General features: G+C 40.9%; 5 protein-coding genes across 7 annotated transcripts; 2 read left to right on the top strand and 3 right to left on the bottom strand.

Annotated features, from left to right (window-relative positions):
* Positions 1–14368: 14368 nt before the first annotated feature.
* atf3 (activating transcription factor 3) lies at positions 14369–18465 on the top strand. The gene is made up of 4 exons (XM_077017293.1): positions 14369–14527; positions 15149–15405; positions 15615–15722; positions 16792–18465. Exons 2-4 carry the CDS (start codon positions 15157–15159, stop codon positions 17047–17049), a joined length of 615 nt encoding a protein of 204 aa, XP_076873408.1. The 5' UTR covers positions 14369–14527; positions 15149–15156; the 3' UTR covers positions 17050–18465.
* A 3672-nt stretch (positions 18466–22137) lies between these two features.
* Positions 22138–24790, bottom strand: batf3 (basic leucine zipper transcription factor, ATF-like 3). Of its 2 annotated transcripts, XM_077017301.1 has the most exons (4): positions 24687–24790; positions 24423–24567; positions 23942–24046; positions 22138–23718 (listed from the first exon to the last, which is right to left on the bottom strand). In XM_077017301.1, exons 2-4 carry the CDS (start codon positions 24495–24497, stop codon positions 23563–23565), a joined length of 336 nt encoding a protein of 111 aa, XP_076873416.1. In that variant the 5' UTR covers positions 24498–24567; positions 24687–24790; the 3' UTR covers positions 22138–23562. The 2 variants fall into 2 exon arrangements, with proteins under 2 accessions (XP_076873416.1, XP_076873415.1); XM_077017300.1 differs by having other exon boundaries at positions 24423–24737.
* A 1791-nt stretch (positions 24791–26581) lies between these two features.
* Positions 26582–31572, bottom strand: nsl1 (NSL1 component of MIS12 kinetochore complex). Its single transcript, XM_077017292.1, has 6 exons — positions 31328–31572; positions 31089–31167; positions 30168–30298; positions 27863–27917; positions 27651–27718; positions 26582–27182 (listed from the first exon to the last, which is right to left on the bottom strand). Exons 1-6 carry the CDS (start codon positions 31514–31516, stop codon positions 26943–26945), a joined length of 762 nt encoding a protein of 253 aa, XP_076873407.1. The 5' UTR covers positions 31517–31572; the 3' UTR covers positions 26582–26942.
* A 5068-nt stretch (positions 31573–36640) lies between these two features.
* Positions 36641–37975, bottom strand: spata45 (spermatogenesis associated 45). Its single transcript, XM_077017302.1, has 2 exons — positions 37658–37975; positions 36641–37329 (listed from the first exon to the last, which is right to left on the bottom strand). The coding sequence occupies exons 1-2, from the start codon at positions 37887–37889 to the stop codon at positions 37310–37312; spliced, it is 252 nt and encodes an 83-aa protein (XP_076873417.1). The 5' UTR covers positions 37890–37975; the 3' UTR covers positions 36641–37309.
* An 800-nt stretch (positions 37976–38775) lies between these two features.
* On the top strand, positions 38776–52964 carry flvcr1 (FLVCR choline and heme transporter 1). Of its 2 annotated transcripts, none has more exons than XM_077017274.1 (10): positions 38776–39550; positions 39694–39838; positions 42353–42493; positions 42701–42768; positions 46353–46456; positions 46941–47048; positions 48280–48385; positions 48612–48723; positions 48849–48910; positions 49240–50857. In XM_077017274.1, exons 1-10 carry the CDS (start codon positions 38888–38890, stop codon positions 49453–49455), a joined length of 1725 nt encoding a protein of 574 aa, XP_076873389.1. In that variant the 5' UTR covers positions 38776–38887; the 3' UTR covers positions 49456–50857. The 2 variants fall into 2 exon arrangements, with proteins under 2 accessions (XP_076873389.1, XP_076873390.1); XM_077017275.1 differs by lacking the exon at positions 49240–50857 and adding an exon at positions 50864–52964 and having other exon boundaries at positions 38888–39550.
* Positions 52965–53530: the final 566 nt, after the last annotated feature.

Below are 53530 nucleotides of genomic sequence, written 5' to 3'. Positions count from 1 at the left end.
CTGAAAAAGTGTCCCACTCCGGCCCTGCCTTGAGGTATCATCTTCCCATCACTACAGCTTGGTTCACAGCTGTCTGTTGCACTTGGATAAGACACACACTTGGATGACACAACAGTGACCAAATCTCCTGCCATAGTTTCACCTCTGCAGAGAAAGGTAAGTCACATTTTTGTTCCCACAGTGACATTTTTATTGTGTCTTTGCACCTCATTTCTGAACTGCTCCGCCTCCTGCTTTGTTAGCCATCAATAATGTTCCAGCCATGTGTAATTAAGAGTGATGCATTGTATTCACACTTTCATGGTGAATTTCAATGGACTATTTTCATTTTCATGTGAATCTTTTACATTTTAGAAATTTACTCCTAACGATTATTGTTATGAAATATTAAATTATATTTGTGGTTGTAGAAATAAATGTGAGACTATTGTTAAGAGGGAAATGTAGAGAGTCAAAGCAAAAGGAATGTGCAAAACTGTTCATTCAATCTCCACATCTCCTTTTCACTGGTACACATCATAATAGCATTTATCATTGTGTTTCACATTTTGCATATGCTTTTGTACATTTTGTCATGGACAATTGTCTGCTGTTTTTTCTTTTTTGCATTATCGATTGCTTATGTCATATTTATCAGAATGTGTTCAACTGATTGTTGAATTGTCTTACCCTCCAAAAGATTTGGGCTTTAGGTCTAAAGCCTATGTCACTACATGCAAATGCTGATCATGTAATTATCTCTCAGGCATAATTTGTAAAAAAAAAATTTACAATTATAAAATTATTCTCAGGTGAATCTTGGCATTCAGATAAAAAAGGGAATCATAAAGGAAAGACAAGGCCATGTACAGGGTGAACAGCCAAGAAGAGGAGTAAGACAAAACAGAGAAAGAGGAGTAAGACAAAAGAGAGGAAGAGGAGTAAGACAAAAGAGAGGAAGAGGTAGGAGGATTCATGCCCAAAGATTTGTCCTAGGTGAAATAAAGTCATCAATTGTGGATAATTTTTTACTGTAGATCATGGTCTTACAATGGCTGAAGCTGTTCGCCAGGAGCAGCGGAATATTGTTCAAACATTTCGAAGAGAAAACAGATTTGTAATTCAGAAATGTGCACTCTGCTGTAATGCTGCACAGTGACAAATTCTGAAATGTTATAAAATTTTATGTTTTGCATTTTGCATTCTTATAACATATAGGACCACTTAATAGCTCATAGGGTTGGCAGAGGAGGTTATATGTGCTATGGTCATAGCAAATACAGTAATGCCTTAAGGTTGAGGGAAATCCAGCAAACCATTATACGGGACAACAGTGTTAATCAAAATAATCAATCTGAAAGCATCTCCACTATTGACTGGGTTCTGAAACGACACTGGATGACCATGAAACAAGCTGTACAAAGTTCAAAGAGGATCTTCCAGGAAAATATCCACTGTGACATAGATGACAACATGTGTCCCAACAGAGGGGAGTGTTGTGTTGTATAGAACAGAAGTTCCTTAAGTTGTTGTCTCAGCTTGTTTTGAATGTGTAGAGTAAGTTTCTAATTTTGCAGTTTATTTCTGAATTTCAATCAGATTTGTATTTGTTAACAAATTGCAGTGTGAACAATACAGTAAAAGAATATTACTCTATACTTTTGATTCCAGTCCAATTTCTTGCTGTCAGTCTCCCACATACAGTCATGTGCAACTTTGTGTTCTGTGTAAGTTTGTATTTTGTGTGTAACATGTACAGTTTCATTTGTTATACCACAAAATGTGCAGCATTCCTGAAATCAATGCCACCAGGCTGGAACAGATCTCATGTTTTATTTATTTGGGATTTCAGGAGTTAATTGCTGAACAGAGAGGTGGATGAGGAACCAATGTATCTACATTGGCCCAGTGATCAGACTGGTGATTTTACCTATTAGGATCACCACAGCTCACAAGCATGTACAGAGGTGGTTACTCCAAGCAATGAACAGTGTACATGGGGGAAAAAATAATAACATCATTATTGAGGAAGGTGTTTCTGAAGAGGAAACCACACTAGATCATGTCAGACATATGTGAGAAATATAGAGTGTAATGAATGAGTGAATGAATAAGTACAGGTGCTTTCATATACACACCTACCTTACCAGGAATCAACACACCTAACAATTACAGTTACAGTAAAAACATTGTCCCAATAAAGAACTTTCCTAGCAGCAACCTCTAGAGGGCAGCACAAAACTACCATAGCAGTCTACAATAAGCTTCAGATTTTGTCTCTAGCAGTGTACGTAATGGCAGAACTGAAGTATGAAACCTAATGGTCAGATCAACTAACCTGTTACTATTTACACGAGAAGATTATGATGCAATATTATGAATCATTATAATCATTTTGCGCACTGTATTCCTTAATTTATTTTTTAAATTACTGAGCACCAGGACTGCTGGAGTCAGGCAGCCAATCAAACACATGCCCTGGAGCCAGACACCCAATCAAACACACACCCTGGAGCCAGACAACCAATCAAACACACACCCTGGAGTCAGGCAGCCAATCAAACACACACCCTCTGAGTGGCAAGCACGGGTGCATCTCAATAAATTAGAATATCATGAAAAAGTTAATTTATTTCAGTACTTCAATACAAAATGTGAAACTCATATATTATACAGATTTATCACAAACTATCTAAGAAAATTTGAATATTATATTAGATGATCTGAAAAACATATTTTGAATTCAGAAATGTTGGCCTACTGAAAAGTATGTACGGTAAATGCGCTCAATACTTGGTCAGTGCTCCTTTTGCACGAATTACTATATCAATGCAGCGTGACATGGAGGCGATCAGCCTGTGGCACTGCTGAGATGTTCTGAAATCCCAGGTGGCTTTGATAGCACCTCATCTGCATTGTCTAGTGTCTCTCATCTTCCTCTTGACAATACCCCATAGCTTGTCTATGGGGTTTAGGTCAGGCAAGTTAGCTTGCCAATCAAGCATAGTGATACTGTGGTTACAGGTATTGGTACGTTTGGCAGTGTGGACAGGTGCCAAGTCCTGCTGGAATATTACATTTCCATCTCTAAATAGCTTGCTGGCAGAGGGAAGCATGAAGTTGGTCTTATATAATATTCTAACTTTGTGAGATAATGATTTTGGGTTTTAATTGGCACCTGTATATATATATATATATAAAGGATTGAAGGACCCATTTAATATGGAAATATTGAAATATCTTTTCAATCTTCTGGGTCAAACTTTGCTAATATTGATATTATTATGTGTAATGTGTACATGTATGTGTACATAACCTAACATAACCATACATACAGACGTATATCACACATTCTCACGAACACACTTATTCACTAAATAAATGAAGTTATATTGATTTCAAAAAACCCAAGATCGCAGTTTACACTCAGCTTCATTCAATCACACACCAGCAGCCAATTGCACATTCTCAGCAGGAAACCAGTGCCCCCTGGAGGACTGAATCAGGTGTAGGGAGGGAAGAGTGGACCACACCCAGAACAGCGCCATACACCACCACATGTGTGCAGACATACATTCACAAAGGAGCTCCACCCAGATAAGAACCCAAGATACAAGCAATGAGAGGCAGACGTGCTAACCACCCAGCTACCATGCTGCTTTCCTAATGCACTCAGAGGCATTAGGAATTTAGCCTGTCTTAGTATTAGCGGCATTCTTATTAGTCCTGCTACAAAACTGCAGAAACTAAATTTAAGCATAATGCATTTCTTGCAGATTCATTTGGGGGATAATTTCCTCTCTTTTTTTGCTTTTCTATTGGGCTTTTCCTGCTGAAATTCTGATATTGTCATTGTCATAAATTCACAAGTGCTGAAGTATAGATGACCATGCACTGGAAGTTTAGTTTTGGTTTCTGATTTCTATATAGGTGATTCCACTACATACATCCAACATAATTTATTTGTTAGAGTTGTTACAGCAGATTCCTTAGAAATTAAATCTACATAAAACTACATTCCCCAGAATCCTCTTGTCCATTCACAATCCCCTGATGTATCCGTTACACCTGTGTCTACTTTATCCCATGTCTCTGTCAATAAATACCTTCCTGCTCCTGTGTTTCATTGTGATGTATTGTGTAGTATTTGTGTAGCATTTCTGAGCTGTTTATATCTTGTGTGTTTTTGTACATATTCCTGACCCTGTTCTCATTCCTTTGGTTGGTGTGTTGCCCTCTCTATTCTACATATTCACCTGTTTTTTTTACTATGCTAAACATGTTAACCCTGCATGGGGCTTCACTTCTGCATATAAACCCTAACCTGACATTACTCTGACCGATCGAAGGTCCCAGCAGAAATGACTTGAAGCTTGCAAAAGTCTTAACACCTCTTGAACTATGGTGTGCCTGCATGCCTGAGCGCATACCTGCTATTGTATATATATATATATATATATATATATATATATATATATATATATATTAGGGATGCAAATGATTAATCGACTTTCGATTAATTGTCGATTAGGACGTTACTCGATCAAAATGTATTAATCTGATACAGATTTTAAAGTCATTTCTGCTGTGACCTTCATACTCTCACGTCACATGAATTAAAAAGTGAAACAAGCAGGTATGAGCTCAGGCATGCAGGCACACCATAGTTCAAGAGGTGTTAAGACTTTTGCAAGCTTCATGCTGATAGGCATGTACAAAGCAGTTACTATAATGGATGTTTACACCCACACGCTTCACTGAGTTAGGTGATACTAAAAATTATTCAAAACATGACTCAGCAGTAATGTGACAAAGGACTGAAACTGCAGTGCTCCTGTGTTTTGAGTCAGACTGTAACAGCTCAAATATCAAGTGTGTTTTGAGTCAGACTGTAACAGCTCAAATATCAAGTGTGTTTTCCCCTGCGACAGCACAGTCACATGACTTGTACTGAGTACCATCGTTGTATTGCTCGAGCAAACAGGAAATTCCCCTTTGTCACATGATCCAAGTTTGTGAAATTGCCCTATAACCTTTTCCCGAAACTGTTTATAGAAATTGCATTGCAATCACTATGAGGCCATTACATCACATTTACTCTGTTTGCACATGACACACCACATTTAGGTGAAATGACTATGCAGGTTTTGTGGTTCATATGGAAGTTTCATTTAAATGCTTCTCTATAGAATATAGATGTATATATACATACACTTTAGATACTCTACAGACCACAGACCTATATTCTACAGACCATAGATCTATACTCTACAGACCATAGACTTTAGATACTCTACATATATTTTACATATGTAATGTTCAGACAAGGGTTGCAGAGGAACAGAATGGTAGCATGGTGGATACACTTTATAGTGAAATTCTGAATAACATTATTCATGTTCAGGTGCTTTCATTAAGGCACTTCCCTCAAAAATGTATATTTACCTTTCAAACTTAATGTGTCCCTGTTGGGATGAAAGACCCCTTTGTATGACTGAATAAGAATCATGCTTTTGGTTTGAAAGTAGCCTAATTATTTAAGCCAGACCGGTGAATCCATAAGTAGGTGAATATCAGATCTTGTAATGATGACTCACTCAATTGGAGCTGTATTAGATGACAAGTCCTCTTCTGTTACAGGATGGTATAATCTGGGCTAAGGATCAGTCTTACTTACTGTCACATGGTCATGACACAGTGGAATATCACAATCTATATAATCAACATAAGCTAAATGTCTTTGAGCACATGTGGGTTATTCACGTGTTTAAAGTATCATGTGTTTGAAAGTAAACTAGGCTGGTGCTGTTTACTTTATATGAATCACCAAACATTCAGAGAAAATCATCACATCATATGAAAATATGTTGAAAAATCTGAATGTTGACATATATATACATATTAATATGTGCTCCAAAATTCATGTTACTTGATTGATTTTGACCAAATTGTTGTTTTGCAGGTATTTTTTCAGGGACTTTCTTATATATATATATATATATATATATATATATATATATATATATATATATATATATATATATATATATAAACTGATACAGTGGAGAATTCTCATTTATCTAAACATAATGTGGTTGGTACAGTTCCTGGGCTAACAGAGACTGTTCCTGGGCTAGCAAAGGCTGTTCTTAGGCTTGCGGAGACAGTTCCTGGGCTAGCAGAGACTGTTCCTGGGCTAGCAGAGGGTGTTCTTGGGCTAGCAGAGAAAGTTCCTGGGCTACAGCAGCATGTAGACCTGCTCTTCATGTTCTCTGTCATCATGGCTGCTGGCTGGCTATCCTCAAAGGCTTACTGTTAACTATTTATCCCCCAGTGCCATGACGCATACTGCAGTCACACCGCAGCAGGGTCAGATGATGTCATCTCACTTCACTGAGCTTATTGGCCAAAGGCTTACATCAGCTCCCTGCTCAGTCCATCAATTCTGCATGAAGCTGTGTATCAGCATGTGTGCTGCACAGGCCCGTACTTATTAGACCTGATGTGTACTGGGCAGTATAATATATCGTACGATATATAATATTGTATAATAACTAAAAGAGAGAGAGAGAGAGAGAGAGAGAGAGAGAGAGAGAGAGAGAGAGAGAGAGAGAGAGAGAGAGAGAGAGAGAGAGAGAGAGAGAGAGAGCTATGGGGGGAGTCTGGTGTGCCACAGGCAGTTCTTCAGATGTATCTCACTCACTCACACACACACACACACACACATACAGAAGACAGAAACAGGTACAGTGGGGATTATCTACAATAAGACTGCGTGCAGAATCAGGTCTCATGCTGAAATGGCACGATTTATAATGAACAGAAGACTGTATCAGTGGCGTGATATCAGAGTTGTTCTGCCTATAAAAAGTGGTGTCAGAAAGCTGTTTGATTGCTTCCTTCTTATAAAGGTCTTTTCTCCAGACAACAACAACTTCATCTTCTGGTTTAACAACATCACTCCAATTTTAAGGGCCGAGTACTCTTCCTTAGTGATATTATGTTTTCTAGTACATTTGTTAAATTTTATGTTACTAATTTGTCTTTCACAGGAATTAATATTAAAATCTAATGCTTCAAATGCACTTATAGGACATGTCCAGGAAGGTTTAGTAGAGTTTTATTTAGAAAAGTCAAGGCTTTCACTGACATCATGGTGTGTATTTTGAGTATCTTGGCCAATTTTATTAAAATAAGCATGTAGTTGTAACGCTGGGGTGCAGTGGGAAGGACGAGACACGGATCCTTGCATACGCAGCCAACGTCACTGCTTTATTGAAGTTGCGTTGCGCAATACGCGCACAGAAAACACAGAAACTCACACACACACGCAACGTGCACACTAAAGACAACGACAAGCACACGACACTGCGCGAACGCACATTAAATAGACAAACTACATGAGCCCCGAGTGATTACGAGACGGGCCACAGGTGGGACGAATGAACACACGCAGACACAACCACACCCACGAGGAGCCATAGACGCAGACGGCAAGACGCAGACGACGTAGACACGCCCACAGGGAGGGGTCCGGAGCTGTTCCGTGACAGAACCCGCCACCAGGGGCTCGCTACTCCCGGAGCGTCCGGCGCAGCTGGAATGCCCCGAACCTACACCGACGGGCAGGTCCGGAGCCGCTGGTCTACGAGCCTCCGAGAGCCGTCACCCCCGACGGCAGGACCGCCACGAACCCCCTAAAACACCCTCCCTGGGAAGACGGGGGAAAACACGTTAGACACACTCAACGGGACGTTCACCAACACACAGACTGGCACACTAACACACAGAGGCACGAAAGGGAATAACGGATTGGGCACACATACGGGAAGACTTACGAACACAGGCACACACAAACATGAAACAGGCGCCCAGCTACGCGCCAAGACGAGAGCCCAGAGGAGCGAGAGATCGGGAGCTGCGGGCACCTTTCCACCTCCAGCCGTAGCTACAGCCCCTCCACTGGGTGCTGCGCGGCCGGCTGACGTGCCGGGTGCTGCGCGGCCGGCTGACGTGCCGGGTGCTGCGCGGCCGGCTGACGTGCCGAACGGGCTGTGCGGACGGTCCCCCTCGGTCTCCATGTCCTCCTCCTCTTCTCCTTGGCTCCAGTCCATGGGTCGCTCCGGGCTGCCACCCCGGGCACAGTCCATGTCGCTGTCACTGGAGCGGTCGGAAGAGGGGGTCCACTTCCCCTTCGTGGTCTCGACCGAAAGTTCTGAGGGGGGGAGGCTCTCCTCGTCCTCTCCGCTACCGGAGCCCTCGGACGGAGGGTAGTCTCCACCGTAGCCCACGGTGGAGGCTTCGTCTAATGACGGGGGGTAGTCCTCTCCACCGTAGTCCACGGTGGAGACGTCGTCCAACGACGGAGGGTAGTCCTCTCCACCGTAGTCCACGGTGGAGACGTCGTCCAATGACGGAGGGTAGTCCCCTCCACCGTAGTCCACGGTGGAGACATCGTCCAACGACGGAGGGTAATCCTCTCCACCGTAGTCCGGCTCCGACTCCTCGCCTGGGGAATCCCCCTCCTCCAGCTCGCTCTCGGGGTCCCTCACCAACCCGCAGAGCTCAACGGCGTGTACCCGCAGGGGTGAGGGCTCCCTGGCGGACGAGGGGTGATACACCCTCCATATTCGCACCGCCTCCTGGCGGAGCCCCTCCGCCGCCTCGGGGTTCAGGTGCTTCCGAGCGTGACGCAGCAGGGACGCACATACCGGGTCCCCCTCCAGCTGCGCCAGCGTAGGCGTGGTCTTGTCCTGCGGGGGCTGGTGTTCCTCCACTCCACGGCCACCCTCTGGTGGCGTACCCGTCTCGTGCCACTCGAGGACGCCGACCTGTATGGGCGAGCTTCCCCGTGAAGACGAGGGCGAAGTGCGGTGATGCCGCTTGCTGGGCTTCTTCTTCCCCTTCTTGGACTTGGGCTTATAGCCGGGCATTGTCCTGGTGTCTCAACGCGGCTTGTCGTTCTGTAACGCTGGGGTGCAGTGGGAAGGACGAGACACGGATCCTTGCATACGCAGCCAACGTCACTGCTTTATTGAAGTTGCGTTGCGCAATACGCGCACAGAAAACACAGAAACTCACACACACACGCAACGTGCACACTAAAGACAACGACAAGCACACGACACTGCGCGAACGCACATTAAATAGACAAACTACATGAGCCCCGAGTGATTACGAGACGGGCCACAGGTGGGACGAATGAACACACGCAGACACAACCACACCCACGAGGAGCCATAGACGCAGACGGCAAGACGCAGACGACGTAGACACGCCCACAGGGAGGGGTCCGGAGCTGTTCCGTGACAGTAGTGTTACAAAAAAATCTTTAGCGTCATTAATGGACTTAAATTCATTAGTGATAGGCCTTGAAGATAATTTTAAGCCTTTGGATAAAATTTAAGTGGATAAAATATGTAAAATTGACATATATATATAAATTTAAATTTATATATGAATATATATATGAAGAAGATTAGATAGATAGATTATACAAATTATCATTGTATTTTTTTCAAATCTATTTGTACTTGGATATGTCATATCCAACAGTCCTACTAAACTGATTATTAAGCTGATTATGAAATTAATTCAATGGATCTACTAGACTTGGATTCATCTATTCCTCCAAAGCACTTAATGTAAGATCTAATATTGCACACTGAATTTAACAGAGGATTTACGCAATTATTTTTCTGGAATGTATGCAGTTTTGTGAAAGATGTTATCCAGAGAAGATGCTGACTTTGCAGACTTGCAAAAGAGCGCATTACAAAAATGTCACTGAAACTGTCAAAGTCAAATGCACAGAGCCACACGTCTGTGTCAAAGCATGACTAAATATGCAAAGGCAAGGTGCTTTCACATCTGCAGGAAATGAGCCAATGAACTAAAGTAGCATTTGAAATAGCCATATATGGCATGTTTACAGAAGAACAGCTCGTATAGTCATAAATGAACTAAAGAACAGTTCATATAATCATAAATGGTTACTTGTGGCTACAGCTACATTGGCACACCTGTAGTAATGAAAACAGATCTACAGTTATGGAGATGTAGATGTAGGACTTATGAGGATGTAGATGTAGGTGTTATGCAGATGTAGATGTAGGAGAAATGTGTTTCTGCACCCTGCTGGCCTGAGTTGATTTAAACAGGATGTGTATTATATAAGAGCCTCGTAAGTGGGCAGTGGGTTACTAATCCTCAGCTCTGCCTTCACACACACTGTCCACATAGGACAGATATAATGTAACATATGGGATCTGCTGTGAAAGGAAATAAGGTCAGAGCCCTTGAAGGGATTGGGAATCCTGCCTGTGGCTTCCCTCTCCTGGCTGCCTACATGTCCAGGATTAAAGTCTGTTGGGTTGGAGTCCGTCACTATGACTCCCACTTTGGTAAACAAATATAGAGTGTGTCAGTGGCTGTTCCAGGGTCAGTGTGATGTGAGGATAGTACTGATTTAACAGGGACTTTATAAATAACTATGACCAGAGTTGTTGTGCATGGTGCAAACGTACGAGGGAAGCTACCAGCTATTATTTAGAGGCAGTGTCAACCCTCATTCCAATAGAGTTACACTCCACGCGTCAGTCTGGTTCCACAAATGCTGAATCATTAGGGATCTGGCTACTCTAAAGACTACATAATAATACAGTAATGACTGTGATAAAGATTGTTAACCTTTAAAATTAGTTGACTGAGCAAAGAAACAAGTTTGTGGTTGTTGTTTTATTAGAAATATTTTGGGCTTATAACTCTTGTTAAAGGTCCAAGTGGGTCACGCGGGCGAAAGTGTCGTTGCCTGTGACGTCACGCCATCAGAAGAAACAAAGTTTTATATTTTTTATGTGTCCTCATCTAGTCATGTGTCCTCATCTAGTCCTACTGTAAAAAGTGGTTCGTCACCTAATTGGAAGCGAGATAACTACCTACAATGATTATGAGTACACGAAGCGATGACTCATGCTTTAAGCCTTACTGGAATCTAGTATGTCACACTGAAAGAACAAATCAAGAATCGATCCCGGCATTTGTGTTGCATACGCTTTTCTCTCGGTCGCGTGATCTTGAGGAAAAGAGGATGATTCGTTCTCACTTCTCAACGAGAGGACGCGAGGCAGAATGAGTAGAGCCCGTTTCCCGGAAAGGATGACGTAGCCCTTTTGTGAGATAACACACGTCGTGGTCTTAAAGAGACAATGCGGGCTTTTATGAGCAATCTTATAGTTGGCTCGCTCTCCCCACGGAGTGCTATGATACGCTTGCTAAAAATGAGAATGTTTACCAACAACAACGTTAAGCCAGATTTTCACTTGGTCATCAATATAGTTAATATAAAAAAGACAGGAGAAAAGCTAAAACCATTTGTTAATGTGGATATAAAACTAAAATATTTTCTTTTCTTTTATTTTTTACCATTTCTGTTCATATTCTTTTTCTTTTTGATTTTTGTAATCATTCATTTTAAAAGTCTTAATTCATTATTTTTAAGGACTTAAAATAGTAAATAGTAAATTAGTGGTAAATAATTAGAAAATTAGCCTACCCTAATAACTGAGTACCCTAATAACAGCCTACTATGTTAACAGAGTACACTAATAACTGCCTGCCTACCCTATACAACTTGCTCGACATGAATTTGTACGTTCTTCAAGATAGTATGATAAAGGAATGTGAAAAGTATGTTTGTCAGTTTACAACATGTTTTTCAAATTTTAGAGAAATATGACTAAAATGTTGAGGCAGAAAGCTAGTTTCTTAAGGCAGAAAGCTAGTTAGTTAATAATAATAGGTGGCTGTTGGGTGACTAATGGTGGACTAGCTGTAGTTTGTAATAATAATATGTGGCTGTTGGGTAACTAATGGTGGACTAGCTGTAGTTTGTAATAAAAATAGGTGGTAGTTGGATGACTAGTGGTGGACTAGCTGAGTGCCCCTTGCTGCTGTATATTTCTCTAATTGCCAAACAGCATCATGAAACAGCTAACCCTGAAACCTCAGAGGGTAATAATAGCTAACAGGTCAACATTGACTTAATAACAGCTGTACGTTTGCCTCAGTATCTTTTTGAGGACACATCATAGTCCCAGACCTTTAGCCACCTGTCTGGATACATACATACAAAGGAAATGATCTCCATGACGCAGTTACTGCCTGCCTCTCTGTGGACTACAGACAGAACAGCTACCACACCTACTGCCTGCCTCTCTGTGGACTACAGACAGAACAGCTACCACACCTACTGCCTGCCTCTCTGTGGACTAGAGACAGAACAGCTACCACACCTACTCCCTGCCTCTCTGTGGACTACAGACAGAACAGCTACCACACCTACTGCCTGCCTCTCTGTGGACTAGAGACAGAACAGCTACCACACCTACTGCCTGCCTCTTTGTGGACTAGAGACAGAACAGCTACCACACCTACTCCCTGCCTCTCTGTGGACTACAGACAGAACAGCTACCACACCTACTGCCTGCCTCTCTGTGGACTACAGACAGAACAGCTACCACACCTACTGCCTGCCTCTCTGTGGACTACAGATACCACGCCTACTGCAGCACTATTGCTCTACTAACATTCTTAAACATTCAATTCTCCAATTAACTTTCTCATTAGTGCCCATGTCTTTATAATTAAGATACACACACATGCACACACAACATGTCTTGTTACAGATTATGAACAATTCAGCTGTCTTCTCCTTTAGGTAATTCCTCCTTTTCCACAGCACACCACAAGCATTTGACAGGGGCAGAAAATGGTCTTTAATGCATGAAAATGGTTGAAATTATGAAAAAATGAAAAAGAAGTTATATTCTACATAGTTACAGTTACATAAGTGTAAAACAAACACTTAAACAAGCACTTTAATAGGTTTCAGGTCACTGTTACAGATCACAGCAACATAACTAACCTGCGGTTGAACAGCAGACCTTACATTCTCACTCATGGCTTTGTGGCATATTCATGCAACCCTCTCCAATCCTGGTCTTATATAATCCACACCCTGTTTAAATCACCCAAGGCCATCAGGGTGCAGAGACATGTTCCTCCTACATCTACATCTCCATAACTCCTACATGTTGTAGATCTCTTTTCAGTACTACAGGTGTCCCAAAGCAGCTGTAGCCACAATTCCATTCATGACTGTAGGAACTGTTACCAAAATATTGAAATGCTGTGTGTGTGTGTGTGTGTGTGTGTGTGTGTGTGTGTGTGTGTGTGTGTGTGTGTGTGTGTGTGTGTGTGTGTGTGTGTGTGTGTGTGTGTATGTGTGTGTGTGTGTGTGTGTTTCTAACAGTGTTGTAGGTGTTGGTGACTACACTGAAATGGCTAAGGGAGAGTACTGGAAATTTCCAGAACAACAGGTGTATGTACCAGGGCGTGTAACAACACAACACATCAAGGAAGTAGCACCTCAAAAGAATGCAACATATGGTCATTCCCACATATCAACTCAAACAAAAACAGCTCAAACGCACAATCAAGTCAAACACAAACAGCTCAAACATACGATGAACTCAGAAACATGATCAAGTCAAACACATATTAGAGTTCTTACTTTCCAGCCCATCTTTTTAGAGATTTCTAGAGACGGAAGTTTTGGTTTTAAGCTTTTGTTTTTGTGCTTTGGTACACTCCTCTGATCACAACCAGACATATTGTTTGTGGTTATCTGAGCATCCCTAGTGTGTGTCCGCAATGGAAACATGATTTATATAAACAAACTTGCCAGTTTACAGATCAGTTTGCTCCAGTCACTAACTACTGTCATTCAAATTTAGGTCAAATTTTCAGGGCCCGTCTTAACATGGATATGAGGATATGAACGATGTGGTATTGAGTTTTGGTATTGAGATTCACATGTCATGTCTACACACAACCTTTCAGCAAGGAAATATAGATCCATAGAAATACAGATAATTACCTTAATAAAACATTCTCCATCTTCAAGTATGTTCTGTCTGTTTTGTTTCGTAAGTAGCCTATATAAATTATGCCTTGAATAATAGGAAATCTCAACAGCGTTTCTCCTCACTAAAAGCGGATTCAAATGTTTAGCGAAATTGTGTGAACTGTTATTGGGGCGAGCTGGCCTCGTTCCGTTTAAGTAGAACACAGTCCTTATCTAACTTTCGTAACTACTTGGCGGCAAGACAGCATACCAAAAATTCCTCATTCATTAGACTCATATTCCTGCATTTGCTCATTAGTGTGAAATGTTACCACTTAAATTCCCTGGGAGTTAAGAGGGCAGCGTCTGTCCAGTTATGGTGCGTGCACGGGGTTGCCTGCTTGCATCATCGCAAAGCAAAGCTTGACTCGGGGCTATAAATAGGATGACGTCGCTGGCGCCCAACCCTCCTCCTAGTGGAATACCTCCAGCAGCCACTATAAAACACTATAAAACACGGGTGATGCAACGCACCGGCGAGAACTGTAACTTTACCAGCTGGGCGAGAGAACACGCCAGCGATCAGAAGTAGTCAAGGTTGAGTTAAAATCAGATAATCGCTCTGTTCTTTCTCAGGACGAGGTGAGTGATCGCGTTTACTGTATGAGGTGTTGGTATAGGGCTACAGCAGATTAAATTATTTCGCTGTATCTGATCGTATGTGTTGGCTACTATTCGCGCGCGTTAAGTCTCGTCCTGTCTTAGCTTTTCTAATGTTACCGAACGGGCTACGGTTTACCGTTTAACCCTGTTTGTGGACATTTCTATGTGTTGTGGAGTGTAGTTCTTTATACTTTACTAGAGTCTCCTTTTAGTTTCCTTTAAGCCTTCCCGGAACGCGACGATACATTGACATCGCATATAATGTTGGCGATACAGACCAAAACAAGCCTAGGGCTCAAGTAAACCGGATCGGTCTTTAAAGTATCCACATATATTACATTTAAAATGTAAACAAGAAATTTGGTGTAAATCAAGCAAGTGGCTGTAAGTTATATAACAATTCTAGGCAACTTTTCTTTCAAGTGCTATAGAATAGCTCTTTACGCCAAACGAGTTCGCACATCACAATGTTAAGACAGGTTATGTATTATTGGGTTGGTTGTTTGTAGTTTGTAAGCCTTATTGTGAAACGTATAAAATGGGGATCTTTTCACCCACGTGTTAATCGATTCCATGTTCAAATTTTGAATCGATGTTTAGATTTCAGAATGATGCTTCAGAGTCCTGGACTGGGTCTGGGTCCTTCGGAGATCAGCGCGTCGGCGCTGGTGCCGTGCCTGTCCCCGCCGGGATCGCTCACGCTCGAAGACTTCACGCACTTCAGCCCGCTGATCAGGGAGGAGCTGCGCCACGCGATCCAGAGCAAACGTCTCTCCAACGGCACGAGCACCGCGGCGAGAGACCACGCGAGCTCCAGCTCCGCGCGACCCGCTGAGCTCACTGTAGTAAAGAAAGAGGTGCGCGTCCGACCGCTCGTGTTTTCCCCCAAGGCGGTTCATGTATGCAGTAGACTGCTTACCTATATACAAACATATTAGGTATTAAATGCTTAAATGGCTTACTCGTGTATTGGTGAACCAAAATATAAAGCATATTGGTGGCTTAAGTAAATGTAAAGTAAATAATGTTGTCACTTACTCATGTGTTAACTTTTTCCCTTCCACAGATTAACTCAGAAGAGCTTGACAGAAGGAAACGAAGAAGAGAAAGAAACAAGATTGCTGCTGCCAAGTGCAGGAACAAGAAGAAGGAGAAGACAGACTGTTTACAAAAGGTATTACAGCCCCTAGCACCCTACAAGAGAAAGTATTACAGCCCATAGCACCCTACAAGAGAAAGTATTACAGCCCCTAGCACCCTACAAGACTGTATTACAGCCCCTAGCACCCTACAAGAGAAAGTATTACAGCCCATAGCACCCTACAAGAGAAAGTATTACAGCCCCTAGCACCCTACAAGACTGTATTACAGCCCCTAGCACCATACGAGAGAAAGTATTACAGCCCCTAGCACGCTACAAGAGAAAGTATTACAGCCCGTAGCACCCTACAAGAGAAAGTATTACAGCCCGTAGCACCCCACGAGACTGTGTTACAGCCCCTACCACCATACGAGAGAAATTATTACAGCCCGTAGCACCCCACGAGACTGTATTACAGCCCCTAGCACCATACGAGAGAAAGTATTACAGCCCGTAGCACCCCACGAGACTGTGTTACAGCCCCTAGCACCATACGAGAGAAAGTATTACAGCCCGTAGCACCCCACGAGACTGTGTTACAGCCCCTAGCACCATACGAGAGAAATTATTACAGCCCGTAGCACCCCACGAGACTGTATTACAGCCCCTAGCACCATACGAGAGAAAGCATTACAGCCCCTAGCATCTTACGAGAGAATGCATTACAGCCCCTAGCACCCTGCGAGACTGTATTACAGCCCCTAGCACCATACGAGAGAAAGTATTACAGCCTCTAGCACCCTACGAGAGAAAGCATTACAGCCCCTAGCACCCTGCGAGACTGTATTACATCCCATAGCACCATACGAGAGAAAGCATCACATCCCCTAGCACCCTGCGAGACTGTATTACAGCCCCTAGCACCATAAGAGAGAAAGCATTACAGCCCTTAGCACATTACAAGAGAAAGTATTACAGCCCTCAGCACCTTGTGAGAGAAGGTCATAAGGCAAAATGGAGGCTTCATTTAATGAACTGATTTAGAGATTAATTAATAAATCCTTGTTTAATATGGTTTGATTACCGCATCGTCTTTATGATCTTCATTGTTTGATGTTTTCAGATCATTCCTAATAATGTACTCCCACTCACGTTCCTCTAGGAATCTGAGAAATTGGAGTCAATAAATGCTGAACTAAAGGCCCAGATAGAGGAGCTGAAGAACCAGAAGCAGCAGTTGGTCTACATGCTCAACCTCCACCGGCCCACCTGCATCGTGCGGGCTCAGAACGGCCAGACCCCTGAGGATGAGCGAAACCTCTTCATCCAGCAGATCAGAGAAGGTGCACTGCAGGGCTTGAGCCTCACCACCACGGCGCCTCTGCAGTCTGCAGTACCGACCACGTGTGGCCACCTCTGAGGCCCAGGCCGCAAGTGCGTGTGTGAAGTGTGATGAAGATTCAGCAGGTTCTTGCCAACCTGCTGTGTACGCAGCACAGACACTGCTGATAGAAACTCGCGCACTAAGCATTGTTTGGTGTGGCCTGTAAGCAGCCTGTCAAAGCACTAATACTGAAGGACCTTTGATACATTTTTTATTTTTGTTTCTTATGTAGAACTACACTGTTGAATGATGACCTTGCCATGCCATTTTGTCTGTGTACCAAAGTTTGATCCCATGTTGACTGTCAAAGCAACATGCTCTCGTTTGTTAACTGTGTTGGTTAGAGCAGTGAGATCCTTATGGAAGTCCTCATGATGGGGACTGCTAATGCTGTGAAGGTCAATGGTACTGAACCCACTGTGTAATGAGAGTGTAATGGACGTTTATACTCCATTTCTTTTAACAAGGCTTTGAGACATATGTTACTTGTAATGAGTTAACTATGACATTGTTACTATAGTTGCATAGATTATCACATCTGCTCTGATCTGCCACATGTAAATACTCAAAGCTGAGTAGTGAAACTGCTCAGAGCTGCTACACTAATTTCTCAGGATGTTATTGATATACTGCAGGAATACATGAACTCCTCAAAAACATGAACAAGGAAGCAGCCAGGTGCACGTTGATGCAGGAGCCATGGCCATGTGTTACTGGAACGAAGGACACGTGGAGAAGCTGGTTTCTTCTGCTGAACATCCACCACTATGCTTGTTCCTCTCATTGTCTCAGAAGTCCAAATACGTTTTGTTACAGTGTTGAGTGAGGTGGGCTGTGGAGGTCTGCTGCTAATGAGCACAGAGGGTTTGTGTTGGTAGTAAGAATCATGTTAATGTTTTGAAATATTCTACTATGTTTTTATATGTTGTAAATTTGTGGCAATCACCGTCAAAGTGTATTACATTGTATGAAGCTCTTGAGAGGGTGACTGTGATCTTAGCAGTCCTGTCAAAATATTTCACTGTTGCCCTGCAAACGTCTGTGGCCAGAAATGCTCTTTCCCAACACAAAGCCTGCTGAACATTACAGTGTCTTTAACATTCAGAACACCTGAGACGAGGACTTCTTACCGTTAGTTTGGTTTCAGACGACTGTGCACCAGACGAAAGGGATAATTATTTATTTAAATAGGGTGAAAGACGCTGGCGTCAGTGCCTGTTTATGGTTTGTTTTGAGTTAAACTGTTAATGGTTTGTTTTGAGTTAAAATGTTTATGGTTTGTTTTTGAGTTAAACTGTTGAACCATGATACTACTGCCATTTTCAGTCTAAAGCGTTTGGTGGTAAAACTTTTTTAAATCGTCATATTCCACCACTTTAAACTCTATGTGCGCTTATAAGCTGTTTATATTAAGCTTGTTGTAAAATCACAATAAAGTGTAATCTGAACTAATCTGAACTGAAATAATGACTTGTTTGGACTGGTTTTTATTTCATATTTATGAAATGTATTTTATTTTTATTTTATAAACATTATTAATGACAAAATGTCATTTGTGAGATTGGTGTATGGCGAACTAATATTTTGCTGTCAATCTGCTCATAGTTCTACTACTGGTGATGAAGTTATATTTCGCATGTACTGTAAGCAGGTACTGCTTTTGTCATGCTAAGACAATTGACCAACAGCACAAACCACCCTTGTGACAGGCATGTTTTCATTACAAGCTAAATTAGCATTAGGTCCGGTGACAGTCATGAATCACTGGGTTTTATCTGTCAAGTTAAGGGAAACAATGGTCTCGTCTGACTAAATGTTTTTCCATACAAAGGGAAAAGTCAGACAGTTCTGAAACTTTGAAGGTTTAGTAAACTTCTTTTAAAAAGTACCACTAAGCCCCACTAACCTGCTAGAATTCAACAGAAACTGTACTGAACATAGTAAAATGATAATGAAACACCAGCACTGGGTGTCTGCACTGAATCACTGGAGATGAGCTGATTAACCAGTGTGTTTGGTAATTTCCAGATTGACATTGGCCTGAAAGGGTTGGTACTAATCTTATCAACGTTCACCATTACACACTACTATAGGAACAACGGCTTCGTAACACATTAACAATCTGTGAGGCTTTGGTTTCGATCACTAACAATTTTATTGCTGTATCTGTCACCAGGCAGGGCAGAGAAGAAATTTCCTCTACACTCTTACAGCACAGTTTTTGTCCAGCGAACCCAACAGTCTTTTTATTCAATAAAGAAGACACTGTAGTCAATTAAGGCTTCTGATTCCTCTACATCAGCACCCAGGATAGGGTTACGGAAACACTTGTGCAATATAGTGGTTTTCTTACATTAATTGTAATAATGAAAACAAATGAAACTATTTCTGCTAATTCTGTTCTTATCTTACTTGCCATAAAACATTACTGTATGTTATCATGATTGTTAATTCTGCTGTTTCCACTGAAGTTCTGCTATTTGCTCACATCGTTACGGTAGGAAAACACGTTTATGATGCAATGAAGGCAGCGGGACCATGTTGCTCCATGGCAGCTGATGTAGTGCGAAGAGGATGTTGTAAGTGCAACTAATGTGAGAATCAGAAACCATGGCACTGATGAGTGTCGCCATACCCAACCTACAAAAAAACCTTCCTAAAATTCTGTTAAAAGAAATAGTACAAACAACTGGAGATAGAGAGAGTATCAGTGACTTCTGGAGGAGCTTTTGAGTGATATCAACTTACTACATACATCAGTGCTATAAACCATAGACTTACCACCTACATATAAACCATAGACTTATCACATACATTAGTGCTATAAACCATAGACTTACCACCTACATCAGTGCTATAAACCATAGACTTACCACCTACATCAGCACTATAAACCATAGACTTACCACCTACATCAGCACTATAAACCATAGACTTATTACCTAAACCATAGACTTACCACCTACATCAGCACTATAAACCATAGACTTACCACCTACATTAGTGCTATAAACCATAGACTTACCACCTACATCAGCACTATAAACCATAGACTTATCACCTAAACCTCAGTCATGGCCTGGTGGTAGGGAACTGGTCCTGTGACCGGAGGGTCGTGGGTTCGATTCCCAGACCTGAGTCCATGACTGAGGTGCCCTTGAGCAAGGCACCTACCCCCAACTGCTCCCTGGGTGCTGGGCTAGGGCGGCCCACCGCTCTGGGCATGTGTGATCCACAGCCCCCTAGTAATCATTTGTGTGTGTGTGTGTGTGTGTGTGTGTGTGTGTGTGTGTGTGTGTGTGTTCTAACTGCACAGATGGGTTAAAAGCGGAGGATAACTTTCGATTGCAGTGAAAAAAATCACAATTAACAAAATATAGCACATTTAAACCATAGACTTACCACCTACATCACCACTATAAATCAACTTACCACCTACATCAGTGCTACAAACCATAGACTTACCACCTACATCACCACTATAAATCAGACTTACCACCTACATCTGTTCTCCAAACCATAGACTTATCACCTACATCTGCATTATAAACCATAAACTTACCACCTACATCAGCACTATAAATCATAGACTTACCACCTAAATCAGTGCTATGATTTATAATGTAGATGCAGTGATTCAAAAGATCTTGTGGAATATGAAATGTTGTAAATGTGAATGTTATGTAAATGTAAAAGGAGAATTCCTGTAGCTCGGCTGTACTCAGAATGATCCAAAAACTGAAGCAACAGGCATAAGGTAGTGGAAACAAAACTGAAACAAGATGTAGTGTGAATGAATGATGGGGCAAAGTTCTGTTCATTCATTAGTCTATTTATAAAAATCATAGTTCAACACATATCAAGAACACTAATTCAAACATCGCCCCCATGGCTGTATTAACTCAAAAACCTCCCTGAGACTGTATTAATTCAAACACCTCCTCTATTCATTTTGAATGTAAAAATAAGATTTAGAAGGTGATATTCAAATTAGTGTGTAGTTCACAAATAGGTTCACAAATTCATATGTGAAGGGTCAGGTTTAGCTGCTGACCCATTGCATATTCAACCAGCATACATAACCACTTTGCACTTTTTGGGATGTTACTCAATACTGCCACTGCCCTAGTTTCAAATAAATGTATCACTGGAAACTTTGTCTCTGGTGAAATGTTTTGTAATGGAATTTAAGGGTCCTGTGTGTTGTAATATGAGATGAGTAACACACTGTTAATAAAAATGAAAAAAAAGGAAAGATATTCTTACTGTTGTTGGACTTATTGCTGTTGTTTGTTAGCAGCAACAACAGTAGTAATATAAAGGTTTTGGCTGCATACAGACTATTGAATGGTAGGAATATCTGGTCAAGACATATCTTTCTGGAAGTTTCCATTATCTTTAGCCCTGTCACTCCACAGCAAGGACAGGAAGCTTCTGACATTCAAAGCTGCATTGGTGGCATTTGAAAGACTGTTCAGTCAACATCCTTCCCAGAATGGGGGAATGTTTTAGTTCTACAGATAAGCTTGAGGAAGTATGCTAGTCTCCATTCTTTGCTTCCTAAAAACGTTTGTACCTGTCCAAAGTGCTCCCAGAAATGTTGGGGCACACAGCAGCAGATATTACCACAACTACCACAGCAGGAAGGCCATGATTACAACATATCTTACATAAACACAAACAGCTCCAAGACCTGGAGAGATTTTAGATTGCCTTCTTTTTCAAGTAAACGATTGTATTTGCATGTGGTGATTTACATTTCAAGTTCAGGAAATGATCACAAGGAATTTTCAGTGTGTGTTGTTCCTTATTTTTGATGTAATCAGCTAAACTGAAGATGTTTTACATTTTATGTCAATATTTGTAGTATGCAGCATAGTCATTGGTTTGTTGTTTTACAATTGTAAAAATGAAAACATATTCCATAACATACTTTTGCTCCGATGATGCTACCATTTTGGACAAGAGTATATATCAAATCATATCACTTCTATTAGAGATTTTAGAAAAAATATCAAAAGTCAAATATTAGTAATTGGCTCAAATGGTACTATCATTTTAAAGAATGTAATGTTAATGTTATTAGATTTTTTGTGTGTTTGTTGTTTTTAGATTTGGGTATTCAATGAATGCTCTAAACTGAAAACGAATCCTATTTTCACTAACACTTGCTGTTAATAATTACTTACTGAAGTGTCCACTAGAGGGCAGAGCAACAAAACACATATCAAAGCCTAATCGTTCCTGTAGGACTTTTGTTCTGGTCATTCTGGTGTTATCACACGTAGTGTGGTAAACTGTTACAGTATAAATGGAAACATGCGAGATTCTTAAAAATACCACAATTTATAACACATTGGAGTACTACGAATACGAATTCAGGTAACAGTGTCCGGCAGTGTCCACTTCTGACACTTTTCAAATGAGAAGCAAAAACTGGAAGAGAAACAAAGAACTGATTCCTCTGCACTCTTCGAATGTGTAAACATCTATATAAGGTTGAAGAAGTGATATGCTGTGGACAGGAATCATCCCAAAGATAGTATCATCCGAAGACATACACCCACACTTCTACACCAGTTCACTTTTGCTGCTAATTGTGTAAGCTGTGCTTCTTTTAGCATTTTATTTTTTAAATAAAAATTTATAAAACTTGAAATATTTAAACAAAACATATATACAGTATATTAAAATAAATATCAATAATTTCAAGATCTAAGACAAGTAATATCTCACCAGTGGTTTGGTTACTCTTCTCAACCTTAACCGCAACCATTATGTTAAAATATTAAACTACACTTTATATATCCAGCAGAGAAAACACTGATAAATTTACAGCTGCACGGTCCCTTTCAAGACCAAAAGAAATAATTTAAAATCAAGTTGTCAGAGAATACAAAGCATCAAATTCCTGAACAAGTATTTTTTGTATTCAGACTAAAGTAAGACTGCATAATTTTGGTGACATTCATCAGTGCTGCAGAGCAGTGCACCAAGCAGGCCTCTAAGGGTTAACTGCTCTATTATCAGACTGCTAAGGGTTAGCTGCTCTATTATCAGACTGCTAAGGGTTAGCTGCTCTATTATCAGAGCACTTATCATTTATTCTGTAAAACACTGAGTTGCATGTATGTATGAAAGGTGCTATACAAATAAAGATTATTATTATTATTATTATTATTATTATTATTATTATTATTATTGTTATTATTATTAGCTGGTCTTTTAGCAGATCATTAAGGGTTAGTGCCTTAATTAGCAGCAAAAAGTACAAAGGATTAATTGCTTGATCAATATCTGACAATCTGTTTCCCATTTTTCCAAAAACACGGTCTTCACATTCATACTCTGAAAAATAATCCAAGAATAAGTTGTTAACATAAATACACTGCAAACTGCTCTCATTGGAATCATTTTCATACACCAATAAATTGAGTTTGTTAGGCTGTTCTATGCTCTTTTAACAAAGTTGATCACATATATGAATTTAAACGCCAAGGGAGTAATATCTGAAACCATGTGTGGTTATGTAGTCAAGGAGGGAGGATGTCAGGGGTTCTTGTTGCTGGGAGTAATGGTGCGATTCAGAACAGGACACAGAGGCTCGTGGGACCGGAGTGCTTCTGCCAGGCGTTTCTGTTCCTCAAGCAGCATCTGAACCTCCTTCTTCAGCGAGCTGTTCTGCTGCTCCAAGCACTCATAGGCCTGATTGAAAACATTTCCATTCACATTCATTAAAAACCCAAGTCTCTAAAAATAGGCCTAATCACCAGAAGCACATCATTCATATAACCAAAAGAACATAACCCCAACCCTATTTCCTAAAGCTTCTCTTCACTATGTTAGAAGAGCAAGGTTAGTTTTGAAGATCATTGTGGACTAATTCAGTAAGAGCGGGGTGATGCAAGGCTCATATGCTCAGACGCACCTCGTGCAGCTCATCGGCTCTCTGGGTCTGACGCTTGCGGCTCCGCTGCGCAGCCACGCGGTTCTTCTCTCTCCTCTTCAGGCGCTTCTCGTCGTCATCAGAGCTCTGCAGCGCACCACACCACATACTCTAAACATGCGCTATGGCAGGCGTATGATGTTCTGAAATGCCCGTGCACTACAGAAAATGATCCGAACTGAACTGCCCTCAGGGCTTCGTGCACGGTGACCCTGTGAACTTAATTTAAGGGTTCATGTTCTTTTCCATCCTGAATGTGCCTTAAACAGCCCCAAAGTGCACGTTAATTAACACGTGAGGTCTCGAACCGTTAATGTCGTTACATTATTTTAACGTTTTATTTATTCTGTAAAGCACTTTGAGTTGCATGTATGCATGAAAGGCGCTATACAAATAAAGATTTCTTTATATACCCCACTCAATCGTGCTGTACTTAGCGAAGAATCAATAAAGGGGTTCATACCTCGCTCCTCCGGCATAACCTCACAGCTGGTGACTCGGTGAAAGAGAAGCAGTCTGAAGCGTCCAGAACCGACATGGCAGGAGCCAAAGAACACGTGTTGACAGTGCCTCGGCAGTTTAATTAAGAATTCGCCCCTTACGAATAACTGAAATGATTAAAGGCAAAGCAATCTATCAAGAAGACAACATATATGTTTTGCCCAAATTCACACGCATACTAGCTACATTCTCCGGATTTACGCTTATTCTAATACCCATCGCTTACTTTAAGTCACGTGGTGCGTTTCTTTACACGCTGCTGTGCGTTCAGCATCCACTAACTGTCACTAGAGTTGTACTGATGCACGTTTCTGATGCAAGTACTTAAACCATTGCCTTAGTTTACGAAGAATTAAGACTTGTGGTTTCCTGCTGATGTTGCCGCCTTCCGATGAATCAAGCAAACAAGAAATATGTCCGTTTTCTTTAAATAAATGGATAAAACAAATAAAGTGTAAATAGGAATAAGATTCCTATAAAAATGTAATTTAATGAGTTGTGAATTTAATGTTAATTGTGAATGCCATATTCAACATAAAGAGAGATAAACATGCCATAAAACGGCCAAAAGTGCGTACATAGCCTGGCACTGCAATAACAGTAATACAAACAGTATTACAGTAATATCATTTGTCTTGGAGTACGCAGAAAGAGTTCAAGAGCTTTTCAGGAAACAAAAACGTTGTTTGGATGGTTTTAAGATTTATCCATAATTTATACTAAGATTGACAGTAGCAAACACCAGACATTGGTAGACATCACAATTGTAGGAGACAGAGTACGAAGTCATAATGAATACTCGACTGAAAATATCAGGGTTGGTTACCCGGACATAGGAGCTCAATACAATGTAGTAATTGATCAACTCTTCTCGAAGTTGTTGATTATTATAAATGGTTGATAGGGGTGCTATCTTACAAGCAGCAACGTCCTTGCCTGTGAAACACATTTGATGCAATGATGACTGCACGTGTCTCCTTGGAGGTGATCATGGTTAACATCATTAAACGTAAAAGCACCACTACCCTTTTATATCATCCAGTCAGCTCTTCTAATCAGCATGACAGTGATGTCAGTTGTCTTGTCCTCATTATCCCTTTCTCCTGAGCGAACAAGATCACCGAAATCATGTTCGCAGGCCATTGTGTAGGGCTGAAATACCGTAATTTTTGCGATAAAATGACTTTGCAATTAATTGCCATTGACCTAATCACTCTTCACAATCCAGTTATTACCAAATTGCCACGACAGAAACAGAGGCAGCAAACTTTGTGAAAACCAGAATATGTTCCGTTTTCAAAACGCTTGGCCACGACTGTATATAACTATAACAAAGCGAATGTTTAAAGATGAGTGAGACTGATTAAACTACTGGAATCAGGTATAGGTTGTGTCATATTGATTAAACTACTGGAATCAAGTGTAGCTGTGGGGTTGAAATGAAACCCTGCTTAAAACCACCTGCTATAGTTTACGTGTGTCAAGTACACTACATAGACAAAGAGAACACCAGTATGAACTCAAAAAAAAAAAAAAAAAAGATTTGCATGCTGAAGTACTGAAAGGAAGTGTGAAAGGAAGATAGTTTAAGAGCCAAGAATAACAAACTATGAAAGAAACCATCTGGAATACAGTCGTGAGCTTGAGTGTGTACTAGGAGAACTGACACCCTGTTCTTGTGCCTGCAGGATCTTCCATCCAAAACAATGCCTCAAAATTAAATACACAAACTGAAGAGAGAAGAGAAGAAAAAAAAAAAACGTTGAGATTCTACCAGTGGAACATTTGTGATGAGCCATGTGGGTCATCCATTTGCCCCTTATTTAGCACATATTCTACAGATTCAAGCTGAACACACCAAAATGAAACGTTAGATCTTGTTATTACAGGTGTGGTTTCCATCATAAGAAGGATGGAGTGCATACTTAAAGCAGTGGGAAGGCCCATACCCACCAACGTTCACAAGATTCAAAGAACTGAAGACATTCAGCAGGAACACATGGATCCACATCATAAGAACACACCAGCATTGCTTCCTGTCAATGGTGGTGTGTTAAAAATGCAAACATTAAAACCTTAATTGGAAATATATATGTAGTGATCAATCAACTCATTATTGACTTTATACATTTTATTTTTCATGCTCATCAAGGAGTTACCATTCATGAAAATACATTTGTTGCCATGGTACTCATATTTGTTACCTGTAACCAGAGCTTTCAGTTTCCAAGTAAATCAAAAATCTTTTAACATAAAACGTCTTTAGATCTAAACACCTTTTACATTTACCCTGTTTTTTTATATCAGGCATTGAAAATATACATAGCCAATAAAGTGATTGCATACTAAATTATATAGTCCATGTAAAATATGAATACTGTACATCAAACTAAACTAGCACTGACTTAACTGTTTAAAAACAATTATCCCCACAAAGGTGCCAGTTCTCTTATGCAGCCATAACACACAGAACGATGCTCGACTAGACACCGTCAGCCGATGTGGCTGGAATCTTGAGCACAGGGATGTAGTCCATGCTGTATTCCGTCTCGGACACGGCCCTTTTAATGATGCGTCTGTCCGCCGGCTGCCGGACAGCTGGGCAGGTTGGGCCACGGGTCGCGCCCAGCACCTCCCTATAGGCCTCCAGCGAGGGGGCAGATAACGGAGCGTCCAGCACCTGCTTCAGACCTTCTGCCGTCTCCTGCAGAGCTTTCAGAGACTGGACACACAGGACAGCAATCATTTCATTTTTGATATATTCAAAAATTAATGGCATTACTTATCTTACCATGCTAACTGATCATTTATCTAACAAAGTCTGTGTAAATATTATTAACCCAAGTATAGTTAGCTAGTTTATGCAGTAATGACAATTTTGGAGAGCAGTGTGAGGGCTCAGGAGGAGACTGTGCTACACACTCCAGCCTGACGTCACACGTATCTGACCAGCATCTGTGAAGGAAGATGTAGAATTCTGATTGACAGGTGAACCCTACACTAACACTAAGACTATCCAATCCTCACCCTAGTAGTGAGATAATTACAATTAACGAGTATAAAGTGAAGATGCCCATTATGCCTCGCCTTTCACAAGAGTGCACATCAGTGCACCAGCAGGTCAGCTGTTACAGAGGCATCGGGCAAGACAGACGACAGGATACAATCAACGGACAGCAATGAGCCGAACCTTCAGGACTGTAGACGCTTGCTTGAATGTCCCGAGAGCAGCCACAGACAGATTGTTCATGGAGGCATCTGCAAAGAGAAAGATTCTTAGTTTGCAATAACTTGAATGGAGGTTATATGACTGTTTACTAAAATTATGAAAAATGTTCAACATTTTCTGCTACAGAAGGCAAGTGTACATGTATTCACATGAACATGTGTGTGAATGTCCACCTTGAACAGCGTCTCTCTTTACTTCTTGTGGCTTAATTCCATTTTCAAACAGACCCTAAACCAAATATAAAATATATTAAATGTGTTTTGCAGCAGATACTTCATTAACAACAGATACTTCATTAACTGTTTAAACATACACTGAACAAAAATGTAAATGCAACACTTTTGGTTTTCTCCCATTTTTCATGAGCTGAACTCAAAGATCTCAGACTATTTATGCAAAAGGCCTTTTCTCTCAAATTTTGTTCACAATTGGGTCTAAATCTTTAAACCCCCCCCCCCCCGCCCCGATTCTCACAATACTGTAAAACAGTGGCCTTTTGTTGTGGCCAGCCCAAGGCACATTTGTGTCCAATCAGCATCTTGATATGCCATGCTTGGTGGATAATTTATCTCTGCAATGGAATAATGCTCACTAACACAGATTTAGACCTAATTGTGAACAAAATTTTAAAAGGCATTTTGAGTGCATAGGAAAAGTCTTAGAACTCTGACCTCATGAAAAAGAATTTTGTTCAGTGTATGTACTTAGAACTAGGGATGTCCCGATCCAGCTTTTTGAACTTCCGATCCGATACCGATATTTATTTGCACTTCCGATTCGATACCGATATCGGCCGATACCGATACCAGCCTATACGAGCATGTATTAAAGTTTAAAGTTATTTAGCCAACTTACTTTGTTGTCAAACTCATGTTGAAAAGCTTTTTACTCTTGATAACAAGTAGCCAGCTGAATTAGGTGTGTTTGAATAATACACAATGGTTGGTAAGGAGAAACTGACCTGTTTATTTAGCAATTAATAAACTCAAAATAGACAAAATATTAAATAACAAACAGAAATAGCATCATTAAACAAAGGATTTAAAAGCCACAAGTGCAAATAATATTGTAAATTATATTAAAAAAGCAAAACTGTCACGTAGGGCTACGCCTCCTCTCCTAGCTGTCACTCTGGGTTCCCTCATGTCTGTGTTTCTTGCCTGTTCATCCCGCCCTGCTCGTTTCTCTCTATGATTTCCTATTGTCTGCCACGCCCCTGTCGTCATTGTTATCACCCGGTCCTTGCCTAGTTCTGTGTATATTAGTCCCTGTATCTCCCAGGTCTAGTCATCAGTTGTTTTGTGCTTCATGTATTCTCTGTTCACGTTCGTTGGCTCTTGAGTGTGTATTCGCGTTTCCCCGTTTGTTTCAGCCTGTTCCGTTTTCCCTGCCTGGTTTCTGTGAGTACTCCTTGTGTTACAATGTCATTGCTTGTTCAATGTTCAGACTCCCTCGATGATTTGACCCGTGCTATCCTCTTCGACCCTGATTTTGGAATTTCCCTTAATAAATCTCACTCTCCTCAGCGTTTGTGTCCGCCTCCCTGTTCTGCATCGCGCAGAACGTTACAAAAACACACAACCTGAGTGGAAAATAGTCTATTAACAAATAGTCTATTAACATTAACATCCATCAGTGCTCTTGAACAAGTGTAAACCAAAGCTTAAAAAAAATCCGTGCACATATCGTAAACTAATTAAAAGCAAAATGCCTTCTACTCCACACTTTGCTGCTCCATCCCCATCTATACACTCCCTTCAATTCAAACATTTCTGCCAGTGTTAGTTGTGTAGAACCTTTCTTTTTGTCTTCGGTTTTCTTTAGAAACTCGTCATGTTGTTTATGGTGGTATTTTGCTAAATGCTTGATTAGATTGGTTGTATTAAAAGTTCTTACAGCTTTACCACCATGCTTGACTTTGCTGTGGCATATGTTGCACTCTACCTCTTTGTCATCCTTTAAGGTAAAATAATCCCACACAACTGACATTTTTACCGATAACTTCAAATTTACACGGCGGTCCTAATTGTTAGGAGATGCCGCGGAGCTAAATTGGGGAGAAGTTATGCTCATGTGCTGAAGGTGTGCTGGAAAATGCGGACCGGATTTTACTCTCACTGGCAAAACCACAGCAAAAACTGGAATGGATTATCTGGAATGGATAAAGTCCGGATCGGACTTTAAAAAAACTGGATCGGGAGTCTGGATCGGCATTTTCTCGTGCCTGCCGATACGATACGCATTTTTTGCTAATATCGGCGGCCGATCCGATCCAAATATCGGATCGGGACAACCCTACTTAGATCCACAAGTCTGGACGAAGCTTATCTTAAGGACATCTAGTGGACGAGTTGACCAAGTACACCACATTCATGACTGCATGCAAAAGCTTTACTGTCTTTACAGTAAAAAAGCTTTACTGTTGTGTTACGTTTACATTAGTCCTTCTTTTACATTTACGTTGCATATATAATTTACCATGAGTTTCCTCTCAGCCTTCAGACATCGCACGACATAAGGAAGTATTTTCTTTGGGTACATGCTGCGTTTCCAGGTGGTCTGTACTATCTTCTCATCCAACGCATCATCCAACTCGCTGCACTCAATATCTAGAGAATAAACCTATTGTCAGTTATTCCATTTTTAACACTTGCTATTTTTACACGTTTAAATTTGAATTCTCGCTAGATAGGCGCGATGTTCTCAGGTTTGATCTAGGAATATCACAGAAAATACGTTGCTAATGCGGTGTGTAATTTATAGCTATCTACAGTCTAGAATCTGCTCATAGAGACTGTGGGTCTAATAAAATAAATAAGATAAAACTATCTCAGGGTGACGAATAAACAGTGTTAGGAAGGTCAATCAAGAGTTATAGGCTGTTGATTAGGATGCACTTTACCGCAGTATAAGCTTAGTTAGGGCTGGGGGTAGTGAGCTAGGGCTGGGGGTAGTGAGCTAGGGCTGGGGGTAGTGAGCTAGGGCTGGGGGTAGTGAGCTAGGGCTGGGGGTAGTTAGCTAGGGCTGGGGGTAGTTAGCTAAGGCTGGGGGTAGTGAGCTAAGGCTGGGGGTAGTGAGCTAAGGCTGGGGGTAGTGAGCTAGGGCTGGGGGTAGTGAGCTAGGGCTGGGGGTAGTGAGCTAGGGCTGGGGGTAGTGAGCTAGGGCTGGGGTAGTGAACTAAGGCTGGGGTAGTGAACTAAGGCTGGGGTAGTGAACTAAGGCTGGGGGTAGTTAGCTAGGGCTGGGGGTAGTTAGCTAGGGCTGGTGGTAGTGAGCTAGGGCTGGGGGTAGTGAGCTAGGGCTGGGGGTAGTGAGCTAGGGCTGGGGGTAGTGAGCTAGGGCTGGGGGTAGTGAGCTAAGGCTGGGGTAGTTAGCTAGGGCTGGGGGTAGTTAACTTACCCTCACCGTCCTCCTCCGGTGCCTCTTCCCATGATAAACCATCAATGACGATGTTTTCTTGCACTGCAAGTTGAAAATTCTGAAAGAGCAGCGGAAACCTTTGCTACATGACTTATAATTTAAAATAAATATACCAAATAACATGTTATGTATGTTATATATGACACAGAGGGATTACGCCTAAGATAGCCAGCTAGGCTGAGTTAACTCCATAGCAACTATCTCGCTAATCGACTAACCGTGAGGATTTCTTGCAACAGCTTTTTCTTGTCGTCCTCCGGTAACTGACATTGACCATCAAGCAGATTTTTAAGCAAACTTTTATACTTTGAAAGCTGATAAGCAACGACTCTCTTTGACTTGACGTTTACTTTGAAATGTTCATCTTTATTCGTTGCTAAGGTTGAGACTTTGTCAATGTCCTCCATTTTAACCGCCAAGTGTTCAAAATACTCCAACCCTCGGGTCAGTCACCCGGAAGCAGAAATGACGTGCCTCATCAAAATAATGCAAAACCGAAAAATTATATATAAAATGTTCCGCGCTGCATTTGTGCAACTTCTTTTTTTTAACGTATTTTTCAACAGAGCTAAAATGTTTTTTAAGTTTAAATCGATTTCTGGTCTAACAACCTCCAAGTATTAAACTGGCAAACTATGTAATTATGATATGTGGGAAACATAACAGAAATAACCAAATCAGGAATTTGTTTTGAAAATTCTACACTAGTTTCATTTATTTATTTGTTTGCATAATTAGACCACCAGTTGTGGTCTACCAGATTAGGACAGTAGCAATACCATTAAGGTTATCACTTCCCTGACATACTACTTAGCAGAGGTGGGACCAAGTCAGTGTTTTGCAAGTCTCAAGTAAGTCCAAGTCTTTATACCTCAAGTCCCGAGTCAAGTCTCAAGCAAAGACACTCAAGTCAAGTCAAGTCTCGAGTCAAGACAGGCAATAGTCAAGTCAAGTCCCAAGTCTGAAACTTGGAATTTCAAGTCCTTTCGAGTCTTTTTTTTTTTTTTACCAATGTTGCAGTTATATTTTAAATGTAAATAATAGACATGCGTTCTTTTTTAAATCTGTATTCTCCTCAAATCTTGATAAAACATGTGCAACTGAAAACACAAAGTATAAAAAAAAAATTAAAATTACACCTCTTTATTGCACAGTTCAATTTGTTAAACTTAGCTGCAAAAATATTCATACTTTAAACTACAATTTTCCAGAAATAAATATTCTGTGAAAAAGTCATAAGTAGAACTCATGTTCAAATAAAAAGTGCTGATATTTTCACAGTACAATACAAAGAACCATAACAGCATTTTCTTGGAGAACATGTGTGAGTGACACAAGACAAACAAATACAAGAACTGAACAATTAACAGGAATCTGCAACTTTAGACATTTCAGTAAACTATTCTGCATTGCATTTGCTGGCCAAAAGTCTGTATGTCATTTGTGCACGATGAATGATGTCCCATAGCTGAAAACTCGCTCCACATTTGTCAATATATTTTTTCTCGACGTAGATGTCTTCAAATACACAATCCATGCTGAGATAGAACTGGATATTATGATGGTGACAGAGAGAGGCTCTCTTCCCCGAGTTCAGATACAGAACCCAGGGTTGCCAACTCTCACGCATTGAGCGTGAGACACACGCATTTGACCGTCTTCACACGCTCTCACGCCACACATCCGATTTCTCACGCCGGAAAAAAATCTAGTTTATTTACCTCTGATCCACATCTATGATTCAATGAGTTACTAGTTCGCTCTGGCACCAACCACTGGCGATCGATCGATCGCGATATAATACTTAATTTGTGTCCATTTGACACCCCGCCCGGTAAAAATTTACGTTCGCCAACCCCCCATTTGATTGGTTGTGCTGCAGCTCATGCACACACACACACACACACAGCGTACAGAGTGTGGAAAAGCAGAGGACTGGTCTGCGTCAGAAGGACGGAAATGAAATTAATGGGGCGCACTTTATAAATATTAATATGCGTTTTAAAATTTAGATTTGGGGTAAAAAAAAATCAAGTCTTTGCAAGTAAACAGGTTCAAGTCCAATTCAAGTCCCAAGTTATTGGTGTAAAAGTCCAAGTCAAGTCTAAGTCTCTGAATATTTTTTCAAGTCAAGTCAAAAGTCTTAATATTAATGACTCGAGTCTGACTCGAGTCCAAGTCATGTGACTCGAGTCCCCACCTCTGCTACTTAGTAATTATTTCAAGTACCAAAAATAGCTATACAAGCCTTAAACCACACTCTTTCTTTCTACTGTTCCATTTCTTTCTATTACAGCACATCAAATTTAGCAAATGCCAGAAAATCTCTAAGGCTATTTATTAAAACTGGTGACTGATTGCAACTTTGCAGCTAAACTGGTAACCCCCCTCCCCCCCATTCAAACGCCTAGTACAATCCGGACATTTGCAATTTATCGCCTACTTTGCTTTAGTATGACAGATGTATAACTGGAGTTTTCTAGGTTATGAGTCCAGACATCTTAATTTCCATTTTGTTTGTAGGACCTAAATTATGTTATTAAGAGTAACACAACATGAGAATCACATAGTACATCACAGCACTTAAACTCTGTATGTTATATGTTTATATAACTTTTTTTTTTAATGTGTGTTTTTATAACCTGTCTCTTGGATATTTTAATATTGGTTGCACAGGTTTTGGGTTTCCATTTTTTGAATTTCACCCACTTTATGGTTTTGAAAAGTTCCCCACAGTGTCGAGATCCCAGTAAAGACAAACCCTGTTCTGCCTCTATAGATCTTTGTTGTCATAGCGCCCAGAGCGCTCTCCCTTCATTCCAGATGTGTAGAGGAGACATTGTTGCTGTGGGTGAGGTGGTGTACTGTTCCTCTGAAATAATCATAAACATGATCAGTTTCATTGTAAAAATATAGTTTACACCTTTTTCAAATATTTATGTAATCTTTGAGACTCCATCTATAATTGTTTAGGATAGTTGTACATGTGTATAGAATGAGGGATAGGTGGTGTTTGTGCATTGAGACTAAAAAATCTGTTAAAATATTTTCTGATTATCTAAACTGTGTTTGTGTTTAAATGTGAAAGTATATTTTTGGTAAGGCTTTAGCATTTTAAGTCAACTTGAATAATCATTTCAGACACATAGCAATGACTACATTAAAACTGTTCTTGTAACAGGCTTAACTAAAATAAAACAATATAAAAAAAATTAAAAATTCCCTCCTAAGAGGAAGCTCAGCCAAACACGGCAAGCAGGCTGTTGCTGGGGCAACCTTAGCACAGCCTTGACAATGTCCTTGGCAACCACTGTATAGCATGCAAAATGTGCAACACAAATCAAAATCAACATATAAGACCATGCATATTTAAGACCCACACAGAGAGAGATGTCTAACAGCTGTGGGACCAGTGGTACAAAATATTTAATAAATGTGTGCATGTGTGACCAAACATTGCTAGAGAAACTACACTGGCTTCCAATCAGGGAATTTACTGGACAAGCAAATTTCATCAGGCTGGTAAATTTGGCAATGTGGCACATTGTTCTTTCATGAATTATTAATGTAATATGCAGACAAGAAAAAAATGCAAATGCTCAAATATTAATCAACATTAATGAAAATATGTTGCCCTTTACTGGCAACATATATATGATATTTACTGTTATTGTCACAAATTTACAAAAATGCCATAGAAATAAGTAATGCTGGCATGCATTTGGGGATTTGTTTTCCAGGTCAGACATGGAAGAGATGAATTCAGTGTACCCAGATTTAGAAGGGTTCCCACATTCACCTGTATGGTCATGACCATTAGCCACAGAAACAGAAGACAGATCTGTCCTTCTCACACTGTCTGCTCTTTCCACAAAAGAACATTCCAAATATTTTACTTAATCTTTACACATACTGTGGGTGAGATGAGACCTCGTCAAATCAAACTGAATTAAACTGAGGAGAATAACACAAAGAGTCATTTCTTTAAGGTTCTGAATTTTCACTACAACAAAAATTGTTAGTGCACCAATTCAGGGTATTCCCATGTATGCAAGCAATATGAAAGCATTATGAAAACTGCTGTAAAATGTGGCTAATTGAAATTAACAATAACGTTGATTTCCAAAAATGATTGCAAAGTTGCAATAAAAGTAACAGCTCTGATTGTTTAGTTTTGTTTGTTAGAATTGCAAGGAAGAAAGTAAAATGATAAGTCAAAGGCTGTTATGAGGTTATTGTTGTAATATGTCCATACTGTATAAAGAGATTACGTTGTGTAAGCCAGTGTTTTCAGAACACTATTGAATCACAAATCTCAAAGGGTATGAGGTAACATGTACAGTCATAACAGACAATGATTAACAGAGTGGAGGGCATCTGTAGTCTGTAATCTTGTGCATGGCAATAAATGGATGATATGAAAATGCTTATTCTCAAAATAACAAACTCCTGATTACAGCTCAATATGACTGAGGTAATAATACTGATTTTTGTTATATATCACTCTTCTCAAATCCAATATATATATAAAATTAAGGTACAAATATAGATAAAAGGAAAAACAACAGACATAGAAATAACACTACTGATAATAATTAAAAACGAAAGATTTATAAAGTACAAAACAGAAAAAAATGTAATGCCTTTGTTTGCAGATAGGACACAGACTTTTTGTCTGTGTGTGTCCACTGTTAAGGAGTGTGAGGTGCAGTTACTCGTCTTTAAAAAGTAACTGAAAATACCCAGTGTCATTACACTGGGGTGTCAGGTTTATTTAAGTTTCTGTTTCAAAAATCAAATGAAGGGCTGAGGAGCAGAGAGGAGTACATGGCATTTTGTTATATATATCAACTTAAAGCTCTTGACGAATCTATGTCTTGTCAAAGAGATCACATAAAAAAATTTAAACAGTTTAATAAATTGTAAAACTTGTTAATACACACAGACAGGACAATGTATGGCTGAAGTGTATTTATGCTCTCCAGTCAAATTTGTCAAATGTCATTTACACTATTTGACATAGCTCATGTGAAACGTGAAACGGTATCAATGAGATGGTTGTGTGTGAAAGCTGTGTGTGAATGGTGTATGCCAGGGTCCAGGATTCTGTCATGGGAGTGTGGTGTGTGAGTGGTGCATCTGGGGAACACGCAGTCTCTGTCCAGTATGCCTGTGATCAGAGAATGAGATTAACAAAGCTAAGAGTAGTTTATGAATTATACATGCCAACATATAATTTAAAAGTCTATATAATAATAACGTATCCAATGAGTATAGACATAATTAACAATGAAAACGTGCTTGATGTCATTGTTCACTGTGTTCTGCCTTGAATACAGACTAATTCACTATATCACTGTGTTGTCATGTAATAAAGTGCTGCTGTCTTATCAACACAGGAATGTGCATTCTCACTCTTCTGCCAAGGTCACCATAACCACGATGAAAGAGCAGGGTATGGTTTAGCAGCCAGAGCCTGACGGTCTTCATTTGGACAAATCTGCAAATCAGCAGTGTGGACTTCTTAGTCACCTCCTGTTTTCACAAGCAGAGTTATGGTTAATAAAAAATGCACCGTTTCCTAATTTAGCTGGGAGACCATCTGTGGTAGAGGAAGATCTTCAGACTGGACACGATTTCTCATTTGCCCCTGCAGTAAGCTCAGACCTTCAGGTTAGAAGTGTATTTTGGCTTTTATACATGTTTAATATATTCATGTATATTTTATATATACATGTTTTATACATGTTTTTATACATTCGTTCCTGGCACATATCTGCCACATCATGATTTACCCTTCTACTGATTTTCCCTTCTGATTGTGTTTCCCATGCAAACTGTTGACCAAAGTCCATTTCTTTGCCAAATAAGCAAATTAAATCAAGCCAACACCACTGTTTGTACATCACTGATATCTCTGGTATATTTGAGCACATGTAGTGCTCTACAAATGATAAATTAAATGCTTCATGTATGTGTATATGTGCATGTACCGGTGTTCAGATTCCCCTGCTGAAGCCTCTAGCACTAGTTCTAACTTTAGTTAATCAAATGAATCACACATTCAGGCCTGTGCTTCCCAGGACACAAAACCATTTATAAGAAAATCAAATTAAGTATTTCTCCACATTCTCAAGTTGTTATAAAGGTGTGTATTTATTGAAACTTCCGTGCTTTCTGGAGAGAATGAGCTCAGATGTTCACACAAGATGGGCCTCATCTGTAAGAAAAGACAAACAAATATCTTAAATGGAGAAAATATGCTTAATTGATTTGTAGTCCTCAAATGGACCAGAGCGGGTCTCCACATAGAGGCAGCCATGTTTAAAATAGCTTTAGCACAGCATCTCTGAAACATCTAGCCCAGTAGGTGTCAGTACAATGACTTTTAATAATATAAAGAAGACTCATTACTCCTTACTCCTAAAAAAGACTTATTACTCCTTTAAATGATTTTTGTGCAGCCGATATTATGTAGTTTGTCGTTTGTTACATTTTTACACGTTTTGCACCCTTCTCCCGAACAGTGATAAGTTATATATGCTTACAGCTTTCCTTAAAGTGTTTTCTCTCGGCATATCGTGTTGGGATTCCCATCCAAGTGTCGCGCTCTTCGGGTTTGGCCGTTTGCAGAGCTGCGAAGTCGCAGTGGTGTCGTAGATGACAGTCAAAGTGTCTCCGTTCAGCGCGCTTCCATATCTTGCTATCTGCTTCTACACAACACCAGGTCTCTCTACGCATGTTCAATTCGTGCAGTTTGTTCTCTTTTGACTTTGACATGACTTCCTGTCTATAGAAGCTGTATAATATATATTTAGCCACGGAAAGCTCTGGTCGCCTGAGCTGGTTATTCGGTTTCCTTCACAAATGTAATTAGAGATTTGGCGTCCATGGCAACGATGGAACAACGTATGAAACTGGTTATTTATCGCACTGCAGCACAAAGAGTTTTAAAAGTTTTAAAATCTATGATATTAAAAGTTGTTATCCACAGTTGTGAGCAAACACGCCTTATAGCAAATAGTCTACATAGATAGACTACATAGCCATGTTAAACTAAGATTATGGAATAGTGGCAGGCATGGTAGCTGAGGACACATCCACTACACTTAAATATAATTATATATATATATATATATATATATATATATATATATATATATATATATATATATATATATATATATATATAATTAAAGTAAGTCTAAGCAATGAACTATTTGCAAACATTCTAAACATGTCAAAACATTATTCAGAGTATTCTATATTAAAAATATATATTTAAAATATATATATTTAAAAACGTTGTGAGTTTTTTTGGCTCCAACTGGAAGCCCAGCCTGTTTCATTCCGAGTGGATAATGAAGCCTCTCCTCACCACCTCGTCATCATCGCAAGGCCTCTGACAGCCGCACCACCGCCACACACCTCCCCGCGCTGAGGAGGATGCGGCCATTCTAGGACACCTCCCTCGTGAAGTCGGGTGTAGGAGTGGATACATAAATGTACAGAATACGTATTCTCTTCGGTAGGTACCTGTTTTGTGAACGTTTTACTAGTAACAACGTAGTCGGCTTCATTATTTATCACCGTGCCGGTAACGATACTTTGTTACACGCGACCGACGCGTAGGGATACGAAAGATAACCACCACGAGTAGGTCGCATGGCTTAGTACCCACGTTTTAAGCCGGTAAACTCACCTGAGGCTGCTGTAACCACGGATGTTGCTTTCTGTCCATTTCTGATAGATGTTAAAAACGAAAAACTGACTACAACATGGTAGCGGGCGAGTTGCTTCAGGAACACATTCTGCACGGCGGCGCACCTGACCAGAGCGCGGCCGCCCGCGACACGCCGGCAGCGGAGCAGAAGCCGGAACAGTACCAGGACCTCGCGGATGGGGAGATTCACCTGACCGTCCAGGGTCCAGACACGCTGGAACAGGAGCTTCCTCCCAGCGAGGGTCAGGCGATGCTTCCCGGTGAACCCAAGCCCCTGGAAACGAAGTTATACCGCAGGAGATTCGCCGTATTAACCATTTTCAGCCTCTATTCTCTCGTCAACGCGTTTCAGTGGATCCAGTACAGCATCATCACGAACATCTTCACAGACTATTACAGCGTCTCGAGCCTACAGGTCGACTGGCTTTCCGTGGTTTACATGGTAGCGTATGTCCCTCTGATTTTCCCTGCAACGTGGTTGCTGGACAAAAAGGGACTCAGGGTCACAGCTTTGCTGGGAGCGGGTTTGAACTGTATCGGCGCATGGGTGAAATGCGCCAGCATAGGGCCTGGTCTCTTCTGGGTTACTATGACCGCGCAGATCATTTGTTCTGTAGCCCAGGTGTTCATCCTCGGTCTGCCCTCACGAATCGCATCGGTGTGGTTTGGACCAAGAGAGGTTTCAACTGCCTGTGCTACTGCTGTTTTAGGCAATCAGGTATGCCCAATTCAAAAGTCTGATATTATGTTCATAGGTTGATGAAGATCAATCAATGAAGTGCACGACAGTTCATTCACATTTAAACATCTCTCTCTCTCTCTCTCTCTCTCTCTCTCTCTCTCTCTCTCTCTCTCTCTCAGTTAGGTGTTGCTGTTGGTTTTCTTCTCCCTCCTGTGCTGGTTCCAAACACACCTGAAGATAAAGAACTCATGGGACATAACATAGGTGTCATGTTTTATGGAACAGCTGCAGTCTCCACTCTGCTCTTCATATTAACAGTCACTGGTAAGTGACCTTTTGCAATACCTTGTCAAACTACCTTCTCAGAATGGATCCAACAGCACCACTCCTGACCTGGTGAGGTAGTGTTGATTATCCAGTGCAGTGGAACCACTCCTGACCTGGTGAGGTAGTGTTGATTATCCAGTGCAGTGGAACCACTCCTGACCTGGTGAGGCAGTGTTGATTATCCAGTGCAGTGGAACCACTCCTGATCTGGTGAGGCAGTGTTGATTATCCAGTGCAGTGGAACCACTCCTGACCTGGTGAGGCAGTGTTGATTATCCAGTGCAGTGGAACCACTCCTGACCTGGTGAGGCAGTGTTGATTATCCAGTGCAGTGGAACCACTCCTGATCTGGTGAGGCAGTGTTGATTATCCAGTGCAGTGGAACCACTCCTGACCTGGTGAGGCAGTGTTGATTATCCAGTGCAGTGGAACCACTCCTGACCTGGTGAGGCAGTGTTGATTATCCAGTGCAGTGGAACCACTCCTGATCTGGTGAGGCAGTGTTGATTATCCAGTGCAGTGGAACCACTCCTGATCTGGCGAGGTAGTGTTGATTATTCAGTACAGTGGTATGTGGTCCCACTTCCTTGTCTGGTTGTTCGCATGTGAGTCACATGTGGTGCAGAGCTCGAATACCTTAAATGTTGCTGGTGCAACTGGACCTCATGTATGTGAACTGTAATTGGCCCAGAATTGCGTGGGCTGTAGAACTGCCATATCTGTGCCAGAAGGTTATGGTTAGCGTCCGCATCCGCACGCCATCAGGGATTCGCAGGGGAGTTTAGCAATGCCTTGTGCCAGCCAGCTGGTCACTTTATCCTTTGAGAGTGGTTAAAATAGCTTGTGATCTGGTGCATTTACACCTGAGGATGATATACACACCAAATCCTACCATGTTTATATAAAGAATTGTACACGCTTGTATTAGTCAGTAGAGTTTACATATCCATCTCCCTGTCTTATTTAGTTTGGACATTTTACTCCTCCCTCAGCTCTGTAATGAGGTAATGAGTTTGGCAAGGTGTGTTGGGAGAGACCTGGCCCTGAGGTAAAGGTCTCAGTCTTACACACACACACACACACACACACACACTCTCTTTCTGTAACATGCACACACATTCTCTCCCCCTCTCATTGAAATTCAAATTGAATTAATTTTAATTACCAGCTGTTACCAACAATGCAATTAAAATAATTTGCAATATCAGTGGTGGTAAAACTGTTGAAAAAAGGGGAAAATACATGTAAATGTAATCAAAGAGTTATAAATTCATATACTGTAGACCACCATACATATGCAAATGCTTTTATACATATACACATGTACACACAAATAAATATTAGAAGTACATGGGACTGGCTTAAGATGTTTTTTTTTTTTCTTCTTGAAAGATTTAGCAGATATAGACATATTGTGCTCATATGTTGCGTGTGTTTATATACACATGCAACATATGTTTATTTCGAACTATTTTCATTTCAGTAGATGTATAGTTTTAATGAGTATAATAAATTGTGTCTGAGGTGATATCTTTGGTGCATAAGCAAAGTGCATGTCTGGTCTTCTCTGGTTCTCCTGAGCTCAACTGACTGCATGTGTGTTCTCTGGTTCTCCTGAGCTGATCTTTCTGCATGTCTTCTTCTCTGGGCTCTCAGTGTTTCTGATGACCCCCTTTTTCTGTCTCCAGGTTACTGGAACTAAGTCTGTATACTATTAAGGCAGGTCTTTCTTCCATAATCTGTAACATCTCAATTTATTAATTGACGATTTTGGATCGATTAAATGATGTTCTAGTTTTGGTGGGTGGGTTGTATTGTGAAGGTGCTGTTTTTGCTGGGTCTGAGAGGATGTTTGTAGGTGTAGTGTTTGGGGTGTTCCTGGTAGAAGGTAAGTGGGCTTGTTGTTTTAAAGTTCTTTAACACTAGTAGAGAGGGAAACTCTCACAGCTCCATTAATGACAGATTTGCTGTATTATCATGTCATTTAAAAGTAGCTTTAAAAAATGGCTTTACAAATTTTATGGGATTTGGATCCCTTATCTTGCTGTCATATATTAGTATGGGCAGAATTACATGGATTAATATTTTTTGACAAATTTGAATTGGTAGAATATATTAATTGATTGTTCAACAAAATAATACATGCTTTTTATACCCATGCATTCATAGTCTTGTTGATGAGCTGAAGGTGAAGGTTCTCTCTCTCTCTCTCTCTCTCTCTCTCTCTCTCTCTCTCTCTCTCTAATTAGATTCTGCATCAATAAACGTAACATAAGAAAGAATAATTACAACTAAAGCACAATTGTCATCACCACCACTACTACTACCACTACTGCTGCTACTACTACCACTATTACTTGTGTAGGAGCTGATGTGTGTATGTATGGACCGATGTGTGTACAGTAGTTGTGTGTGTGTGAAGGGGTTGGTGGTGTGAGATGTAGAAAGTTGTCACAGTCAGATTATATTTCTCTCTATATCTGTAACCCCCCCTCCCCTGTCTCCTCTCAGTCATTCAGGACAGACCCAAGCTGCCCCCTAGCCAGGCTCAAGCTGTTCTCCTTACAGGCCCAGCAGAAGACTACTCATACCAAAAGTCCATCATCAATCTGTTCAAGAACAAGCCCTTTATCTTGCTTCTACTAAGTTATGGTAAGAGTGTGTGGTGAATTATTTTCTGTAAAGGGTTGGTTCTTTAGATTTACACTGCTAGTTGGTATGGAGCACATATGTTTCGGTTAAACTGATCTAGAATGTTCTGGTGCTGGTCCTGGATTAACTTCGGTCCTGTGTTTCTGTTGATCCAGTGCTATCTGGTATAACACTTTAAAAACTTGAACTGGTGAATATCTATTTCAGGTATCATGACAGGATCCTTCTATTCAGTGTCCACACTTCTCAATCAAATGATTATTTACCATTATGAGGTATGTAAACTTTTCCTGATCACTAACTGATCATATAAATGTAAATGTAATGCTGTCCAAGGAGAGACAGAGACAGACAGAGAGAATGAATGAGAGACACAGAAATCAAATCAAGCCTTTTAAGTATAATAAAACACATTTTAGGTATAGTTCTACATTGAGTTTTACATTAAGGTTTGACTATAAAGGAATTCAATGACAGCAAGGAGGACTTTCTTTTCAATTAAAACATCCATCAGATTTGATATACTAGTTCAACTTAACAAAACTATTTCAAGCAGTGATTGAGCTAGTTGCACGTTACTGCAGTGAGGTACGGGGACCTCGGACACAAAAAGACTTCACAATTTGGGACAAACCCCCATCTGATACACCCACAGATTCTGTAGAGTCGTCCTCAGGGTACAAAAGAAAATGCCTAACAATGCCTGCAAGGCTGAACATCCAGATAAGCGGACCAAAGGTTTGAAAACGTCAAACTCTGTGAGCACAGTCTGCCCCGGAGACAGCAATACAGCTCTCAAAAACAACCAAAAAACTGGTTAACCTCAATTAATGTGAGTCTGTGGTGTTCAAACTATGGCCTGCAGCAAATTCTGAAAATACAATTGAGTATGGCCCACACAAGAAGCTTGAGCTCAACATTGTTGCACTTCTCAATTTCACTAGAACTACACTTCTCAACTAAACTAAATTAAGCAAAGAATTTTTTTTTATCATGAGTCACCATAAATGGCAGCACAGAAAAAACTCAAAATATCAAGTGAATGTAGAAGATTTCAAACTGAATATTTCCTCAAAGAAATCAACAGAAAGTGTATGTTTGATTTGATTTTATAATGTCCATCGGCGTTGTGAGACATCAGAACTACACATCGTACACCGGTGCCGAACAAACACAAAGTTTTTTTTAACTTATTGACAAAATACAGGAAAACGCCACAGCAGCAAGCTAGAAGTACCATATAGTATACTATATGTAGCAGATACTATAGTAGCAGATGGCACTGTATAGTGTTTGTGTTTGTCTGGGTCCACATGAGTTTGTGTTTATTGGTGGGTGTGTGTGTGTTCATTGCTGTCATTTGTATCTTGTCTTGTTAATGTTATATGTTGCATTTGTGTCTTGTTTATGTACGTATATTTTAAGTGTGCGTTAGTCTGCATCGTTGTCAGTTCTTGTCTAGATGTCGTACTGCAAGTGTGTGTGCACATTTTCTGTTAACCTCACGCTATCTAACAAACGTTCAAGTGTGTGCGTGCGTGTGTGTGTGTTTGCGTTCTCTTTTAACCTCACGCTATCTGGTAAACGTTGAAGTATCGCTGCTCTCGCCTCGCTGCTCTCGCCTCGCTGCTCTCGCCTCGCTTCCTGATTCCTCGCCTCGTCATCGCAGACATGACAGAACTGGCCCAACAGGATGCCAAAGGGGAAGCATGGCAAGAAGGCAAAGAAGCACCTGCCACCCACGTAGCACGAGAGCACAAGGTGGTTTGTTTTGTGGAAGAGAACCGACTGGCTGTCTGGGTCCTAGTGGGACTTCTCTGGTCCGAGAAAGGGCCAGCCAGCATGCCAGGGTGACACAGCTCGCTCTTACATGGTGACTTGCCTTCCATGAGCGGGCAATCTACTCAGTACGGCAGCATTTACCAGGATTGGTACAACCTCTCCCTCTCCTCAATCGCCCCCGAGGAGGAGGAGGAGGAGGAGGAGGAGGAGCCCGACCGCCTGACTAAAAGTAGGTTACTGCCCTCATGATGGGTGGATTCACCGCCCCGGGGCTGTTATTCCCTCTCTGAATCTGAGGAGGGAGCTTCCCCTGTGGAAGTGGAATCCTTGGAGAAGGGTGGTGTGGAGAACGGATAGCCCCTCCTCCTGGAGGACAAAGACAGGGAGGAGCTCGGCCCAGGGGCGTGCGGCTGCTCTGAGAAAGGTCGGGCACCCTCCTCTATAGAGGGGGCTTCAGAGGACTCCAACCCGGAGGTCAAGGGTGGATGGATCCCGTGTGGGGGTCCTATCCCACGAAATCATGCTCCGTGGCGACAGCAATCCCTGCTAAAGTGTGTACAGCAGCACCTGAGGGGGTTCGTTCTCTCCACAAAGCTTCAGCGCCCCGAAGGACCTTCACCTCCACCTGTACTGCCAGGTCTTCCACCCTGCTTAACGCCGGTGGTCCGGCAGGTCGCCTTGGTAACCCTTTTGTCTTTGTACCAGTGTCTGTGCCTGTGTTTGTCCCCAACCTGTTGCCATTTTTGCCTTTGATATTTGTTCCCGTGTCTGTCCCATAACTGTCTCTGTCCCTGTGTTTGTCCCAACCCGTTTCCCTTTGTGTGCCCAGGGAAGGGATCTAGGCCGCTCCGTTGGCGGACACTTGCCTGGGGCGTGGGAGAGGTAGGGGCAATCCCGGAGTTTCGTGGTGCTGGTGGTTTCGTGCTCTGGTCCTGCCCTTCGTTGTGGGTCTGGAGTCAAACTGCTGGCACTGGGCACTCTGGGAGGACCGCGCACCGCCCTTGGTGGGGGAGTTCTGTCACAGTACAGCCCCTGGCTCTTCCCTCGGGCATGTCTGTGTTGGTCTGGGTCCATGTGTGTCTGTCTTTATTGCTGTATGTGTTCTTTGACGTCAATTGTGTCACCTGTCACTTGTCTTGTTACTGTTGTGTTGCACTTGTGTCTTGTTTGTCTGTGTATTTATGTGCGTGTTAGTCTGCGTCGTTGCCAGTTTTTGTTTAGATGTCGTCCCGCAAGTGTGTGTGCTTTCTCTGTTAACCACACACTATCTAATTAACATTGAAGAGTGTGTGTGTGTGTGTGTGTGTGTGTGTGTGTGTGTGTGTGTGTGTGTGTGTGTGTGTGTGTGTGTGTGTGCGTGCGTGCGTGCGTGCGTGTGTGTGTGTATACACATTCTCTGTTAACCGTACTAATAAACGTTCAGTCATGGTCTGCTCTAGCCTCGGCGTCCTGATTTCTCACCTGATAGTCACAGATGTTAGTTACAAATGCAATTTGTCAAAATGAGCTGAATTCAATTTAAAGAAATATAATGCATAATTAAAGACAGAAATCTGAAAATGTTTTGGTAGTGCCTAAAATCCTATTAAACATATAAATAGTAAATTAACAATAAGTACTTGAATGCACTGCAATGCATATAGTCTGAATATGCAGAAATATTTGTTTTTGCAACATCAGGGAATTGTTGCTTTTTAAATTGTTTAAAAAAGCTTATTTCTGATTCAACATATGTCATATGGACTGGCACGTGAAGAGTATGTTTAAAAAAAAATGTAATATTTACAACAAATTACAAAATTATTTCAGTAAACTGAGGGAAATTCAGTTTTCTATGATGTGGTCCCTTGTAAATATTACAGAAAAGCAGAAGAGTTTAAATCATCAGTGGAGCAGATGAGTCAGATCAATTCCCAGAGTCCTACATACCAAGGAAGAGGAAGCTCCCCTTCCAGTGACGCATTCAATGAAACTGAACAAGCCGATCCATCTCGTCCCAGTGGGAGACCTTCTCCTTATTGCGAACATGATTAGGAGAGTTTTGGCGTCACAAGCAGAGGTGTGCTCACTCTTCCAGGGGGAGGAGCTGAACGCAGGGCGGATTGGACTCACCCTGGTGCTGGCGGGAATGGTGGGCTCCATCCTCTGTGGGCTGTGGCTGGATCACACCAAAACCTACAAGTACGTGTTCGCCTGTAGTGTGAAATACATTACACTCCACTGCTTGATATGCTGCAAAGTCTGTTTGCCAAGATATTCACATTGAATTGAATAGTGATGTTCATGATCATTCATGATTGATGTTCATGATCAAGTATGATTTGCATGATCTCACTTGCTCACTCATTTTACCATGGTAGATTTACATTTATAAAATGCCATATGAATATGTTGAGTAAACAATAAGAAGAGTAAACATGTACATGAACATTAATTCTGATGCTTATATACATCAAAAATAAGTTATGACGGAAAAAGGTTTTTAGTGCCTGGTGGTGATGAAGACTTCCTGTTCTGATGTGATAAGCCATGTTGTTGGCAGTGTAAAGAACAGTTGGAGAAAGCTTCATAGATCTGCTGTTAAAACGTTTCATGTGATTACCTGGACAGGAATATGAAAAACCCTGTGGTTTGCTGTAATGGGTGTTTCTCTTTACCTCTTCAGAATGACTACACTGGTTGTTTATATTCTTTCCTTTATTGGGATGCTGGTGTTTACCTTCACGTTGAAGCTGTATCTGCTGGTGGTGTTCTTCACTGCTGGGATACTAGGGTATGTATGAAACAAGCGGCCAGAGGTGCTTCTTGGTCTGCTATGCACATCCCAATGTTGTTTTACAGGCCACAAAATTCACAAAATTAGTTTAGACCTAATTACCAAAGAACAGCAAGTTGCAATACTACCATGTGCTGCTGTTGTCCAAGAGTTTCTAAGGATACAATTAACCATGTTCTCATTGGGCAAAGTAAGTAGCTGCCTGTGGTGGGCCAGAGCCAAAGATCATACAGCAGTTAAATACACACATCACCTCCAAACAAGTTTGGCTGATCATCAATGGGTCAGAGATACACTGAGCATGTTCATACACACTTACATAATGTATAACACCATAAGCTTTTAACACGTGCTTTTATGGATTCTAAATGATTAAATATGCCATATTTGTCAATTGTGATATTCATATCAGTCGAAATATGTCCTCCGCATTTACCCATCTGTGCAGTTAACACACACACACACACTAGTGATTACTAGGGGGCTGTGGTGCAAACGTGCCCAACCCGGCGCCCGGGGAGCAGTTGGGGTTAGGTGCCTTGCTCAAGGGCAACTCGGTCACGGCCTCAGTCCTGGGAATCAAACCCACGACCCTTCGGTCTCAAGACCGGTTCCCTAACCACCAGACCATGACTGCCCTTGCCTTCTACTGCAAATAATCAGAACCATCTGAACACCCAGACCTGTTCGTTTGAATTAGATTTCAAAACATTTAAAGCTTTTCATGGTTTTATGGAGGTATTTTGGGCTTAATTCAATGAAACACTAAGGAGGAGGAGGGTACCTCCCTGATAATCAGCTTGGTCTAAAGAGCGGCCCGTGTTCTGGTTTCTAGTAGCAGGCAGTGACTAGCAAATGGTGGTGCAGTATTGCGCGTTTCTCTGACCAGGATTTGTTTAGGAACAATAAATGTAGTATTGGGTTTCACCCATTGTTTTGTCCAGGAGTGTATATAACCTGCATGCACATACACTTAATCACACACACTTATTCCTCTTATTTGTACTGTATGCATTTAATAAGTATGTGGTGGACTGGCGACCTGCCCGTGGTGTACCCTGCCTTCGCCCAGAGATACTGGGATTGGCTCCAGCCCCCCTGTGACCCCGACTAGCGGGATTAAGCGGTACAGATAATGTATGGATGGATGGATGGATGCATTTACTAAGTAAATGAACTTTGCTGTTGTTTTTGCTTCATTGCGCTCATTGAGATTTCCATCTGAAAGGTTCTTTATGACTGGATACCTCCCCATCGGCTTCGAGTTTGGGGTTGAAATAACATATCCTGAGTCTGAGGGCACTTCATCGGGCCTTCTGAACGCTTTTGCCCAGGTAAAATGACCCTAGAGAAAATCAGCCTGGTCTGCATAGCTAATCAAACAAATCCACAGCGCTGAATGAATTTACATGTAGGAATTTACAATCTGCATATCTGGCAGCCTTCTTTTACATTTATTTGACTAAAGTGAATCTGAATGAACAGGTCCAATGTCTTCCCCCTCTCACTGTAAGGGGCAGTTAACATGGCATTGACCTTTGTTGTAACTCATCTGTCTAGGTGTTTGGAATCATTTTCACTCTCATTCAAGGCAAGCTTACCTCAAACTACAACCCACAGGCTGGAAACATGTTTCTTTGTGCCTGGATATTCCTTGGCATCATTCTAACAGGTCAGTTTTTCAATGTTTCCAATGATCTTCTGTCGTGTCATAAGATGGCTGTCTGTGTATAACTGTATATAATTGTGTGTTGCACTCATATTGATGGATGATCATTTTTTTTTTCTTCTTTTCAGCAATGATCAAATCAGAGCTGAAGAGACATGGTGTCAATATGGGCAACAGCACAGGGCAATCGGTAAGAAGCATGTTTCTGTTTTTATGTTGATGTTTCTATTTCTCTTACAGCTTTTACCTTATAGAAAAGTATCATGCAAAAAATGTGCAGCTAGCCAGTCTGCCATTTGTGGAAGAATGAATTGTTCAGAAGAAGTGATTGAACAAAAGAGAAATCTAAATCAAATCAGTATTTGGCAAAATATTATTAAGGTAAAAACCATCTTTTGCCTTCAAAACAGCTTCAGTTCTTTCAGGAACACTTACACAGTCAGGGATTCTGTAGGATTCTAGTTAGCTGTATGATTAATCAATTACACCAAACGTGATAATGATCCTTCTCATATGTAGTGTGACATTTACTGGAACTCAGACTGCTGTGTCTCAGCACCTGCCGGGTTAAAGTTCAGGAGGTGGGAGACTGTGTCATACATCATAGTAACACTGAGAAGATGCACAAAGAAACGGACACCATTGAGGACGGTAGATGCACTGGTCACCAAGGAACGATACATTATGCTACAATCTCTTCAAAGTCAGATGTTCAGCAATGTCATCAGGTCATAACTGGCAGAAACCAGTGGGACGCAGTTCAACGGTGGAGCGTGGCGGAGGTTCAACGGTGGAGCGTGGCGGAGGTTCAACGGTGGAGCGTGGCGGAGGTTCAACGGTGGAGCGTGGCGGAGGTTCAACGGTGAAGCGTGGCGGAGCTTCAACGGTGAAGCGTGGCGGAGCTTCAATAGTAAAACATGGTGGAGGTTCCATGCAAGTTTGGAGCTGCATTTCAGCAAATGGAGTTGGAGATTTGATCAGAATTAAGTGTCTCCTCAATGCTGAGAAATACATGCAGATACTTATCATGCAATAACAGGGAGACATCTCCCTAGGAACCTTCTTCAGTGTAAAATCAAAGTGAAAGTAAAATTGATTTGTACAGTGCTTTTTGTCAACATGTCACAAAGCAGCTTTGCAAACGCATGGATCCAAATCCCTAATGAGCAAGCCGGTGGCGACAGTGGCAAGGATAAACTTCTTAAGCTTGGGAGGACCAAGACTCAAAGGGAACCCATCTATCACTGAGTGGCCCAGCTAGTAGCAGGACAGAAGTAATACAGAAGAACAAGTTGTCCTGGAAGTGATGACCTGGACCCCACATTACCTTCCACATCATTGGGTCTCTCTGGGACTACATGAAGATTTCAGCACTTCCACATCCACAGATTATCTGTGGTTAGTTTTCCAAGATGTTTGCAATAACCTCCCTGCAGAGTTCCTTCAAAAACTGTGCAAGTGTACCTAGAAGAACTGATTCTATTTTGAAGATATATCACTCCAAATATTTAGATTTGAAATATTTGATTTAGTTGTCTTTCTTGATAATTCAATTAGTATTTTGTTACAAAAATAATGACCTATAAGATTTTTTTTATATTTCCACACTGTGGTGTGTAAGTTGTAGAGGCAAAATCGTAGTGAAGTACACAATGTGTCCAGAGAAACAGGACATTTGGGACAAATGTCCGTCATCAGCAGTGCAAGCAAAGTGCTTTATGCTTGAATCACTTTGCTTGCACATTTCTCTCTTTTTCATATATATATAGCAAAGCAAAGCATTTCAAGCACTTACATATTTCTTTGTCATATATCTGACAGATATATAGTAAAACTAAATATGTGAACATACACATTGTAAATGCATACATAACAGGCTATGCTGAAACTGTCTTTGATGAAGTTCTTCTGAATTACATTGTACTGCTGATGAAGCATGTAGTTCCTACAAACACAACAGTGGGTCTAACAGTGAAAATAAGATGGCGGAGACTTGTTAGCGAGCACAGTGTAATTTGCATAAAAGTCAATAGGTTTCTCATGTCGTTGATCAGCCATTTTAGTGAAATGGTTTCTAGCCTAGTTGAGGAGGTTGGTGGAGCATCTCAATTAAAGTTAACCCTTCACATTCCACCCTGATAAGGTTCCTACCGAGTGCCCAGCAGAGAAGGTGTCCAACGGCGTCACACTGGAGTCCTCTTCTGGGTTATCACGTGAGACATCACTATAAACACACTGCAACTCTGTCATACGAGATGTTGCTATAAACCCACTGAATCGACACACTTCTGATCACTTCCAAAGGAACAAATAAACACACCCCACACCTTAGCAGGGTGCTTGATCTTTATTTGTTTTGTTTGTGTTTTTGTTTTTTTTTTGTTTTTGTGTTGTAATTTTAGGTTTATCAATTGGCTGAAAATATACCATATTACAAATATACCAATTACCATTAAAGCACATAATATTGTTTACAGAAGACCATGAAGATTACAGAAAACCATCTCAGAAAGACTGAGAAATAATAAGAAAATAATCTGTCTTGTATGAGTGTTAATTATACCCACAATGCACTGTAATCCTTTCACGTTGGCCATTATGCTGTATTCTGTTTGCTAGTTAATACTACTTGGCATTACAATAAGTATTGAGGTTAACATTGTAAACCTGCTGCTGTCTCTGTCAATTTATTTGAAGTTCTCAGAATGTTCTTGGTCAGGCCAAGTTCATGAGTGTAGGAGAGACCTAACCTAAAACATGACTGTAAGAGAGTGCTGACCCTAGTTCATAGAAAAAACATGACTGTAGGAGAGAACTAACGCTAGTTCACAGAAAACGGCTATTGTCTCGAGTCTTATTATATGTAGTAGGACTTTTCAACATAGAAAACATCCAGCAACACTGGACCAGGATTTTACTATTAGCCATAATGGAGCTGATTTGTGAGGATTCACTCTTAACCCAGTAGTTAAATCTAACCCTAGATTAAATCTAACCCTGGGGTTAACTCTAGGGTTATGTATTATACTTAAGATACATAGGGAAGACAACTACTCTGTTTACATGGCATCAGACAGATCGATCTTATGTGCGCTACTGATTATTTTACAGCAATGCCTTACGTTTAGGATTGTAGAAAGAATGCTTAATCTGCTACTGCATAAGTGTGGCACTTTTAGTGACTGCGATGTTAGAAATCATTAGGTGAACATATACTTCCTTTCTTAACTCTTGTCATTTCATTTGTATATTTATTTATAGTAAATTTTGACGTAAATGTGCGTGCTTGATAATATGTGAGTGGTCACATGCTCATGATTGGTCACAAACGTCCTCCTTTAAAAGGCTGATGGCAGGACAAAGGAGTCACGTAGGACACGAAAGCACATATCAGTGCCATGCATCCGCACAATTCACCCAGGTGTCTTTGAACCAAAGCACATGTCTTTCTACCTGGAAAAGAGCTGAGCTAATCACAGAGTTAAAGATGATAACTGAATTTGACACATCAGAGGTGAAGGTACCTCTGAGGATTTGGTACTTCTAAACAATCTTGTCCTGCAGGAGAGTGACATGTGGGAGGTGCTTAGAGTATGTTCAGTAACATCATAGTATGTTCAGTAACAGTACTCAGTACTTCAGTGGAATCCATTTCAAACCAGCACAAGTTGCTTTTTATTGACGGCTAATTAACTTTAGATTCACGGCATTGTGTAATTTCATGTCGTTGTGAGACTTTTGTGATTTAACTTTATTACTAAGATGAACTAATGTTGCACTGATCTAAAACTTTTATAATGCTATTTTGGGATTTTTTATTTTTGTTTTTTAATCTAAATTTTGTATGTTAACTGTATATTTATGCTAATTTAATGGCTTTTATTTATTGATTTGAAAACTATATTTTGACTGACTACAGCACAGTGGTCATATTTTTGTCACTGACCTCAGTGGTCCGAATCAACAAATTGCAACTGTTATTGACTACACATTAGGTTTGTTGTATTAATATACTCCAAATTATAACTAATATTTAAGCAAATTAATGTGATTATCCACATCACCAAAGGACCATCAGAAAACTCTGTTTTGATCTCATGTGCAGTATCACATGGATAAGAAGGTTAATAGAACTGATTGATCATGAGTGTTTGTGGTTACATGTGTTTTATTCAGTATGTCATTCTGCAGTGCGTGTGTGATTTTATTCCACATTTCATCAATAAAGGTAACACCAAACTGGGTCATATTGTGTGATCATTGCATTTCTTGAGCTTTTCATGTTCCTGATATTGCTATTTCTTTGGGTCGCTGCATTTATTGCCATCATCACATCCCCCTTCTGCTGTTTGTCCATCAGTTCTATGTCTGGTTGGTAATGACCATTTTGTCAGTCTATCTAGTCCCACAGAAGCTCAGTCATTCTCAACCACTTTCAAGGGTGTGTCTCACTGACCTTGTTAATTGTGCCTGTAGTTGTGTGGAATTCATCTGGCATTTATCATCCGGTTCCACAGGGCACTGTTCACATTGAAGCAGTCATCAGTGTGGGATGTGACCAAAGGACTTCCACTTCTATGCCTTTCTGTGTGTATATACACTATATTGCCAAAAATATTCGCTCACCTTCCTTGAATCACATATGAGCTTAAGATCCCATTCCTAATCCATAGGGTTCAATAGGACGTTGGTCCAGCCTTCGCAGCTAGAACAGCTTCAACTCTTCTGGGAGGGCTGTCCACAAGGTTTAGGAGTGTTTATGGGGATTTTTGGCCATTCTTCCAGAAGCACATATGTGAAGTCATATATT

Source organism: Brachyhypopomus gauderio, chromosome 9 (assembly GCF_052324685.1).
Source record: "Brachyhypopomus gauderio isolate BG-103 chromosome 9, BGAUD_0.2, whole genome shotgun sequence".
NCBI lineage: Eukaryota > Metazoa > Chordata > Actinopteri > Gymnotiformes > Hypopomidae > Brachyhypopomus > Brachyhypopomus gauderio.
The sequence above is the reverse complement of the archived record's forward strand: the minus strand, read 5'-3'. Positions and strand labels throughout refer to the sequence as shown.

Excerpts from the sequence above, each read along its gene's own strand:
- atf3 (XM_077017293.1), top strand. The coding sequence starts at position 15,157 with ATGATGCTTCAGAGTCCTGGACTGGGTCTGGGTCCTTCGGAGATCAGC. Across the intron at positions 15,406-15,614 it reads TCACTGTAGTAAAGAAAGAG|ATTAACTCAGAAGAGCTTGA; the intron begins GTGCGCGTCCGA and ends TCCCTTCCACAG. Across the intron at positions 15,723-16,791 it reads AGACAGACTGTTTACAAAAG|GAATCTGAGAAATTGGAGTC; the intron begins GTATTACAGCCC and ends ACGTTCCTCTAG.
- batf3 (XM_077017301.1), bottom strand. The coding sequence starts at position 24,497 with ATGTCGGTTCTGGACGCTTCAGACTGCTTCTCTTTCACCGAGTCACCA. Across the intron at positions 24,047-24,422 it reads GGTTATGCCGGAGGAGCGAG|AGCTCTGATGACGACGAGAA; the intron begins GTATGAACCCCT and ends GGTGCGCTGCAG. Across the intron at positions 23,719-23,941 it reads GAGCCGATGAGCTGCACGAG|GCCTATGAGTGCTTGGAGCA; the intron begins GTGCGTCTGAGC and ends GTTTTCAATCAG.
- nsl1 (XM_077017292.1), bottom strand. The coding sequence starts at position 31,516 with ATGGAGGACATTGACAAAGTCTCAACCTTAGCAACGAATAAAGATGAA. Across the intron at positions 30,299-31,088 it reads ACCGGAGGAGGACGGTGAGG|ATATTGAGTGCAGCGAGTTG; the intron begins GTAAGTTAACTA and ends TTTATTCTCTAG. Across the intron at positions 27,719-27,862 it reads AAAGAGAGACGCTGTTCAAG|ATGCCTCCATGAACAATCTG; the intron begins GTGGACATTCAC and ends TTCTCTTTGCAG.
- spata45 (XM_077017302.1), bottom strand. The coding sequence starts at position 37,889 with ATGTCAAAGTCAAAAGAGAACAAACTGCACGAATTGAACATGCGTAGA. Across the intron at positions 37,330-37,657 it reads AAAACACTTTAAGGAAAGCT|ATGAGGCCCATCTTGTGTGA; the intron begins GTAAGCATATAT and ends CTTTTCTTACAG.
- flvcr1 (XM_077017274.1), top strand. The coding sequence starts at position 38,888 with ATGGTAGCGGGCGAGTTGCTTCAGGAACACATTCTGCACGGCGGCGCA. Across the intron at positions 39,551-39,693 it reads CTGCTGTTTTAGGCAATCAG|TTAGGTGTTGCTGTTGGTTT; the intron begins GTATGCCCAATT and ends TCTCTCTCTCAG. Across the intron at positions 48,386-48,611 it reads TTCTGAACGCTTTTGCCCAG|GTGTTTGGAATCATTTTCAC; the intron begins GTAAAATGACCC and ends TCATCTGTCTAG.